At 43.3% G+C, this 61,272-nt stretch overlaps 2 protein-coding genes and 1 long non-coding RNA gene across 3 annotated transcripts in view; 1 reads left to right on the top strand and 2 right to left on the bottom strand.

Annotated features, from left to right (window-relative positions):
* Positions 1-8,435: 8,435 nt before the first annotated feature.
* Positions 8,436-10,229, bottom strand: SLN (sarcolipin). The gene is made up of 2 exons (XM_062615319.1): positions 10,134-10,229; positions 8,436-9,098 (listed from the first exon to the last, which is right to left on the bottom strand). Exon 2 carries the CDS (start codon positions 8,989-8,991, stop codon positions 8,896-8,898), a length of 96 nt encoding a protein of 31 aa, XP_062471303.1. The 5' UTR covers positions 8,992-9,098; positions 10,134-10,229; the 3' UTR covers positions 8,436-8,895.
* Positions 10,230-10,234: 5 nt separating this feature from the next.
* Positions 10,235-30,626, top strand: LOC134161952 (uncharacterized). Its single transcript, XR_009964149.1, has 3 exons — positions 10,235-10,303; positions 14,420-14,524; positions 29,752-30,626. It is a non-coding gene; the product is annotated as an uncharacterized LOC134161952 (long non-coding RNA).
* Positions 30,627-45,952: 15,326 nt separating this feature from the next.
* Positions 45,953-61,272, bottom strand: part of SLC35F2 (solute carrier family 35 member F2) — a 21,628-nt gene continuing 6,308 nt past the window's right edge. The window contains exons 2-8 of the mRNA XM_062615356.1: positions 61,254-61,272; positions 60,568-60,695; positions 55,506-55,665; positions 53,697-53,853; positions 52,887-52,939; positions 52,079-52,233; positions 45,953-47,283 (exon numbers count right to left, since the gene is read on the bottom strand). The exon at positions 61,254-61,272 is cut by the window's right edge and continues 157 nt beyond it. Coding sequence (XP_062471340.1) covers positions 47,065-47,283; positions 52,079-52,233; positions 52,887-52,939; positions 53,697-53,853; positions 55,506-55,665; positions 60,568-60,695; positions 61,254-61,272 — 891 coding nt within the window. The 3' untranslated portion in view covers positions 45,953-47,064. The remainder of the gene's footprint in view (positions 47,284-52,078; positions 52,234-52,886; positions 52,940-53,696; positions 53,854-55,505; positions 55,666-60,567; positions 60,696-61,253) is intronic.

Genomic DNA, 61,272 nt, shown 5'->3' with positions numbered 1-61,272 from the left:
GTGAAGCTGTGCAAATGTACACTGGCTCAAAATCTGTCCAGAAGAGATGAATACAGCAACAGCAAACAGGGCACCCTGAGCCCCAGAAAGGAGTTATAACCACAGCATGGTGCTCTCCTTCATTTGCTGCATAAAAAGACAGGTCTGAGAGAGATGTGAACAACAGCTATCTACTGAGTGGGTCAGAAAGTCTTCCTTGATGAATGGTATGAGTGCCCTTGTATTAAAAGCTAGACTAAGCATTCATATCCTTGGAGACTATCTGAAAAGCCAGACAGTGACTTTCTTATCATATAGAAATATCAGTGGGTTTGGAGCACTAAACTCATATCTAATTCCAACAGAGATCCAAAAGCTATAGAGAGATTGTGAAGTGCATTTGGGAACCTGCAGCTCTTCAAGTCATTTTGGAGCTGTCTGAACTGCAAGTCATAGAGAGAGATGCTGGCACTTCAACATTTTATTCTATATTCTTACTTTGCACCTGTAAGTGCAAATTTAACATCACTGTCTAGCAACAGTATTTTTTGTGATCCTCCTGAATTTATTATGGATGCTTACAATCACTGCCTATGAATCTCATACATAATGGTAATTAACTTCTATGCCACAGTTCTATTCCATTATTTTTCAGGCACAGCGATGATAGCTCCTAGACATCTGAATGATGGGATTCTCTTCCTCCCAGAGGGAGAATTGCCTTTGAATTGGAAGAGAGAGGTAAGGAGAATAGGTCTCCTTACCTAATCCTTTCACCTGCATTCTTACCTGCTGCAACCAAAGTCTCAGTCAATCTTCAAAACTTTTCTTCTTGCAAGACACCCATAATCTAGTCTTCAGCATTGATTTCTGACTATGCAATGAATTTGAGGTCATAAGAGAGAAAACACAAAATACAATTTCAAAGCCATGAGCACAGATATCTTTAAGAGCACCCTCACATTAACTGCCTTCTGGTTGACGCTCTGAATTGTAACCAAGGAACATCTGGGGGTAAAAGCAAGAGCTTTCTCATCTTGCGCAAAACAAACCCCAGAGGGTTTGGACGACCACTTTCCCCTGCTGCCAGGCCTGAGGTGCCGGTGCAGCACCCTGGACAGCGCCAGTAGGGCAGGTCCTTCCTGGAGCCCGGCGCTCCTCTCCCACCAGGAAAAGCACCGCTGTGTGCCAGCTCCTGCTCGTTCCTGCAGCTGCCCCTGAGCTGACTGCTGGAGCAATAGTACTGTGGATGCTTCTTAACTATCTCCAAGAAAACTGTTAATCAAATTAGTTAATTATACTTGAGTTTCTGGTGGAATTCAGAGCTGGGCAATCACTTTGAGGCTGTGCCCCTCCAGGGGTTTGGAACTCTATGTGAGAGATTTTAACTCAGTTTGCCTGTCAGAGTTCAGGAAGCATCTGGACAATGCTCTTAGTCGTATTTTTTTATTTTAGGCAGTCTTGCGATGAACAGGGAGTTAGACTCAGTGATCTTTATGGGTCCCTTGCAACTTGAGATATTCTGTGCCTAGATAGGAGTCAGCTGTTGTGAATGCCCTTACCTTGGAGAAAGACTGTCAAAGATCCTGAACTCCAGGTCTGAGAGATTCCAAAGAGGCTGCAGCATCCTGGAGGATATAAAATTCCTATAGCACCCATCTTCCCTGAGGCAAATATTTTCCGCACTGGAAGCACGGCTTTAAGTCACCTAAACATTTTCAAAATTCCTTCAAGAAAAGCGCAGATTGACCTATTCACATACTCATTGTTAGTTCCTGTAAGCAAATTGCAGCAACTTTCTATTAGCATTTTTCTCCATTTTAAAATATCTTCATTGAGCCAGGCTGCGGAGGCTGAGGCCTCTCAAAAAAAGGGTAACCTTTGGTATTTGCTCTCATGGAAGCTCCCTAGGAGATAGTATCCCTCTCCAAGCTGTTACAAAGTATTCCTGATGGATGTTTGAACCCATTCTTAAAAACTGCTGACAACATCTCTCAGTATTGATAGCCCCTCACCTCTCAACAGTGTCGCATAGTACTCAACTCTACCCGCTAGTCATTAGATTAAGAAAAATGCTCTGAAATCTCCTTTGCTAACATTCAAGCCCATTACTTTGTGTGCAAGGAAAACAGTTCTTTGCTTTCTTCTTATATGTATGAAAGCTGTTGACAGTCATCTTTTCTCTTACTTGGCCCATTCCCATTCCCAGGGAGGTGTCTGATGTCTGCTGCTGGGTCTGCCACTGGTCACCCCTGGTCTGACCTGGGGTGGTGGAACAGGCCCTGCCTGCCACTATGGGGAGCCTCCAGCTCCTGCAGTGCCCTGATGATAGGTAAAACAAGGAGTAATAACTCCTCAGAATATCTTCTGAATTAGCAGTCCTTGGTTAAGCTTCCTATGGAGCCAGGAAGCTATCTTCATATTTAACAGATCTTAATGTTCTGAGTTTTTTTTCCTTCCACAGATTTATCTGAACATTTTTAAACCTGTCTGTCCTGTTTTCTTTCAGGACATCTTGTACATCTGAGTTTTACAGTTCCATTTTTCTCTGTGAAATGCCTTTCTTCATTTCACATGTCACTATTACGTTTGCTATTTATTTGATGAACTGAGAAAGTGTAAATAGCCAGTCCATGTGCCCTTATTTGTCACTACTCACATTCTTTCTTCAGTCACTGTTTGGTTTTTTTTTTCCAATTCAAAGAGATCTAGACTGCTTCATTTCTTCTCAAGCTGAAGTTGTCACAATGGTTTTCATCATTTTATTGCTCCTCTCTGCAATTTGTCCAACACTGACCATGTTGCTGATGTGTTCACAGAACTCTATGCAGTTACCGCTAGATCTTTCCTGTGTGCCAGTGTCTGCTGTGCTCATCATTTGTGTGTTGGACTGATTTTCCTCCCAGTGTGTTCTGCTTCACAGTTGTCAACCTTTAATGTCATCTACCATTTTATCAGTTATCATTTGGCAGAGATGACAGTCTACAACTCTTCATCTATGACATTTGTACCACCAGAAAATTTTGCAATCCTCCTGTTTTTCCTGAAAGCATGTTAAGCTATGCAGTCTCTTCCGGACCTCTTTTTATTATGCAATTTCACTGTTCGATGCTACCTCCTTTCTCTTTCAACCATTAGAGGGAGAACATCCCTTTCTATTCCATGACAGTTTAGGGTTGCCTAAGTGTATCCATCAGCTCACTTTCACTGATGTGTTCACTGGCTCTTTCAGAGTTGTAATAGATAAAAAAAAAAGCAGGGTTTCCCTTTGCAGAAACCTTGCTGATTTTTTCCCCACTTATGTGCCTTTGAATTCTGCTTGCTTTTCTGTTGTTTTTTGTTGTCATGTGGCTTTTTTTTCCAACGTGGAAATGAAAATTCCACATCCATAACTGCCCAGCTGTTCTCTGCAGCCCTCTTAAGAAGTGGTACTGCATCTGCCACCCTCTGTTCCTCTGGTACCAGTCTGACATGAGCAGTAAGTTACACTCCACAGTAACTACTCAGGCAATTTCATATCTGAGCTGCTTTAAAATCACTGTGTGAACACTGTCTGGTCCTTCTGATATATCACTGTTCATTCTATTGACTTCTGGCCCTTTGGTTGAGACCATTTCTCCAACTCATCACCTGCAGATAAAAGTTCTAGTGTGGAAATCCTCCACAGTGAGCACTGTACCAAGCTTATATTCTCTGAGCATTCCTGCATCTATCCACCTGCACGCTGTGTAGTCTTCATGACAGGTTTGTTATTAATGCATCTGGTCTGGTGTTACTCAACATTTTTTCCTTGCCATCCTTATGATTTTTTACTTAACATGTCTGAGTTGGTTTTGTTTTTTCCAATTTGGATGTATTTTCTGTGCTTTGAATAGTAGTATTTCATTTATGATTACTTCCTGTGCTTTGTATATTCTTCCTCTGACCTTCCCATTCCCAAAAGAATGTTTTGCTCATGCACATTGTGGTCACTATCACACCATCATTTTAAAGGTGACATTTGATCCTGCCCCTGTGTGCTGTTAATGGCTGCATGGTTTCTCCTTCTGCGATGTCTGACTGCATGTAAACCAATAATTTATGTTGTTAAAAAATGTAGCATGAATTAGAGCCCAGTCTGACATTTCCCGCTTTGTGGAGGCAGTCTGCAGCTGAAGCTTTCCGTGATCACTGTGCTTTCTGCCTTACAGCCTCTCTGGTGTCCTGTAGCATGTCATATTCTGGTGGACACTTTAGTCCCAGTTTCAGTTCTCCTGGTTTTGAAGTATCAGACTAGAGGGCTGCTACGTTATTTTATTGAACTGCTAGTTTATTTTTACTAAAGCTTTCTTTAATGTGTGCTGCACCTTCCTTATTGACATCGTCTTCTTGTCTTTCTGATGTTTGCATTATCCCTGTGTCCCACTGGTTGTCTTCCAGCCACCACCTCTCTTACAGGCCAGTTCTGAATAACAATCAGATGTTCCAGTCCACCCAAATTTGTTTGTAATTAGTAACATTTGGATTTAACATATATTCACAGGTATGGATTTAATGTGTGGAACTTAGTGTTTCCAGATCACACGTTCATAAGTGTTAGTTGATAGAACTTAATACAGGATGTAAGATTTCTTATAGTGAAATTCTTCTGTTCAAAAGTAGGTTTAAGTGAAAGCTCTAAAGCTACTTGTGGCACATCTTTTCCATGCGATCCTGAAACAGACTTTTGTAGGGATTAGATCAGAACCAGGGAAACACAAAAGGACCGATTACTGCCTCATGTAACCAGGCCCAGGTCCACTGGGGTCCACTGGGGAAATGGCTTGCACCATGCAGCAGCAGGTCACAGAATTACAGAGTAGTTGTACAGACCTTAAAGATCTTCTAGTTCCAACCCCCTGCCATGGGCAGGGACACCTTCCAGGAGACCAGGTTGATCAAAAGCCCTGTCCAACCTGGCCTTGATCACTGCCAGGACTGGATCATCCACAACTTCTCTGGGCAGCCTCTGCCAGTGTCTCACCACTTTCACAGGTCCTTCCTAACCTGGTTGCAAAAAAAATCATGTTCCTGCTTTCAGATATGCCAACAGATGTCTGTGGGCAAGAAACTGAACAGAAAAATGGTTGAATACTGCAGGGAAAAGAGGTACATGAAACATCCATTCTAGATTATTTATTGCTCAGTGTTGATAATTTTGGTTAGGAATTGGGTCACTCACACTAGAGCTTTTGGAGAACGCATCTAGGCCAGGCTGTCACAGTAATGTGCAAGACCAAAGTTATGCAAAGTGCATGTAGAAAGGTATATCTCTACAAGTGATTAAGTCCTTCCTAAGAAACTGTTAGATATCTGAGTCACTGTGAATACCCTGACCCCATCAATTTGATCTTCAGGTCACCTGAGCCACAGTCATTCCAGGCTTTCATATACATGGGCAGGAACAGCAGCGCAGAGCAGACATGAACAGGGCATGACACTGTTGCTGTAGACAGCATACCGCCCTGGCCATGTAGTCAAGAGCAAAAGCCACTGCCTGCCTCCCAAAAATGGAAGAGGTGAAGCAAGAAGAAAACAGCCATTCAGAAGAGAGACACAGCTCTGACTGCTCTTCTGGGTGCACAAAGAGGCATATATGCAAAGCCAACGGATCAAGGCACATCCGTGCACCATATAAATGCCCTTCTGGATCCTGCCGTGCAAGCTGTAGTATAAGGAAGCATAGACTTACATTTAGCTAACAACTGCTGCCAAAACCAAATTATTACTCATCTCCATCATCCACCTACTGCAGCAAAGAACTAGCAAGTACAAGTGCAGTACAGCATACACACCAGCACAAACTGACCGTCTCCATTCATTTTGCATGAATTTATGAGTCTTTACACGTCCTCACAGATCAGCCCAGTGTGAGCAGAGATTAGCATTAGATGATAAGCATAATGGAGCCTGCTTGAAAATGCTGTCATCTCTCTTTAGAAGCTGACAGCTGAACTGTTAAGCTAAGAGGTCAGAGTTGATTGGCTTGAGCACCAGCTGTATACAGCCCTGGGAAACAAGCCAGAGACTTTTCCAGCTCAGACCCGAGACACTAATCTGTGGGTAAACCCCACGTACAGGGGGCGAACCAGCTCAGCTGTGTAGGTGAAGAATGATTTAGGAGCCCTGGCAATGGCAACCCCATCAGCAAATGTCAGTCTTCTTGATCCCTTCTAGCTCACTGCACCAACAAAATATAGATGAGTATTGTGCAAAGTTCTTCTCGAATTGCAAGGGCATCTATTGCCTTTGGGACACTTCCAAATGCAGTTGTAAAAATAGAACCACACTGGACTTGCTGTGTAGTGAGGAAATTATATGTGCTTCGCATTTTCTTGGTTTGATCCAGGGAAAACTTCAATGCAAACACAGAAATGCTGCCTTGATAAGGGTGAGAACCACACTTTTTGCTTTTCTTTCTGTCATCTACTGAGCACACACAAACAACACACACATACACAGTTCACACAGTGTGCAATTTTTTCCTCATGAAACTGAATCTTGAGTGAATCTTTGCAAAATGAAAAATGTCAGCAGGAAATAGTTTGTAATCAACCCACTTAGAAATGCAGCACATGCAGTTCCTCAGTCTCAATCACACTTCCCCATTCTCATCTTTCTCTCGCTGCACAGCAGTTTCCTACCCTGTGACTTGGAGATAACACATCATAGGAATGCTTGGATATGTCACGCAGGATAGAGAACCTGCCAGACCTGGCACCTGGGCAAGAAAGGAGAAAGGGGGCACAAGCCATACAGTCTACAGCAGGCAGACATCATTCAGAAGCAAAATAGACACAGTTGGTTTTCAAGCATAGTGTTTGTCTTTGATAAATCTCAGTTTTCCTTGATAAAAACACTTTTCTTGGGAAAAAACAAATATATCTATATATATAAAAACTGATTTCAACTGCAACCACTGATGCTTGATACAAGCGTTTTGATAACCCCCAATGAATAATTTTCTAATGTTTAGCCAAAGCTGCAAACCTTGGTGCCTAAAATTTGGTTTCGAGGTTGGTATCCATGCACGCAAACTAGTGGTCTGATCTCTCCAAAAGCACGTTGAACATCCTGTTTGTGTTGAGTGAAGTGCTGAGTGCTTGGCAATTCCAAATTACCTGGCCAGGAGCCAATCTTTTGAAATCTGAACATCTAAAATGAGGTGGCTACAGTCTGATCCATGGCCCAGGAAAGCAAACAGAAAGGATGCCACTGAACTTCTGGTTCTGGGTGAGGCTAATTCATCTATCTATACTTAGAGTGAAAATTGCCTTGTTGGGGTCAGGTGAAAGTCATGAGTAACTACTGTTTTACTTGTTGGCAGTTCCTGTGAACTCTACACAGAGTGCCTTTAGCAAAGTATGCGGGATGGGAGAAGCAGCAGGGTAAGCATTATGTCACCTTGGCAATCTTCTCCACGATCAGATATTGTGTTGCATTCGTGTCTTGTGCACCACACATGCTGCAGCAGGGGCGACTGCAAAACCCAGTGCTGAGGATACAGGGCAATGGATCACTTACTAGCAATCTTTAAGCAACACACACACTTAGCAAGTGGTGCTACTACAACGTTTGCTTGTCTTTCCTCTAAGCTCAGGCATGAGAGCCAGCTGTCACAGCCAGCATCTCTCCACCTAAGCATATTGAGACCAGCCTCAGGTACCTCAGCACAGCCCTGCATTGCTGCCTGCTCCTTGCAGGTCCCTGGAGGGGAAGGAGACCTGTATCAGCAGCACGGCACATCTCTAACTGCCTTCCTGCAGAAAGCTGCATTTTGCAGAAGACGCTGATTCTCTGAAGCCATTAAAATAACAGATGTGGAATACCTGGGAGGAGTTACACTGCTGATTTCACAAACACAGGGGCTGTGGGCTCAAGATTTTTTAGCAGGCGACAACACCATCACAGCAACCCTGACACACTCACGCCTTGTTCTACCAAAGCTGAGAGCGGCTGTGCCATGGCACTTGGCATGCTGCAATAGACCCCGAGGGACTGCTGCTCTGCACAGGGCTCGCAGCAGGGCTGGGGCGCCAGCTGACTCGGGCTTGTCCCTCCAGGCACTGCTCCAAACATAACCTGGCCAAAAATAGGGTCCTGGGAATCCCTGCCTGAAATCCAGCTTCAGCAAATGCAATTATTGACAATGTCTCGCTGGGACAGAGGTTCTAGTTGAAGCCCACGTCCACAGGCATCAACGGCATAATTCACTCTGGACAGAAAAGTGACCTGAACAGCCCATTCTTGTGAGTACGCAGGTGTTAAGCTGCAGCGTTTCCCCTCCACTGCAATTTTTAAATGATACAAATAAAAATGCAGGTGGGAGGAGCAAGCAAACCACCAGACTCGCACATCACACTATATCGTGTTTATCAGCAGGTCTTGCAGTGAACAGCAGTCAGGATGGGAGAAGGATAAGGAATGATACAAAAAACGGGTTTACATGTTCTTTATTGAAGTGAAATGAGCATGTGAAAGTAGAGGTTTCACATTCCCTTCTGCTAAGCGAGTTTGTGCCTCTCATATTGGTTAATACAGACGGTTACATTTCGTACTGCAGTTTTATACCCTTGAGTACCTAACACTGACACCAAACAAGCTGGCATGGTGGGCAGGGGCTACAGCAGTCACAGTAACTACTGGAGGAGACAGCCAAGTCAAACAGCTCCTAAGGATCTTGCATTTTACATTTCACAGTGGATCACTGAAGAATAAAATACTTACACCATCATAGACCCATCACAAACATTAGCACAGGCAACAGATACAAGAGAGTAAAAAAGAGATTCACAACATCCTTGACTGACTGAAAGCTAATCACAGCGGTGTGTTGTGGGTGCTACTTATCTCCGCAGACACACACTTAAATCACCTCCCACAGTTTCTGATTGCCTTTTATTCCTGGTAAGACTTCACGAGGAGCCACATGAGCAATACGGTAATCAGGACAATCATGAAGTTGAGGAAAATTTCTTGTGTGGATCGCTCCATTTTTGGGGAATAATCAGGAGAGAGAAGAGGTCAGCAGGTAGAGCAAAGGGAAAACTTCAGTAGATTGCCCAGGAGCGTCCTGGAGCTCAACCTTCTGGTCACAGGCTCTTCTAAGGGAAAAAGAAAAATATGTGAAGAACAGATGCACGGAGGTGGCAGGTTCAGCAGAGCTATTTATATTGCTGTAAATAAATGTTTGTTTCAGCAGCAAGGAGTTAGGAGGCACAGGGGACAGTAAAAACTAAAAGCTACATCTGGCAGCTTATCACCTTCTTTGATTTCCAGCATTCCTCAGTGTCACCCCAAATACACCACACAGGCGGGGAAATGAGTGCTGCTTTGTGCAAGCATTTTCAAATAAATTATGCCCAAGCCCCGTTTATTACTTTCAATAGATCCATGTTGTACCTGCAGCACTGTTTAGAGCTCTTTAAATTCCTATATTTCTTTGCATGTTTACATTAAAAAAAAAAAAATGGGTGCAAACTATTACAAAGACTGATGAATCTGAATTATTTATGTTACCACTGAAAGTACCAGGAGAACCTCAGGTTAGGTATTTTCATTTCTGAAGAACTTCATAAATTTTGTAAGTTAATCCTACAAATTAAACAGACCTCTCTCAAGAAACTTCTGACTTCCCTGCACTTTCAAGCTGCTATAGGTCTCTTACCTCAGAAATCCCATTCAAGTTGTGTTCAAAAATCTTTCTTGTGGTTATTGGTTTTATTTACTTTATCGCAGCACATTTTGAATTTTGTATGGTTTTGGAGTTCATGCAGAGAAATGAGAACACTTTATCATGACTGTCATGCACTAATCCCATCTGTATGACATGAAAATATAATAGAAACCTCCAAAAAAATGAACTCCAGACAAAGAATTTCAGCCACACAACCAAAATTTCAGCAGAGAAGCCAGATTAGACTGTAATATCTATAGTGCAAACAAGAGAATCCCCGAGACTGTACCAGCATGAAGACAGACACTTTGAATACAAAATGCCTTAGTCTGCAGGTTAGATATTAGAAGCTCAGTGCATGCAGTTAACAAATTCCTACATTCCCAGGTTGTTTTGCCAGCCTTGTATGTCCCTGGACAAGAGAAAATCTGACCTAGTAAGTAAGCCAAACTTTCTTTACCTTGAGGAGGTAAATGGAGCCCAGTGGTTCTGCCTCTGGACTTTGGGTGACTGCAGGTATTATTCCCCTCCAGGCTTCTGCCTATCTCCCACTCTGTCTGGATGCCCAGTCCCTGAGTGGGAACTGAAGTAGGCTGAGGGAGGAGACCAACAAGTGCATTGGCAACCCAGGTGCTGACATCACCCCCAAAACATTTTAAAAGGGCTAAGCTGGGCTGCGGGATTTGGTATGGGCTGTTCATGCAGGGGCTCTGTGGGCTGATTCACCTCTCTTAGCTCTTCTGAGGTGGTGCTGGGCTTAGAGCGGAGCAGTGGGCAGTGCTTGGGAGTCAATGGGACTTGACAGAGAACTTTTTTTGCTTGGTGTTTTCCCCAGTGCCAGAAAAGGGAAGAGTCACTTGCAGAAGTCTGTGCACACAATTCAGGATCCTTAAGATCATTGCTGGGGTATGGAGATCTGTCTATATATTTATCTTCATAAGTACAACACAGCTTTTGATCCTATATACCACAGCTTCCAGAGTTCATATGCATTTAAAATAAAGTGAATAGGAGCAAAATATTCTTGGCATTTGAATATAGACTACTGAAATCCAGGATCATTTGCTGGATAGAAAAGTTTGGGACTAGGAGGAAAAGCACAGTCCATGGCTTTAAAGAGCCACTGACTTGCCTGCATGCTCTTCTCCCATCGGTTTTCAAAGCTGATGTTAATGCTCCATCTGTCTGAGCATACAAAGAAGTATTTCTGCCACCCTACAGCATTTCTTCACGGAAAGCTCACTGCTCTGTGGCCTAGATAGCTGTAACCCCCACATTGCCTTATCTTAGCCCAAGGCACTGCTAGAACTTGCTATGTATGGGAATAAAAAGAAATGGCTTTTTGTTTCCTTTTAATCACTACAGCTGAAAGAGAGTGCTGGGAGGGCAGGCTGGACTGAACCGGGAGCAGACTCTGCCAGCCTTGTGCTGCTGTGGGTTTCCCCCACTCAGAGCCTTTGCTTCAGGTGCCTGATGCAAGTATTTCCACTGAAGTCAGAGGGGTCACTCCTGCAACGCAGGACTGCCAGATTAACATGAGGATCCTGATCAGGTTTAAGTGTGTAAGGTTATCCACAACGCTGGCCTTATTCTCCTGCCAAACACTGCATGATGCATAGCATGAAGATTGTTTACTTATTCTGATGCCTTTTGTACATTTACATTCGGGCATGCTGGGAGGTACCACAGCTCAGAGTATCCTAGCTTGCTGTGACAGTTCCCCTCCATCAGCTCCCACGTTTCTCCCTTTGCACCAGCACTCTCATCTCAGTGTGATGTCCCCAGTGAGGAAGGCGGGCTGGAAACCAACCCGATGAAAAACAAAACAAAACAAATAGCTGTGGGTAACTAGGGGGGCGGAGGGAAGGGATGTTCTGCCTGGATGATCTCCCTAAATAGTCTCCCCATGTAACCACTGGAGGTAGGAGGGGGACCAGAACCAGAGAAATCTTCCCTTTCATTGGCTTGTCTGCCTTGTCACTGCCCTCCTGGGCATCAGGCAGCACATTCACAAAAGCCAACATGCTGTGTGGCAGTCCTGTGCTAAAATATACTAATGAAAGAGCGAAGGTTTAACCCATGCCTCATTCAGATGCCTAAGTAGGTTTGCAGGCTCTTACTGTAATTCATACTCTGCTGGCTGTGCCACCAAAGCCTGTCCTCTCAAGGAAAACTTGAGCAAACCTGTCCCACACTTAAAGGGGGGTTGGGAAATCCAGACTCAAAGTTCTCCCCTCAGCCAGAGGGAAGACAGGTGTATGTCTGCCATGAACCCACCCTCGGCTATTCCCTTCCCTGGCATATTCTGAAGCAGAAATCTAAGGATTTCTCATGCAATGGCTAATCTACTTCACCTTGAATCACATTAATATCCACCAGGAAACATCTGAGTGCCATTGATCTTAATTACTAAATGTTGCACATCAGTGCCCAAATATTCTCCTGGGTCTATGCATCTTGGCGATCTTGAGGTTTATTTTACTCTCTGCCAATAGAACACTCAAAAAATGTTTTTCTTTAACGGGAACCCCACAGGTCTGGTCCCCAGGCCTGTATCTGCACTTCCACACTGATGGGGAGCCCCTTCCTTCTCTGTCCCAGCTTACATCCTTCTTGCACTTTGTCCATGACAGTTAGAAAACTTCCCTTCTTCAAAGAAGGGAAACAGTGCTGGACATGACATTAACCAGCACGCATGGCAAACACCCTAACTCTTTTCTACATGCACAGATGCCTCCTTCATTTTTTTGTGCTGAGGATCATACAGGAGACCATGGAAGAGCACACAGTGTTCACAAGAATCCATTAGGGGACAAGAACAAAGATTCGTCTAACCCAGCATACTGACTGGTAGGGAAATCTGGGGAAAGCATATAGAAACAGTTAATGTAGTATGATCTTTGCCCGGGTATCCTCATACTTCTGGGATGCAGCCTACTGGAACTGCTAGACTGGGACTACAAACAGTGTTGGGTTTATGACTTCCTCTTGCTCCCACTGTCAGTGTCCCCTCAACACAAGGGTCTGCTCCTGTAGCTGTGATGGCTCATATTGTGAATAGCTTTACACCAAGCAACCGGTTCATAGTTGAGCTTCTCTACACAACATCCTACATACCTTCAGCATTGCAAAAACGAAATACCAAATTCAAACATTCCATATGGCATAGAAAGAAACTTTCCCCAACTTATCAGCAATTTGAAGGCAGCTCATTTTCTGGAACTGAGACCAACTAGTTAAAAATCACTTTTTGATTTAGAAAGCTAGTTCTTAGCAACTTCAGAAGAGCCAAATTATGTTACATTTACTTTTGATGTCATCTAACAGAACGCTCCTATATATTTTTACAGACATATATATGTCTGCATGGACACACAAAGACTTGTGGGGAAAAAAAGGACTTAGCACTGAACAGAGGTCCAACAAGCATGCCTGAGCCGTGGAATGTGCCTGAACTTCTGACCTCAAAACACCATAGATTAGAGTATGCAGTTGCCAGGAGCTGAAACTTCTGCCCCACTCCAAAAACACATACTCCTGCTGTTTATGAACAAAGAGCCCAAAGACACTAAAGCCCGTATCTTTAAAAGGATGGTTTATTTAACCAAATGATTTAGTTCTGATTAGGAAAGCAGAAAGAAGAGAAAGAGAACAAATGCAATGGTTCCACTTGAAATGCTAACCCAGAGGTTCAGATACCATGCAGAATATTTTTCTCATTGGCACTTTTATTTTTTCTTCTTTTTCTGACAGATCTGGATGTTCTCAGCTTTCACGTGGCCCGTGCCAAATCTCCCTCTTCATGCCTCACATACTCAAACTTAAGGCTCTAGTCTATATTTAAAGTTGCTGTGACTATCTCAAGTTCTTCCCAGCCTACTAATCAAGTAGCACATAATCCTTCAAAGCCATTCTTACATAATTGGAGCAGCCTATGTTCATTTTTGCTCGCATCATTACCTTTCACACTAAGCAAGTGCAGTACATGTAGTTTTCAAATTTGCTAAGAATTGGCTAATTTTTAAGTTGGCACCTGCTCTCTAGTGTAATCACAAGTATCTTCTTAGAAGACCCACTTGAAGCAGTGATGTCTTATCTGTATGAACACAAATTTGCAACAACATACTGTACTTGTAATCACAACATGTATTTCACACATAACTACTGTGTGTCTCCATGGGAACTGAAGACAAACATCACTTAAGCCTGCTCAACAGATCTTAAATGTGATGATCTACAGGACTTCTGAACAGACATCATCACCTAACCAGGCACAATCACTCCACAAAAAGCTGAAGATGTACAAAGGAGCTTGAATATTGCCACATTGTCCATACCAGGATTGTACATGCCAGGGAGGTGTGAGGCCCATGGCTCTTAGCACAATGGCTGCATGACTACAGCACAGAACCTCCCACAGAACCAGACAGCATAGGCTCCCTCAAAAGAGTTAGTGGGGGAAACCCAGGCACTTAATACATGCAAATCATCTGCTATTGTAGATATCTGCTGTTGGGACAGCATCCCTAAACACCACAGATCATACTGACTTCCCCCAAAGGTAGCTTTGGAAGCTAGGAAGGCTGGACTTGGCCAGATGGCAGAGGTCTATATTTTTAGCATATGAACCTACCTGAGTTCTCATTAACAGGATTGACACCAGCCACGGGATGAGTAGGCAGTTGCTTGAATTAGCTGATAGAGGATACAACAGGTCAAAACAAGTCTTAAATGCTGTCAGCACAGAATCACAGAATGGTCTGGGTTGGAAGGAACCTCTGGAGATCATCTAGTCCAACACCCCTACCAAAGGAGGGCCACCTGGAGCAGGTTACACAGGAACACATCCAGGTGGGTTTTGAATGTCTCCAAAGGAGACTCTGCGACTCTCCTGAAGGTACCTGAGAGCCAGCTACCTTTTCTGCAGCTGCAGAGACAGTACAGTCCACTCAGACATTGGTGATTTTAGCCTCCTCTTTAAGTTAAGATGTCTAGCCTTGTATTTTGAAAGCTAAATGGGTTGGCCCTGTTGTGTTCCTTCCTCAAAGCAAGGAATAGAGCTTTTCATCTTCCAGAGCCTGCAGTGCATGGTGTCCTTGCCTAGAGATGCCATGTATTATTGCTGTGTAAAAACTGGCTATGCAAATCAGGAGAGTCTGATGGGCAGTTCATATGTCATTTACATTAGCATCAGCATATCCTTTGAGGCTTACTGAAGCATAAAACAAAACTGAAGGTCCCAAAATTAGCAGGGACATCAGATCAGCAGAAGCAAAGGAAAAATAATTAGATATTCAGAGCACCCAGTCACAAAAGTAACTAACTGCATTAGCATGCATCTCACCATCTACAGCAAGCTAGATGCTTTGGACAAATCCTCAGATGCCACAGGCATCATTTTTTCAAACCACAGCAAACTATACCTCCATTTCCACAGCACAACTGCTGTGATAGACACACATGGGATGCAAAGATTTGGATTCAGATCTGTTCTCTCTCAGGGAAAACTGGAAAAGTACTGCACAGCAATGGAGACACAAGGTAGAGACCTAACTGCCTCTGTTAACAGTCTTTCAGGTCTTAGGGAGCTTCAGTAATAACAAATGTAAGCACCTATGGCTAGTGTCTCCAGGATGAGACATCAGCACAGTATGGCTCTTAAGGACTCATATTTTCTGTGTGGAAAGCAGAAAGAGAACATCTTGCCCCATATTGTTGATGTTTGCTGCTCACCAATCTCCATCCTAAAAATCAGTGGGGACATTGATGAATAAGGCTTCCAAATTTTAATGATCACAGCACTCTCTCTTGCAATCTTTCATTCATGCTTCACACTGACTTGTTAGCGAGGCCAGCCCTCAAAAGGAATACAATAGGGAATGGGTGGCAGGCCGGGAATCATCACTATTTTTCAGTGTCTGAGGGGTGGGATTATCTCTTCCAAAATCAGCATCACACTACAGTCAATGGGGAGAAAGAGTCCTCCAAATGACAATTTATTTGACAAACGATAGACATTCACAGCTCTCTGGATGGTATTAATCTTTTTTACCTCCACAGTCATGCAAGATGAATATGACCAGAAGAGTCCAGGATAACACACAAAAATGGTTCAGAGAACCATACTCAAGTATGGGCCACAGGCCACATGAAATTTACGGTTGCTGACAGGTCGCACTCCCTCCTTCTCTGTCCGAGTTCATTTATTTTTAGACTTGTTCTTATCATATTTCTATCTGGCTTATTTTATTGTTTTCATTTTTAGTTTTATTAATTTTAGACTTTTCACAACAAGCCTAGAGTCAGAAGATACTCCTCTGATTTCTATACAACAGTTTCAACTGGACAAAAGCTGCAGTAATATGGGTCAAACTACGAACCCATCTGGCAATGCAGTTAGACCAGTAAAAAATTACATGCAATGCTGGACAAAGGGGGAAAAAAACAACTTGAAATTACTTCTAAGGTACTACAAATGAGAGAAGAATAAAGAGAAGGACACCTCAATTTTAGTCTTTAATAGCTGGCTTCAAACTACTTTAAATGTCAGGTCAAGTGTATAGAAAACATCAATTAACCTGCAACAGCAGTGACACAATCATCCCCACAGACAAATAAGATGGTGAATAGCATTTAGGAGATAAAATAGCAGAGGTAAAATCCTACAGAAATGCCGTAGAAAGTTAGTCAAAATCAATGTATTTTACATCTCAGCCAGTACATGCTCCCACTCGTTCTGAATTGACCTGAGTTCTGGAACACAGCATTCATGTTTTACTGGGCTGTAAGGAAAGGCATTAAAAGGCATCTTCTTGCAGTGCTGCTAAACATCAGGCCTTGCAGTTAATGAATTTCTCCTGGAAGAGAACTAAAAGTACGGGATTCACGGCTGTGTGGTGGGATATGCTCTCACCCCACTCTCTTGTGTAGCCATTATTGGCAGAAACTATGGAGAGGCTTTTGAGTTTAACCTACTGTAAAGCTAATTAATTTCAGCAATCAGGCTCAAGGTCACAGAGATGCAGACTACTGTGGCCACACTCTTCCACACTGTTAGAGTTTATAATGTGCTGCTGAATGGAGCTGTGGTTTGAGCAGACAGAGCAGGCATATGCAAGATAAATGCCTGTGGCTATGGTCCCCTCTGCCAGCAACATCTTCGGAGGCAGAGCAGGCATGGCCTTTGCCACATGAGTAAGAGTTCCTTATTGTGATGGGTGCCATTTCTGGGCTTTATGCTTGAACCAGAAGACTTCTGCCCACAGATACAAAGCCTTAAGGGAACAGAGAAAAAAATCTAGTCAGCAGTTGTTCAAAGTAATCTGCGAACTAGTAGAGAAATACCCGATAGGGATTGATGGTAGAAGCTGCAGTAGAGCACATTCGAAGAGGAAACACAATCAGTCTTTTAACTCATTTCTGAGTGGTGGAGGACATTCCTACTGGTGGTGAAAGACAGACTTTGGTGCAGCAGGATCAGAGGCAGAGAAGTGCAGCTTTCTGTACTCAGGCCTTGATGCTCAGTGCTCTTGTATCAAGACTCATTGGTGCCCTTGTAGCTATCAACGTGCTGAAAATCTCCAGCGAAGGGTCCAGCCACCCTGGAACAGGAATGGACACAAAGCAACAAGGGTGTCTGAGAACTTATGTCCTGTTGGTTACAGCCTGGTAACTGGTTGTATAAGCAAAGACAGGGTGCTCATCTCTGCAAAAAAAGGGATGAGTTACTGTGAAGTTATTTCTGAGTAGGTGTTTGTCCAAGAGCTGCCACTGATGCCAGACAGGTTCTCCCCTTTCTCTATCCCAGAGTGAGATGTCTATGTGCTCACAGCCTGGCTTAGTTCTCTTACATGAAAAGAAGTGAGTCTTTAATAAACTATGCCCTGGCACCATGTAGAAATACAATTTTTATCTCTGTGAACAACCATATCAGCACTACCGCTATGTGAGAAGCTTTCAGCTCTATCTCATACAGCTGTTGTGTGAGTTCTTAAATCTCTAGAGTCATTTATAAGGCAGACTGTAAATACGCCCTGCGAGGAAGGTTTGCCTTCAGTTACTAGGTAGCCACCAGCTGTTGTGCCAACACAGCCTGGTGCTTTCAGCAGACTGTTTGTGTGCTTTTACAGGGCTATGGGCTGAAGAGTCTGGTGCTGAAAGCTCACAGCCCAGCTCTGCGGCAACATGAAGCCATGCGGCTCCTCACCTGTGTGGGTACCCTTAACCCAGCTGCAGTGTGTGATTCCTCCTTCTCTGTGGGAGAAGAGGTGTCCCTGTCCATTGCAGGGGGTTGGAACTGGATGATCTTAAGGACTTTTCCAGCCTAAACCATTCTATGATTATGGAATAAATGAGAAGTCAGACATAGTTACTCTTAACAACCCAGGTTCTTGCTCCAGGCAATGAAATGCAGCTGAGCTTTAGGGACTGACTGGATCTAACCCAGAAAAAAAAGTCTGAACAGCCAAATTGTGGAACAGTCCAAACCAGCGCCCTCAGCCTGGGTTTCCCCAGGGCTTCTTTCCTCTTGCTTGGTTGCTTATTAGGATTAGCCATTTGGAAGTTTGCTAGACATGTTTGTCTGGGCTCTTTGCAAGACAAGTGTTAAGATTGAACAACAACATTTAACAGGACTACTGGCAGGGAATGTATCGGGAGCAGAGTCTTTTAATAATAGATAGCTACAACACTAAGGTTAAGCTTCCACTTTCGTTTGTGATGAATATTTCTTGCCCTCTTCCTCTCTTAGCAATCACAATTTGTGAGTCACTGACGAACAGTTAGTCCACATTTTGCTTTCTACAAAATCAATTAACACATCTCAACATGAGCAGATGGAGGCTTCATTACCTGGAGACAGCGATAAGTGAGGAGTACACAGACACCTACGTTTATGCCTACAGACTTGAGTGTGATATGGCTAAGGGGAAAAACAAGGACATTGACTCCCTGCTCAGCTATCATAACTTTCTTTGGGAGGATCATATCCTCTGCTAATACATTATCATTCATTCCTTTCTCTGAAGCAGGAAACTACTTGTTTTGCCCTTCCAGGGCTTGATTAAGCATTCATTAATATCAAATCTAGGTGCTACCAAACCAGCTGTCAGCATGACTTTGGATCAGGCCATGGACGTAATCCTGCAGCAGTGAGCAGCTGACCTGCCAGCACAGTCAGTGTTTATGGAAACTGGAACTAGGCACCCCACTTCCCCTCCATTCTTGGGTGTGCTGCTTGGTGCTGGCTATTTGCATGGTGCAAATGCTGCCACAGGTGGCTACAAGATGCTCAGCTTGAAAGTGCAGTGTTGAAAGCACTGGCTTAAAGCACCTCTGGTTTCTGCCCCTCTGAAGTCTATTCCAGTTCTTCTTGACTGGAAGAGGTGTTATCTGCCATCTTCCAGACCTTTTGTGGAGCACAGGAGACACTGTCCAGACTGGAGGTCTGGCTAAACTAGCAGCAAACATGAATTCCTACTCATTGTAACTCTTCCCTGCAAGAAGAGGGTGGTAAGGGGGGCAGGTCAGTACACTCTTTGGCTTAAATTGATAAATATATCAAAATCAGTACTTTGCCAATCGGACCTAGGAACCATCTGACACCTAACAGACTGCTCAGGCTGAGTGACATGACATTGACCTGTGTCAACCCTGGCTAACAAAATTATCTCTTATTCCAGCAGAAACAGCCAGGGATCCATGATCTGATCCCTTGCAGAGCTCCTGTGGGTCTCACTATGCTCTTAGAGAGAAGTGCAATCTGTGCCAGGTCAGACCAGAAACTCATTATCCCAGGAAACATTAGAGGGATGTTGGTTCATTATCTTGAGCTGAAGTTCAGTCTTTCCACCCCAACACATTGGCAGGGGTTGATGTTGCTGATGATTACCTAGGCAATAAGGGTTCATGGTGTTTTCTATGTGCAGTCCTCCTTGTAATAAGAAAGTACTGGTTCTGAGCCAATTATTTTCTGAGGTTTGCCGGCATGTGGCTTGGGTATGACCAACCTGAGGGAAGGGGTGTTGCTGGGGAAATGTCAGCCAAGGAGCAATGGAGAAGTGTGTGCATGCAAGGGGGGGCAGGATACGAGGGATACTCTGAGCCAAGGAACTTCCTGCTCCCCCCAAAGGTATGACGGTGCATGCCCTTGCCTGCCTGCTCTCTCCCAAGGCATTTGACTTGGAAAGAAAAGGTCTTGTCCTGGCAGTGCCCTAAGAAAGAGAATGCATTAAACTTGGTTGCAAGGAAAAGTGGCCAAGCAGAGGCAGAGGCCTCTTCAAATTCAGGGAAACTGGTGACAGACAAGTCACAGTGTATGAGGAAATGCTTTTGGGCACTGACAACAGGGGTGAACAGATCTGGAAACAGATGTGGGGAAAAAAGCTTTCTGCATCCAGCCACAAATATTTTTGAGCAGGATTGAGCTCACCTCAGTAGTAGTGCCTAAAACAGTATTTATCATTATGTGTGGCCAGGGCTGGTGCTTCTGGCTATATTGCACTAGCCTGGCAAATCAGTTTGGAAATATCAGGGGAATTTTGTGTGGAAAACTGCAAGTAAATACCTGATTATATAAATAACGGGGGGTTTCCAACTGCTCTCAAAATCTCTTCTTCAGCAGAAATACAGACTATTACAGATTTAAAAATGCAGTAGGCGAGAGCACAAAAAGCCCACCCCAGTTTCAGTCTGCAGAGACTGTTTCTAAAATCAGGGTTATTTGGGATGCTTTTCTTCCCTCACAACACCATGCTCTGTTCTTCAGTGCATAAGCACTCAGCCCAGATCCAGGTTATCTTAATTGTTCAAGCTATGAATTTCATAAATGCCTTTGGCACTTTAGCAGATTATGCCTGTAAAATAACTGTAATCTCAGTAAGAAATGTTAGATTTGAAGGTGGCCTCTTCAAATCTAACCTTGGCTTTGGACTGCATTCTCAGTGCTGCATGTCTTGTCCAAAACACATCACAGAAGCCGTGCAGGAGGTGATGAGTTTTCTGACCAGCCTTCTGAGTGCATCACAGAGACGAAAATTGCAGCCATCTGTTTGCAGCACCCTCAGCACCCACCCTGAGTGTCTCCATTGAGCACTGAGCACCCACAAAGTCCTGTCCCCATGGGGGAAGGAGATCTGTCCTTCTGAAATCAAAGTCTTCTTTCAGGGCTGGGTGCTCACCAGCTCTGCCCTCCTGCCATATTCACTGCTCTGCATTTTGTTATTCCGTATCTGCTGTGTTCGACTCAGAAATTTCAGATTGCCATCCCAGGACACCAGGTTGCACATGACATACCGAGTGAGATAAAAAGGCATGCTCTATTATTCAGTCTCCGTCCCACCAGGCTTACCACAAATCCAAAACTATCTCCTGTAGGAGGCAAGCTCTTTGACTGTGTCATGATCTAAGTGTTTTGGACTGTTGTGATGGCCCAGCCTTTGCACCAATTTCTTTGGCAGGAGATCTTAATCCCACAGCATAGTCTGGCAACATCAGCTAGGGTTTAGCATCATTTTTAAAAGAGCACACAGCTTGCTGCACCTGACCTTTGTCTTCCCACATGGCTGGGTGCAAATCCTCATTCACTGGCTTGCTCAAACTTTAGCTAAACTCTAGTTTAAAATAAGCGAGTGGCACAGGATTCACCTACCCCCAGGCTCCCCTAAATGTGTGAGGACTGCATCTCTGCTGCTCATTCTCTTTTCAACAAACTCTCCAGGCACACAGGAAGCAGTGCAGGACTCTGCTCCTCATCAAAAGCCTGGAGATCTCTCCCCTGCCATAAGGATGGCCCCTGCCTCTGTGCTCCTCAATAGTCCCAAAGGTCCCATCTTACTGCAAAACAAAACACACCCAGGGCACACATTTGGCTGAGCCCCACAGATTCACATGCTCATGCATGGCTCAGGCAGGGCACCAGTGGATATGATTGCTCCATTTTAACAGGGAAGTGAGCTTAGCCATGTGCATGGCATCTAGGCCATGCCTCCTGCTCTCAGGGCAAAGGACTGCCCCTGGCCTGTTTTATTTAGTAGCAGAGATACAGCCATGCTGGATTAACACCACACCAGGCTGGTCAGCTTTGGTGTAGCCTGACCTCTTGCTTCTGCCCAGCTCCCCAGGCCTCCTCCTCCGGTAGACCTCATTGGACCATTATCTGTGTGCTTTCAGACTGAGAAACAAAGCAAAGTGTTAAATTGGCAGCAGCAGCCTCTCTGCATTGGTGATGCAGAAGGGCAGGGTTGAGGCAGCACAGTGGAGGACAAGACTCCCAGCAGAGGGGACCTGTGCTATTAATGGTGCTGCGAGGGAGCAGCTGTTCCACTTATGGTCCATGAAATATTTATGAAATAAACTTCTGGAATGTGATAAGGACATTTAATAGGATGTCACCTCCAGGGATTAATGGAGCACAAGAACTGTAAGGTCGCAGTCCTATGGCAAAGAGCATCTCTGAAGAAAAGCCACCTTTCTCTGCTTTGATTTGCAGTACGTAGGCACATAGTCAAGAAGCCCTTTGTGCCAAGTGCTGTTCAGACAGAGGATTAGCAATGACCACATTTGCAGACCTGGGGAAATAGGTGTTAAACCTAACCAGGTCTCACCACCCACTCAGAAGGACAGAGAGAGTCTTGTCCTCTTCGGGGGAATCATTAGTGGTTTGAATGCTCCTGTCTTTTGTACATCCATGCAGACTACAGGAATATTCCCTCTTTCTAAACTGGACTGCAGCTTTGTCCAGCCTCCCATGTTGATGTTTAATACCCATTTCCCAGGGCAGGAAGAGAAGACACTCACAGCTGGGGCAGCTGGGGCAGCATGTCACAGCTCCACCATCCTCACAGCCAGTGCTGCTGCAGTGCATGGCAGGCAAATAACACCTCTGGCTGAGCACAGATAAAGGAGCATCTCAGCGATGCCACTGCTCATACTATCAACACACCAGCCCAATCCAAATGTTCGGTAATTCACATGTCATTGCAGTGCTCTTTGGAAACTGAGTCCAAAAGGGAGACTGGGGAATTGCCCAGCACCTGAGGAGCCTTTGCTATGTTTTCATGGTGATGTAAAAATCAAAACCTAGTTAGGCAAGTTCAGGCAGCCAAATTATGTGAATTTTATGTCATTTTCCTGCTTGCAGCGTAGATACACTAATCAATGCATACCTGAGGAAGTAAATCATTAATAGGTCATCTTCTAGTTGCAAGAGTCTATAAAGGGTAGCATGCTGTACAGGTGGAAATTTGTGTTAGGAGGCACAGAGACTCTGCAACGCAGGAATATCTTGGCTTCTGCCACAGAAAGCTAATGCACGCACAATGACAGCTGCTACTTTGTGAATCAAAAAGTCAGTTCCCAGTAGTCATTCAGCCTAGCTAGGACACTACAACCTAAAACTAGCTTAGTGGCAGGAAGGCTGTAAGAGGACACAGGTCCATGTGCTTGCAAGGCTTTCACCTGGTTAAGGTACATCCCAAATTTCCTCATTCTGCCTAATCCCAGCTACCAGAAAATGTCAGGATATTAAACTGGCTGCACTGGAGCTTGGATGCACCATTTTCCACTAGGAATGTTCTCTCCAAAGTTTTGTAAAAACTATCTTTTTAAATACTGTTTTAATTTGCTAAAAACCATTTGAGCTAAGAAAGCCCTGGAGAAAATCACTGACACCTTGACTGAGATGGTAAAATATCTCTGCTTCCATCTCCCTCTCGGTAGGACTGGGGAGGAATTATTCACAGTTTATTTCTCACTACCTTTCACGAGAACTGTTTGCTGAGGTGATGAACATTTACATGAATTCATGTGGTCTATAAGGTCTGTGCCATTTCTTGGCTTTCCTATAATGTATTCATGGATAAATGTGAAAATTTCAGTAGAGAAGCAGTGAATGTTTACTGCAAATTGTAGCTGCAGTGTGCTCAGGGACAAATAGCACAGCTGGCACAGCGAGGCTCCCTCTAGGGCCTGACGTAAACCCGCGGAAAGCCGGAGAGACTCTTCCATGCTTTTTGGTTCAAGCAACACTTATTCTGTGTTCTTATTCTCTTGGACCTCTTACACACTTGTAAAAATTGGATGGACCTTCAGGCAAAGACATCACAAAAAGGGGAAATTTTTTCAGGTCTGCTTATTTCGTTTGGACAAAAAAATATTTGGAACAGGATGTTGGATGCTTTATTGCAAAGAAGCAGAAAGGGGAGCAATTATTGGAACAATTATTTCTTGGAACAATTATTTCTACTGAAAAATTAGACTCTTTTTCCATCAAAAGCCTGTTATCTCTTTTCTTTATATACAGTAAGTTCTTGTTTTGAATTTCAAAGCTTCAAGTATCACTAAAAAACAAGCTGTATTTTTTCCATTTGGTAAATGCCATAGTGAAAAACTATAAATAGCTCATGGACAATGAACAGTTGCACTGGCTTTTCTTTATGCCTAGTTAATTCCAGGGGGGAAGATGAGAAAGATGTATACAGAAAACCAGCAGGATATTTCCTTTGCTCACCTGTCTGTCTGATTAAGACTTAAGGGTCTAGAGTCAAAGTGCATATTCATGCTAATGAGGCCAATCTTTCTGAGATCCCCATCAGTCAATGGAGAGGCTCTTTGGACATCCCTCCATGGGGTCTCAGCTGGTGCAGGCCACTGTGGACAGGGAGGTGGTGGGCAGAGGCGTGATGCTAGGGCAGACAGCTGCCTTGGTCCCAGCCACCCCTCATTGGAATGGTCTAACCTGCAGGGTCCCCCTGCAGCAATGGGGATGGGGTTTCTCGAGTGCACCTCATTAGGTCTGGTGCCTGCCCAAACCCTTTGCATGAGGCTTCCCGTGTGCCTGGCACTTTCAAGGAAGGGTCTTGCTATAGTTCAGCTCCCTGCATGGCTGGGAAAGGTTTGGTGAAGTCTGCAAAGATTCCTGAGAACAGTGAAGGACTTGGGCAGCTTTTCCTTGATACAGGTTGAGTTCTCCAGCTTTCACGGGCCTTCTGGTGGAGCTCAATGGGAAAATGGCAGCTGTAGGGGTATGTATGAGCCCAAAACATTCACATTTCTGGCCATCCACAACCCATAAATTCCCTGCCCTGGCTCTAGGTAGCAACTTTGATTTCCCTGTTGGTACTGTGGCTCTTTCATGATTGTGAATATGGGTATTTCACCAGAGTTTGTAGGCCGTAGGGTAGATAATCAGAAGCTTTTGGTGTTTTCAGAGGCAAAGGACAGATTCTGATAATTTATAGAGGGGTGAAAGCTAACGTTCATAGGCATAGAATTCCAAGGAGAGTTTGGCTTTTCAGTCATTACTTCTTGCTACAGCAGTATCTAAAGTATTCTCTACAGCTTGCAGTTATATATATTCACACAAGCCCTGTCCCAGTACAGGTTTGAGGCCTGGCAGTTTCCCAGATTGTGGTTGTGTTGCCTCAAACATCCAAGGTACAAGGTACAGCAAGAGCCACTGTTGACTTGGTGGCTGAGGCAGCACCATGCTGCTTCTGCAGTGGAGTCTGGGGCTCTGAAGTTACCCCTGTAGCCATCCCCAGCATGTGCATCCATCCCTGCCACAGGACACGTGTCAGCTCCTGCTTCAAAATCTCATTAAGGACCGTCTGGGCATTGTCTGATCCAGAAGGACTTGTTTGGATTATTTAGCTCTGCTGTGAGGATCCTGCAGTATAATGTTTCAGCTGAAGTTTGGTGCCTTTACACTTCCTTTGCATGCAAAGCAAGAGAATACTTTGAGAAGGATTAGGAGGATTAACTGACTTCGCTGAGGGAACTGCTTAAATAATCCACTGTCACCTTCAGGTGAAGAAAGTGCTTGTGTGGCAACCAACAGGCAACCTCAAAATAGACACAGCTAATGAAACTGGACTAAACAAGAACAACAAAACACCCCTGTAAATGACAAAAAAAAGCCTATTTTTCTTCGCCTGAAAAAATGTCTTCACATAGAAGCATTTAAATGCTCCAGAGGAGGGACTTTCACTTGAGTACTCTTCTGAGAGCTGACACCTATGTGAAGTTGGAGGAACTGGGACAACAGAAGGGAAGCTCATCAGTGCCAGTGGCTTTTAGATCCCAACCCCTTTCCTGCTAGTGGCAAAACATTAGTATTAAAACCAATGTACAACTCTGGGGAGTGGCCATTCCCTACACCCACAGCTGAGCTACCCAGAGGAGAGGAGCCATGCTGCAGCATCCCATCAAGTATTTAAGTGCATGTCTAGCTGTACTTGAGGCAGCTGCTGATTCAGGAATAGCTCTTCCCACTTCGAGTTGAATGTACTTGAGGAGCTCTGCTGAATCAGGCCACATGCAAATTGTCATGCAGACATGTTATATTCAAATAGTGACCTTCCTAACAAAATGATGGATCTGGTCTTATTCTGGACATTTGAGATTTTGCCACTGACCCATAAAGGGACTTTCTGTAGTCCAAGAAATATCAAGGAAATGCAAATACAGCTGAAGTCTCATCAGTTTCAACATTTCAAAACCTTTTTCCATTTCATTAGCTGGAAGCTGCTGTGGGCACTACATGAAATGGTAATGATGAGCATGTAGGCTTTGCTCTGTATGTAGCATGAAAACACCAGGCGTAAACAAGGAAAATCAGAGAAGAAAGAAGACCACTTGGGTTCTGAGCACTCTTACCAGTGAGCTCTCAGGCTTGATGACCGGGACCTCGGTGATTATGAACAACCAAGACTGCAGCCAGCAGTGCGAAATGTTAGCCCCATGGTATCATGTACTCAGTCAATTTAGACTGTTTGGGACTGAGTGTTCTCTATGTAGTGACAATGCTTAGTACTGTGTAAGAATTACGCATTAGCAAGTGTTGTTAATGAATAAATTTAGACAATTTTGATCTAAAGTTTAAAGTTGGTATGATTTGCCAGTCTTCTAAACACTCCCATCAGTGGCCTGTAAGTGATGTAATGAAAGATATACAGGCAGGACCTACCCAAGCTAAAAATGTATCTTGTGTCTGCTATATATAGGTAAAATTTTATTCCTACATTAAAAGCTGCAGTACAGCCAGTGGCTACTTATGTACTTAACAGTGATATTACTGCCTTTTGATTTAAGGACCTGGAAAGAACATTTGCTTCAAAGGTGAAACACAAATGGCTGGGTCAGGAGGTAATTTGCCTGATGGGTTTGCACCTTAGGAGTCCTATTTTCAAGCTCTTCTAACTACAGTAGATGCGTATTCACTTTTCAGTTAAAACGGAGTGTTCTTTTTCGCTAAGGTGCTTCCAGGTGTGGAGCTGAAAGGAGAAATTCAAAGATACTGTGAAAATCCTTATAAATCACAAGACTTGGCAAGTCTACTCTAATTAAAATCCCAAGTTCTTAAAGACCAGCTTTTGACCAGTAATGGGAGCCCAACCCATTTTTAACCTGTTTTAATAAGGGCAAGGAATTAAATCAGTCCACTGACTCAGTTGAGTTTCGAGGCAAGTGCTCAGACTCACAATTAAGGCAGCTCTCTGTCATTTCAGGTTCAGCTAAGCCTCAGTCTTTTACGCTGAGAGTGTAGGAGAGGAGATAGATCAGGCTCCTCATGTTGCCCTGCCTACCAGCTTTATCTGGACAACTCCTTTCGGTGCATTATTTTCTTCTCATCTTCTGAAATGAAGAGCAGAAGGGGTTTATTGTGATCAGAATGAGCTCTGTGCTGCTAAAGGCATTCTGATTTTGATTCCTCCATCAAGGTGGCTGTAAACAACTGTAGTATGTCTGCCTTCATAATGAAAAAGAGAGGGAAGTTATATGGAAAAGATGCTATGCCTATTTAAAAGGCCAGCTCAAGCTATAATTAGGCAGTGCTCAACTGGATGTGGAGGAGGTCCCTGAGCTGTAATGTAATACATGTGTGAAATAGAGTAGAAACAAATTTATAATGCCAACCAAAAGAAAAGCAAATAAAATATGGAATAAAAATTGGGCAGTTAAACAAAAATAAATGCAGGATTAAAATCTGCAGGGATTTACTACCCACATTTTACCCCAAACCTTCTTTTCAGCCTACAAATGAAGTCCCTCCATGTCTGAATGTTTGAATGTTTCCATCCTAGGAAAGGAGAGAGGAGAGAGCACAGACAGAGGAGAAAGCAGTGGCTTTGGGGGAGCCAGGACCCTGATGAGGTGCCCTGCAACACCACAGACACCTTGGCAGAAGCACAGCCACCCTCAGGAGTCAGGAGCCTCCCAGAGCTGCAGGGCCACCTCCACTGCCCAACCCCATCCACCTCTGCTGCTCCTCATCCCTCTTTTCCAGCCAGCAGCACTACAAGAGCAGCCTACTGCATTTCCAGGAGTCAAGCACCCAGGTGGCACAACCTGAGCATCCCTCTGGGGTCTGGCAAACCAGACAGTGCCACTGTGACTGGAGTCACCCCCCTCACACATATAGTGTGTTTTCTTACAAGCACTAAGCACTTAACAAGTTGCAACTTCCTTTTTAGTCCCATTAACTATTTAGTTTTACCTTGGGATACATAAATAAAGGCATCCCTAAGCTGTACCACTGCCTTATTTCTGCCAGGCGCTCAGGAAGGCTCATGGTAACTCCCCCTCCAAAAGGGAGGACTCCAGCCACTGACAGCATATGGAGCAAAACACATTTGATAAGAATGGAGATGAACCAAAAGAACAGGGGGTTGGAGGCTAAATCAGCCCCATTCGTTTCATCTTGCTGATTCATCATAATATTGATTTCTGATTGCAGTGGGGGCTGTGTTTATGAGTACCAATTGTAACTCGACCTACTTACGCTTTCTTGGTCTAAGAATAGTGTGTTCAGGCTGCCACTGTCTGCCAGGACTGGCAGCTGTTTCTGAGATCACTATCAGACATACTTTAAAGGGTGTTTTCCACTTAAGGAGATCTACAAGATGCCTTTTGCCTTTTTTAGGTTTCACTTATTGACGGAGGGAAAAAATGTTCATTTCAAAGCAATTCTGACCTAAAAACAGCCTTGCAAAAAGCCACCACTCTCTCCCTGCAGCACTGCTCAGCATCTCCCTGCCCACCTTTTCGTGGTACTTGGGATTCAGCTCTCACTGGCTAACCACAGCCCTGGTTTTACACCCATCTTTCCCTTACTCTTTTCTAGGGTTCCCCCTTCAGTCTAATGTATTCTTTCCAGAGACCAAGTACACTGTGGGGGTTCTGATGACAGATGATAAATATCTTTGACATTTTTTCTTTTTATTTCTAACTATATTTTTTCCTACCTTTGGGATTATAGAGCACCTTCCAGGTAAGAGCTGTCAGATTTCCCTTCTTCAGAAACACTTGCAATTTACAAAAAATGACACTGAAAAATAACCAATTGCAAAGATTAGGTGTTATGGGAGGTGGCAGAGGGCACAGAATAAGGCTTGGATTCCTATTTTAAGGATAGAAAAGGAGGAATCTCAGCTCCTTCTCAGTTGAAGGGTGGTGAAGTCCATGCAGTTCCCTCAGTGCATTAACCCAGGAGTGTAAGGAAGGCCACAAAGCAGAGGCCGGAGTGCCCCTGGCTCTGTGGGCTGCCACGCTGGGCAGGCTGCAGCACTGCCCTGGCTTATGCCATGGCTGCAGGCTCCAGGCTGTGTGGCTGGTTGGACTCTCCACAAGCCGTACCCCTGCAGCATGCCCCTCCATGGCACCATGGACCCAACAGCTCTCCCCATGCACCACAGAGCCAGATCCGCATGGGGAGCTGAGCAGGCACAGCAACAGCCAGGGCTGCTGGAGACTAAGCCTCTGGAGGAGTTATCACCAGGGCTTGCAAGGTGCAGACAGCCCGTGCACAAGTGCTAAGCTGCAGCCTTCTGCAACAAGTCTCCAAGCCCCAGTGAGGGCAAGGCCAGGCATGAGGCTGCAGCAATGATTGGGCAGCAGCTCCCCGGTTGTGTGTAGCACAGATCTGTATGTTCTCAGCCTTTGGGACAATGGCAAGGAAGACAGACTGTATTTAAAATATGAACTGCTCCTCAGCAGAAATATGGCTATTAATGTGATATTTATATGCATGATAACGGTGATATTTATTAATAACTGTCACTCATAATGGACATGTTTTGCAGAAACACATTTTGATCCATCATTCTTTGTCACCTGATTGCTGTTGCTAACTGCCATGGCTTTGTGATTTGCTGCTTTTGGATATCATAGATCACTTGAGTCACATACGATTGTCATAGTCCTGATGAAGCACTGTAGATTTTATGAACCCTTCTCTCCTTGAGAAATACATTCAGGTAAATTCAGATTTTTAACAGCTACCTCTAATTTATAATCTCTTCACAATCTGGTAAATAAAAGTTCTTCACAACACAAAGAGAAATTTCAGCAGGTGCCGTCCCAAAACCATTATTATCATCACCATTTCATTACTGCAGTGGTAGTGTCTAAAGATCAGAACACCACCGGAAAGCACCAAGCAGTTAAATAACAACCATATCCCTACCTTAAAGAGCTTATATCTGTGCACAGCAGTACAAACAGGTAGTCAAACATACAGATTTTGTTTGCATTTAATGGAGATAAATGAATGAGGAAACACAAGAAAACTAACGATGATGCTGGGGGAGGGGGGAATGTTTCCACTGACACAATCAAATACAATGTACTTCATTCAAATTGTCCAGCAGAGAAAACTTACACATTCACTTGACTCACCCGATGTGTGCTGATTGCAGTATTCTCCATGTTGGTTTTGTTTTGCTGCATTTATCAGTCCTCATCTTCAGGGTGCTTTTTCCTGCTTCGTCCCACCCCAGCACCAGAGAACCCACCCCCCTGCTGCAGTGATGCACAAAGGAACCAGAGCTGCGGCCTGTAGCCTGGCCTGAATTGGCTGGATAGCTCCTTCTTTTTACCCAAGGAATTGAATAAAATTGCAAACTATTTCTACAAGGAACCAGAATTGAGGGCTGTTATTTTCCAAGTATGTAAATCATTCCCCAGCAACACACACTGTTGCAGGCCATGACTCCTTCCACCCAAAGCTTCATGTTTTGTTTTTTTTTATTGTGTTTTCATAGAAAGCACCTTCTTTGTGTCCAGAGCTGAACCTTGGTGGTTTCCCTCTTCAAGGCAAGGTTGGACAGGGCTTTGGGAAACCTGGTCTAATGGAAGGTGTCCCTGCCCGTGGCAGGTGGGTTGGAAACAGATGATCTTTGAAGGTCCCTTCTAAGCCAAACCATTCCATGATTCCATGATTCTATGGTTCTATGAAATACGCAGCAGCTACCACACCTTTCCTTCCTCCTGAGGTTTTTCCATCAGAGCATTAGGAAACATGTCAGATCCCAGGGTCCAAACTCATCACTTTATCATAGAATTACAGAATGGTTTGGGTTGGAAAGGACCTTCAAAGATCTAGGCCAAGCCCTCAACCATGGGCAGGGACAGTCTCTACTAGACCATGTCACCCAAGGCCCTGTCCAGCCTTGACTTGAATGCTGCCAGGGGTGGGACATCCACAGCTTCTCTGGGCAACCTGTGCCAGAGTCCCGTGGCCCACATGCAAGAGTTTTCCACTATGTCTACCAAGGGCAGAATTCAGTCTTCCCTTACTCCCCAAAAGAAAAAGCAACTGCCATAGCCAAAAGTTCTGCATGTTGATATGACTGCTCAACCCCGAGCACACAAAGGACTCATTCATTCTCTTTCTGTGTGGTGGTGTTTAGAATGCACAGAGTCAAAACACACAGAGCAGGCCCACGTCCAGCCCTTGGGTAAGGTACTGGCCCCTAGGAGCAGAATATGTAGGGTACCAAGAAAGATAAACACTATCTTTACTACTTCTGTCACATCAGTTTTGACCTGGGAGGAAGCTACCTTTGGACCCAGCACCAGAGCCAACTCAGGGAGAGGGAATGGCTAACATGGCTGTTCAGCTTTAGGTAAGCACTAAATAGCATAGCAACCAGAGGACTATCTCACAGGCTGCACGCACTGTGTATCCACTCTAAAATTACAATGTCCTTTGAGCTATCAAACATCTTTAATAGGATGAGGTTTGCACTGAGCTATACCTGAATGTAAGCTTCCAAATTGTGCTGTGCTTTGAGCTTCATACTTCAAAAAGGCAGAGGAAGCCCTTAAAATTAAAATTCTTGCTCTGTTTTATATTAGCAATTAATACAGAGCTCAGTGAATGAAAACAACATTGAAAAATGAAAAAATGCTTCATTGAATTAAATTATGCAAATTTCTTTAATGGAAAAGCATGCTTGCTTTATCGGAGCCCATATTGCCTGCTCTACGGTCATGTTCTGAACCAGACTAATTGCCCTTGATTCTGCAGTTTAAAGAAAGGCAGGGATGCACACAGCTGTCAATGTAAATTACAGATTTAATGAGATTAAAACACATTTACCGCCTCAAAATCTGCACCGTGTTGTGCAGCAGCTCAGTGAGTGACAGACACGCAGCCCTGCTCCCGCCCGAGCTTGACAACATCAGGAGAGGCAGGTTTCTTGCTGGAGTGCTGAAGCATGGTTGTGCTAATGCTGCTGCTCCTTTTCCATTTAATCAGGCTATCTCCTACAAGATGACAAGTAAGCAGGGCAGGAATTGAGGTGGATGTGCATGGACATATATTGGGTTCACAGCAGCAGTACTGGTCTAAAAACGTGTCCCCTAGATGATAAGGGTCTCTGAAACAAATTCAAACATGCGGAATTGCTGTGTATATGCACAAGGTGCACAGTGAATAGAAAGACAAATGACCTTCCCCTCTACTTGTCCTTATAGGAAAGGTGATTATTTGGGAACACAGTGATGGCAGAGAGTGCTGTTCTGGAATAGCTTATTTGCCTAGAACAGCAATAGTCAACTTGCCATGTAAGACAAAATAATCCAAGAGCTCACATGCTCTATCTAAAGGAAAGACTTCCATAAGAACCCAATTCTCCGTATGTGCTTTCCATATCAGAAACAAAAGGCTGCTCAACAAGCGTGGATCTTGGCATGCTTCAATATGAGACTTTAGTGACTATTTATGCAGTAATAATTTCAATGATACACATTTCTAGTATCACCAAGATAAGATACCTGCAAAATGGCAAATGGTTGTCCTTCCTTCTATTCTTTTGGGCTGAAAACAGTGTGAGAAGCTTCCCTTTTCTTACCTACAAAGTAGATTTGTTGCTAGAAGAGCTGGATTTCTATTTGAAAGATGAATAAAACCTCTAGATCATCAAGTCCAACTCTCTGCTCTTGCAGGATTTTAGTTGGAGAGTTGGAGCTTGGCTTTATTTTTCCTCTTGTTCTTCGGTCTCAAAACACCAAAGGTCAAAGGTGTGCCATTACTGTGAATTCTTGCACAAATAGGGAAGACTCAGTCCCTGTGTATTGTCAGCATCATGATTATTTTGCTAAGAGCCTGTGGACGTTTTAAGTGGAGAAACTTAAAAGTTGGGTTACTACTGCCAGCTTCAAATATTTACATGGCATGAGTCAGATTCCCCCAAATCCAAACAAACAATTCTATTTCAATAGCAGCAACTAAGGAGCCCTCTTGACTTCAGCTGTTATTATTCCTTGGATCACATTTTCTCTGCAAGCACAAAGGCAGGAAACTTACTTTCTGTAAAAGGTAAGACCCTCACCTCATCTTACATCTCCAGAACACACAGGTCTGAAAGCTCCCAAGGTGACTAAAAACAATCACAGGCATACTGCTAAACAAACTTGTCTCCAAACACTGCTTTGGTTTCCAAGTGCATTGACTTGTCACCTGGGTAAGGATTGAGTTTCTTCTCTTTTCTTCAGTACTCTTCTGTTTCACATACAGGGGAAAAAGCAGTGTTTTTCAGCGGATAGTGTGATAATATCCTCGCAAGTGGGTCCACAGTCTCTTTTTCCCCTTTGAAATGCCTTAGATTATATTTTCAAGTTAAAAAAATGCCAGGGAAGGAAACTTCTTCAGAAGTGTCCTTTGAGTCAAAGATAAAAGCGATGCCCAGCAGGTATAGGCTACCAGTAGTGAAAGAGATGAACTCGAGCAGAAGCTGTGAAATTCACTCCCTCTGGTTCTGCTACTGTATAAGACTGCACCATTCTCTACTCATAATCTTTTCTTTTTTTTTTGGCACCTTCCCCCCCCCCTTCACTGGCTGTACCATAAAAAAGTGCAATAAATCTGCTTGTGAACCTGCCTGATTATCCTGCTGTTTATGATGTTTTCCCCACAAACAGGGCTTAGACAACCAATGCAGTGACCCAAGCTCCATCAAAAAGTGGTATGTCTGGATGCCTCTGGAGCAGATGAAACGCATCCCAAGGCTGTGGGAGCAGGCACCAGCTTGGACCTCAGGAAGGCAATCTTCAGCTTTGAGGTTTAGCAATGATCTTCTGATATATCAGTGAGCATTCAAGATCTTCTGCCTTGGTAAATCTGAGCTTTTTGGAAAGTCACTGGTACTCTGTGGAATTACACATCTGAATGCAATGCTATGAATGCAGAAAATGTTAAGATTCTTTTGCAGAAGGGGGAAAATTGACCTGGAAAGGCAGGGTAAGTATCCAGACCAGGTACTAAGAGATCCGCCGGTGGTGAGAGGAGTGTTCCTGAGAAACCAGCTTTTATCTCCTGCAAATTTGTATTATCATTTCAGCCCATATTCCTCATTTGCCCTCATGCCAAGCATGCTGATTCCTACTTTAATTTAAACCTGGGGCAAGCCAAGGAGACAAGTTCAACCACAAGTCTGTGTCCCTGACTCTGTAATGCAATCTCCAGCTTCCATCAGAAAGCCAGGTACGCAGAGGGGAGTGACACCCAGCCACAGACACACATCTGGTAGGGCAAATCATAATGCCAGATTCACTGGTGCTGCAACATAAAATTAATGTTGCACTTTCAAGGGTCCTTTAATGGACATCAGGAAGGAAAAACTGTTCTTGTCTGGGTAGATAAATCAGCTTTTAGAAACTAGCTACATTCCTAGCACATCTCTAACCCACAGTCGTTTGAGATCACTGAGAACCAGATCTTCTACTTCTCATCTGTAACTCCAGAAGCATTTACAAAGAAAGCTGGTGTCTTCCTGTCCCCCTCTGATACCTGGTAAACCTGAGTTTGGAAGATCAAATTATTTTCCCCACCATCTAACAGTCCTGCGGCAGACTGAGTCTCCTTGGCTCAGCTGCTGGGTTCCCAGCTACCTGTACGACTGCTCAGACCATGGCAGTTTCATTGTGTTATCTGAGAAGCTGTAATAAAATAGCTTATTTCCATGCTTTCTAAGTCACCTGCGCTTCATGCACCCCTACTGTGCCAGTATTGCAGGCAGAAACCTAATAAGCCTGTGCCAACTCCTGCATACTCAAACAGTAGCCAAACAATACCATAACCCCTAGATGCAAAGTGCCTTTAACACACTTCTAAGTTAACTAAATGTTGCTGATGTTTTCTGATAAAAAAAAGAGCCCTATAAACTATTCCCAGTGGCACAGTACTGATCAGGGAGAAGTGTGTCTCAAGGCAACTCCTTTACACTGAAGTTTTATATCAAGAATATGCTGAAGCTTCACCATAAATAATTAAATATGTTTCTAAACTATTAATGCAGTTTGTTGACAGCTTCTGTTTTGCTTACGGTGGTTCAAAGATGTTGACTGTAGGCAAGTATAGATCTTATCTCTGATGAAAAGAAAGCTTTGAAAATAGTCTAACACCTCTGCAGCTGAAAGTCTTTCTCTAGACAGGGACTTCTAACTGAAGTGTGCTGTCTACAAGGCAGCACTCCTAAGGAGAAAGATCTAAAGATCAAAACAGAGAACAGTAACATCACAGCACACAAATCTGTTTGGTGTTTGGCCAACTAATGTCAGCCACTTACACAATGACAGAAGTTTGATGCTATCAGGTCACTTCCAGAAATCTGCTTGTCTAGATAGAGATGGTCTGAAGCAGCAATTGACATTATTTCCAAACTAATATCGAAAGTGGTTATTCAAGGCACTTCAGTGCTGCAAAATCAGGTAACAGACTGTAGTACATCACTTTCCTTATTATAGTTCCCCTATATTTAGGAAGAGCTTATGGGTATCAAGGCAGATGGTATCTAATAAATGAGTACTATATCTCATTTCTGGAGCCAGTCATGATGTCGCAGATGATTAGAACCGAGTTTTTAAACTTGGAGAAATGTGGCAAAGCTTTTCCAATCATCTTCCTGTTTCGAAAGAGTCAAGGTTTCCAATCAGCTGATGAAGGGTTGCAGAGAGAAGGAACCTGGAGTATTCCAGTCTTGACCCTCCGCCAAGCAGAGGGCACAAATGCCACCACCCTGGTGCCAGCTTCATGAGTTAAACACCTGTCTAAGCTCACCTCCTCCAAGAACGATCTCACTTGCCCCTGAGCAAATTTTGTTGTGAGCCACATGCCCTCTGCTCCCAAGAGCTCCAAGCTGATCCATAGTTAGTAATTCCTATACTGTTTGTTGATGACAGCAGCCCCAGTCAGGGCAAGTGTCCCTGGGGGTTGCACTGAATACTAGGGATTTCATGTCAATAAAAGATTTAAATTAAAGGAAACAGAGAAATTAAAGCACAGAATCAAAATGACTTCTGCTAGCTTATAAGCAGAATCCCAGATGTAGAAAAGAACTCCCCACATTCTTGCCTTTGTGCCACCACAGCAAAATAACCACTTTCAAAATGCCAACATTAAATCACCTCCTGTTGCTGTGGTAAACCTGCAGATGAGCTTTGCTAATCTGTTGTACTGAATGCAGGAAGCTATTGTTTGTATTATTATCTGATGTGCACAGACTGCAGGGCATTGGTATGCTGGAGCTCGCCTGCTCTGGCGTTTATTTTAAATGACTTCACATAAGTACCTACGTAAACACTCCAACTCATTATTCCCTCCCAGGAATGTGCTCTCTCCATTTCAAAACAAGAAGGAAGTGCTTCTGTTGAGTCCTGCAGCTTCATGAGACCCAGACCAAGGTTTGCCTGCAGACCTGTCACTGCAACATGACCTCGAGTCAATTAGGCCATTTCAACATAAAAAGAGAACTGAATGTAGCTGGCAGATATCAAAGGTCTGTATGAACAGTTTGGGGAACATGAATGAAAAAACAAAAACTGAATTTTGCTAGACCCTGGAGCAGAAACATGGTTTTCTGGGAATGTTTTGCCTTGGCTGGGCAGGAATAGCAGAGCAAGGAGCTGTGGCATTAGAGCGGGTGTTCTCCTTCAGCCTGCCCTGAATCATGGTCCTGCCTGCATCACTGAAATTCCCAAGAGCCTCCACTCACAACAGAGATTATGCAGAATAATCAAAGTCTTAAGTGCTTTGTAGCTCAATCCATTTACCTCTATAAATAAGGACATGCACATCTCATAGAGCACCAACCTTCAGTGGTGTCATGCTGGAGCAGAGACCTTATTTCTGAGTGCCTGGCCCATCTTCCAAAAAGGGCACTTTCAAAACTACCAAAGCAACTTCCAATTTGCTTTTGTGTAACACTATTGGTCTAGATTCTTATCTTAGCATCTTAGCACCAAAATGTCACCACCTGATCAAAGCTCCGGAATTCATGCTACTTTTCTGTGCTTGAAGAAGGCAAAGTATTAACTAGGTTATTGGAATAAAATCTGAACACTACGTGTATTCACAGCTAATTAATTTCTGACTGAATACCCTGCCAGAGGATCAATTTACTACTGAGACAGACATCACAGCACAGAGAAACTTAATTGGATGGGAAGAAGTCCCAGAAGGACCTAACTCTGCTGCATCTTGATGCTCTGCTGGATCGAAGGCTACCATGGGCTGGGCAGAGCTGGAACTGCATGACCATATGGAAACGCAGTTGCAATGCTTTGCCAATGGCAGGGCTTCCACTACAAGCACCAGGAGTGTGTATGCTTCATCATGAAGAGGGGTTTTAATCAGCTTTGCATCCCTGAAGCAGGCAGGATTACATCTCAGAAACAGGATGGTCATAAGTCTGACAGCACCGTGCCCATGTCAGCGAGCCTCAGGTCTGTCTATGAAGGGCACAGCCCCTGTCTGATGTAGCTTTTGCTCAGGTGACTCTGAATTGCCCTATCACACCATGGCACCCTTGCAACCTCTGTCCGTGTGGCCTTCAGCAGCACAGGGTGAAGCCAGAGGTGGGCATCAAAGCCACGATCCTCATTGCTGGGGTCCACAGGGCTGCTCAGGACTGCATCCCACCTGACAGACCATGCTGCCGGCAGCCACCACAAAGGGACACATCCATAGTCAGGCAGGACTAACCTTGCTATGGTTGATCACAGAAACGGGAAACCAACGCATACAAGTTAATTTTAGCCAGCATTAGTTAATCAAGCCAGTAATGCCACTAAAATTCATCCAGCAAAAACATCCATAAGGTGATCCCTTACTGGGAGAAATTAGATTGGCAGCTGTCATCTGCTCTCTCTTCCCTTTTCTAAGGGTCAGTACCTATCCTTTAAGGCCACAATCAGTCATGGTTTTGGTACATAGTCAGTACCTCATGGACATAAATCCATCAGCTTTGTCTAGAGGATGGGGCACAACCCTCAGATGAGCTCTTCATTGAGGCTAAAGGCTGATCCAGTAACAACTCAAGAGGCAGCATCCCCAAAATTATAATCAAAACTGAATATGGGATCATTTTAATGAAATTTCTCTGACCCATCACTACTAACTGAATATCAGTTCAATAAACTGGGGCAAATTGAGATGGTCCCTGTGGAAAACTTCATTGCAGCAAATTAAAAAGCAAAATGCAGGTCTTCTTTAAACAATCTGAATTCAGTTTGCCACAAACCTGACTTTGAGTTCTGCCAGCAGCCTGATAATGCTACTAAAAGACAGCTGCACTCTTTCACAGAAAGAAAGGGTAACAGTTCTTCAACTCTCCTCATTCAATACTGAGATGAAAGGCCCTTTTTTCTACAAAAAAGAAATTGTTGCTAGCTCTCAGCAGCCCATAATCCTCTCGTTGGAGTCTTCAGGTTAACAGCTTGGGTTGGGACATTTGTCTTCTGAAATGTCTTTCATAGGTGGATAAATCATCCCCTTCCATCGATGCAGTATCTTTTTTTCCCAGCAGTCGTTCAAAAGCAATCAAAACATGTGGAGGAACTGTAGATGAGAGGCAACAGACGCCTTGAAATAACAAGGGGTTTTGAAAACACCTGCAGAAAACCCAGGTGGGTGTTTGATGCAACGTTTCATGTCTTATTAGCAACAGTTTTATTAGTTCATTGGAATATCTGAATTGCCTCACTCCTCTGGGTGACTTGTTCCTCTCTCATCCCAAGCACTGTGGCCCATTGCGGTGGCCAATGCTGACTTTGCAGAGCAGCATTAAGGGATGAAGAGTGTGTGCTCTGCACATTCATGGGCTGCCTTCTGACAGAAATAAGACCTCACTGAAAGAAAGCAGTGCCCAGGCATGCTCGTGGGCTTGACATTTAGGAGGCTGTCATCACACCAGCATTAATGAAGTTTGCACTAACGCTTGTCACTGGTTGCTCCTGAATGAAGTACCTACAGATTCCTGGCACCCAAACCATTTGTTGCAGAACACACACAGCAGAGGGGAGCAAAGGACGTTATAAAAGAAGTCTGGAGCATGAGTGAGGAGGGCCTGATACATTTATCCCTGCTGGATCTCCTGAAACAGTGTCACAGCAGGATAACGATACACATCTAGACCTGAGGACATGGTAGAATTGCTGGGTCCTCCCCCACTGACATCACCTGAGCTATCAGACGGCACAGCTAACTTCTGCCACAGCTATCACTGGATGAAACACTGAAAATACAATAAAGGCTGGCAAAACATTGGCTGCCTGGACTTCCCCAGGCAAATTCAAGGAACACCAGCACAGACCAGCAGTGCATCCTGGAAGGCAGACCAATGAGGCCCCAGCTGTAGCAGATGTAGGGCTGTGAGCTGTGTCACATCACCTGCACACAGTGCCAGTCAATGGGTCTTGAGTATTTTCAGTTCCTCACTGATTCCTGGATCCTGCTGTCCTGATCCATGCTGCTAAAAGGTCATTTCCTTCCCGGGTAGTCTCTTGGGGTGGATGAGTCTGCCTCCACTGAAACCAAACCAGTGTGTGGCTCCTGGCAAGGGCTTCTCCAGGTGGGCAGCACAGATAAGGTGCACCAGGCAGGGCTCCTGCTGCCCTCTGCAGCCTCCCAGCACACTCCTGGGGACTTCCCCCATTAGACAGGACCCCTTGCTGTGGGCCTGTGAGATGCAGCCTCAGCTTCAGGAGATAGAACCATTCTGCTGGTGGACTGTGACATCCTTTTCAGACTCTGCAACCAAAGAAACACCCAAAATAATAACCAACACTTTAGAATCACCTGGGATTTCATAAAATCACAGAATACCAGGTTGGAAGGGACCTCAAGGGTCATCTGGTCCAATGTTTCTGGGCAAAGCATGACCTAGATTGGATGTCCCAGCACCCTGTCCAGCCAAATCTTAAAAGTGTCCAACATTGGAGAATCCACCACTTCCCTAGAGAGATTATTCCAGTGGCTGATTGTTCTCATCATGAAAAATTTTCCTCTTGTGTCCAACTGGAAGCTCTCCAGGACTAACTTGTACCCATCACCCTTTGTCTTTTCCACGTGACTCCTGGTAAAGAGGAAGTCTCCATCTTCTTTGTAGTCACCCTTTACATACTGGAACATGGTGATAAGCTCTCCTCTGAGCCTTCTTTTCTCCAGGCTGAACAAACTCATTGCTCAGCCTTTCCTCATACAGCTTCCCAGTCCTTCAGTCATCTTTGTGGCCCTTCTCTGGACTCCCTCCAGCCTGTCCATATCTTTTTCTATAGCAGGGACCAAAACTGAACACAGCATTCCAGATGTGGCCAGACAAAAGCCAAGTAGAGTGGCATGATGATATCTTTATCTGTGCTGGTGATGCCCTTGTTGATGTAACCCATCATCCTGTTGGCTTTCTTTGTCACAGGAGCACAATGGGTATAGATTGAACTTGGTGGTGTTCTTGTGTTTCTCAGAGCCCTCTACGTGTGTTGCAGTGAGGCTGGGAATGCGTTCCTCTTTGCAAAAGCAAGACCTCGGCTGGGGTTCAACCTGCAGCCTTGGCTTAGCAGCCAGAAAACAGCCTCTTTATTGACCAGTACAGACAGAACAACCACATGCTTCCTGCCAAACACCTCCCTTAGACTAAGAAAAACAGCCAGAATAACAGCAAAATCTCCCTGACAGAGCACAGCATGCATTGCCGTCCAGGAGCTGGTGCATCCTGGAGATAAGATAGCATCTCCCATTGGCATGCATGAAATCCATAGCTAGTCCTCAGATTATATCTAGCTAATGCAGACATTTCTCATATTAGCAAGACTAGAAAAACACTGTAGGAAGGAAGGAACCGTATCTTCATGCACACTGATTCCTGTTTCACTAAATTCATAACCTTACCATCACATTAACACGGCGTGTGAGTTTATGCTGTAATTGCATTCCAGCTGCCTGAATGCTCTTCTTAATTTAGTCATGCTACTTCAGCTCTGTTGTGAGTTATAAATCATTCTTGCTCTCAAGAAACAAATTAATTTACAGATGTTACAGGAGATAGGATTACCCAGCACGGTTTCTTTTTTTAACACATGCAATTTTATTTAATGAAAGTAATTTCTTCAGGGAAGTCCAATTAATGGCAGAGGAGACAAACTACAAAGATTTTTGAACTTCAAGGACCATCAGAGTCTCCTTGCAGTGACTGGAAGAAGCTCTTCTGCAAACATTGCAGCAAAGAAGAACACCAGTAGTGTCCTGTACCTGCACAGGTTTTCAAGCATTCACTGATTTTTCATGGGCACAAACACTATGCACACACACATATTATCATCAGAGCATGAGATGGTGGCTTGTTTGAAGTTGGTCGCATCTTTCTACCCTGAGCAAGTTTTTTCAGTCAGTTCAAATTTTGCCATGATTTTGGTTACTTTATTCAAGGAGGGGCTGTTTCATTGGCTCAACAGTTTGAAGCTAAACACACACCCCTTTGTTACAAAGATCTGTGTATGGATGAACTACTTGGTTTATTAAATAACTAGTTAAAGAAAAGCAATCTTTTCTGGACTATGGGCAAGCAGCCATAACCTTGTGCAGTCCTCTTCCTGCCAGTTTTACCTTATTTCCAACCTCTCCCTTGGTTGTGCATTTACTGAGTTACATTGGTGTGTCATGGAAGGTGAACTTTTGCCTGTCAGAGTGCTGTTTCTAATTAAAATCATTAGATACGGTGTCAACAGATGGTGCTGAAGAGCAGCAACATCACCCTTGACTGTTGTAGCACCCATAATATTCCTAAAGAATTGCAACTGCTGTCATTAGCTGCTGTTTACATTACCTTCAGTGACTTGTACTGCTTGGAGATGTTGCACTGTTTCCAGCCATCAGTACATAATAAACGTTGGTATTTCTGTAAAAACATCTTAATTTTCTTAAATAAACATGGACATTTCATTTTGTACAATAATAATATGTCTCTATTTTTTTTTAGTCATCTTCTTTACATGCCTTCTTTGGAAGTTGGCTGTCATGTACTTTCAGTATACAATGTCTGTTCTTCTGGAGTACTCTGGACACTGACACTGTGATTTATGAGAACAAAACACACCTTTCACCTGTAGTCCCGGTGATCCTTCTGCATTGCTGCTCAAGCTCTGCTCACAGCACTGACAACTAGGGAGACCAACTGGAGATGAGCTGCTGAAATAAAGTTTATTTTGAAAAGGGTGATGTCACGGGCTTTAGTTTGGTGATACTGACCCCAGGGCATGCGTTTAATACAAAAATATCACAGACTGTTCCCAGCTGCTAGCTTAACACAAATGCATCAGTCTTGAAGGGCATGGGAACCTGCTCTTGGAGGCTGCACACTCTCAGAAAGCTCTAAAGTCTAACTTCAACTCTTTTCTTTTTATACATTTAAGAGCCAGCTCCTGAAAAAAAAAATCAATTCTCCTGTTTTCAGAAGAGATGAATTTGATACTGCTCTGGGAACTTAATATCAAGATTGTAAAGTGATGGTGCAACTTAGCTAAAACCTACACATTTGATTCTGAGCAACAGGATGCAGCATGTTGACCTGTGTTGTACAAGAAATAATACTTTTCCTTCTGGCTTTTTTCTATAAAATCTGTAACTTTCAGTCTTGAATGTTCTTGTACAAGAGAAAAAAATCAAATTGAGAGGAAGGAAGGATGAACACTTTGGATACCACTACACACAAATTTGTTGAACCAGCCATGGGCTTCCCATAGCTGCTAAGCAAATTTCTCTGTGCCTCTTTCATCTCTCACATAAGTTGTAAAACTTCCAGCTTGGATAGCCCCTTACTGCCCCTTACCTGTAAGAATGGGGCATTGTGCTTGGTTGGGATTTCTAGACTTGGCTTGTTTCCACTTAAAACTAGACACCCGGAAAAGAAATCTGAATAAACAAATACTGGCAAATCCAAGGAAGAGCTGAATTCCTCCATCCAAGGACTGCAAAAAGAGAGCTCAGGAGGGCAAGACTCCTCAGATGCTCTTTGTCTGACAAGTGTAGGTTTAGGTGCAGCCTCAAGTTAAAAACTAAATGCTGTAACATCACAGCTCATCAGATTCTCATCAAGTCTAACACTTAAACTGCCAGTAGGCTGTATTTTGGTGAAATACCAACACAGCCCCAGGATTCTGCTCTTTGCATTTTTAGGTATCTGTTTGCTCAAAATTGCTCATGATTGATCATGTAGTTTGTGCAGCTTGTCCCTGTCAAACTTCCTAAATCGATTGAAATAGATATTTACAAGACAGATGTGTATAATGCAATGAAATATCCCACAACACACAGTGTAAATGAATAGTGCTGACAAGAACTGATAGGCTTTGTCCCAGACATCGCATCATATAGAACTGAGTATGTGCAACTTAGGAAAGGTCAAAAACATCTTAAAATAGTTGATGTCCAAAAGCTCATCCTCTCCCTCAAGCTCTAGCACAGATAATGTCACCATTCAATTACTTTCGCCCTGATTTTTGCTTTTTCCAACACATCATGACATTCCGATGCCAGATAGTTTTTGACATATTGTAGCCAAACCTTGGAGGGAGGCTGCATGTCACACATTTTTATTTGGATACTTGGGCTTAATGCAAGTGGCAGCTGGTTTTGTGGTTTTTTTTTCCAGCTTATTCAGTGTTAGAAAGATGTATGTTAAACTCATCCATGCACCTTGTTGCAGAGGTACCAGATGATCTGCCATATGGGATTCATTAACCTAACATTTGTTTCCCCAGGAGCAATACATGTGCCACTTGTGCTCTGAAGCTATGCATCTTCCTTAATGAATCTGCACCTGCTTCATCCCAATTTGCAGGACAGACAGCAAGCAGGGGTGGCATATCAGCCCCCCACCTCTGTCAGAGCAGGTTCAGGCCACCAGCACCCCGTGCTTAGGACTTTCCAAGGCCAGGCTTCTGTCCAGAGCCTGGACCTCACTGCAGTGGTTTCTCCTCAGAACAGCCTCAATTTGTGGTAGAAGCCATGGGATGTCTTCCTTTTTTAGCCGTTTCTTTCAGTTGCTGACTCAGGTCCCTGTCTTCAGCATTTGTTCTGCCTCTTCTAAATGTCTTTCAGGCTATTGCCTCTTCCCTTGTCCAGGTACAGGCTGCTCCAGATCCACACCACTGCAGATGTCTCACCCTACTTGGTCCACCTCAAACAAGCTGGAAGAGCTTGTGTTACTTTATACTAAAGGAAAACCTCCAGGATTGTCCCTGAGTAAGGTGCCATGTCCCCTCCTGTTCATGCCAGCACTACAGGACACCAGCCAAGCATCATCCTCAGATGGAGCTGCAAGTTGGTGGGCCAAATGCCTCTTTATTCCTTGCTCTGGCACAAAGTAAAAACCTCCCCCTGCTTTTCTCTGGCTGGGAACTATGCAAAGGGATGCTGTGAACTTAGGAGCTAACTTATCTTTACTTTTTCCATTTGCAAAGGCAATGCTTTCACCCATGGCACCAGCCTTTGTCCACACTTTCCATCATGCTTCTATTGTAACTCCAGCTGCTGTCTCGTGCTTTCTCTTCGTTGCACAGCAATTCAGTCATCATCTGTGCAAAGGGCCCTGCTATTTTTCCTGAGGTGCATACAATGAGAGTGATCCCCGTATCAGACTGCAAATAGCATGGGCAGGCACATCAGTCTGCTTCCACAAGCACTGGACTCACAGAACTGTGTTAGCAAGCACCCGAGATGCTCAGATGCCACCCAGCGACCACAGAAGGAACATACTGCAGGCTGGCCCATAAACTTCATCTGGAATTCATCTCATCCAATTTTAGCTGTGGAAATGCTAAGCACCTAAACTAATCACATAAGACCCTGTGCAGCCATCAAAGAAGCACTGAGTGTCTCAACCATAGGCTGCAGTGCCATTTAAGAGATCCCAGGGCATCTCATCTGTTCTCCATAATTCGTTCTAGGTCACAGGTCTCTCTAGACCCTGGGTCCTACCTGCCAGCACCAAGAGACACCACAGACTCCATAGGGTGTCCCAGCTGACACTGAGGCAACTGAATCATGCCCCACAGAGGGGCAATTTAGACAGGACCATAACTAGCCACACTGAGGAGCTGTATTCCACTGTGTGCCATTAAGTGCTGAGTTCTGGAGCATTCACCTATAGTCCTGTAGGTTTACTTGCCGTTTGCTTTGTTACTGCACATAGTTAACTGATCACACAGGTTAAGAGTGGGTAGGACTTAGCTCCAGGTTGTAGGTAACTAAAAGTTGCTATGGAGAACTACAGCTTCATCCAGATGGCCTTTCTTATGTATCTACTGCCATTAGACTTCCTTACCCCACCTGGCCTCCAGCTGCTTGTTCAGCTTTAGATGGCAGATGCACCAGATTAGGTGTCTTTTATCCATGACCTGAATCTTACTCCAGTGATAAAGCAAGAGACAAGTGGGCCCAAATGCTTTTCATGAAACATCAGCACCTCTTCAGCCTTCCATGCATGAACTACTCAGTGAAAAGGCAATGTTCATTCCTGTAGGAGGTGCTGAACATTTTTCCTGCTTGTTATCACTAAATAAAGTCTGAGGTTTGCTGAATTATTTTGCTTGCACGAACTACACCAGAAGTACTCCTTATGGCAAAGTTCAGGCATTAAAAGAATCATTTTGTCAGTAAAATCAATCAGTACCATTTTGAGCAACAAATTCTAGCTTAAAAAAAATGAATAAACCAAGAGGCAGCCCTTCAACTGCTGAAAACTTTATTCTTGTGTTACTTCATACACCTGAGCTATGAAGGCTTGTACAAAAAATAAAACAAAACTCCATTTTACTGATGTTAAAACCACAGCCTCGTATTTTTTAATCATTTACTGTAAAGATGAAGAGGGAGAAGAAAGCTGCCAATGAATTTACTGGAAGCATTTTACCTTTTGGAGATGATGTCACTATTGCTGCAATGAAGATTGGCTAATATGCTTTTTTAAGAAATGCCAGTTTTATTTGAATCTTTCTGCAGAAATGTGTCCCATTTCAGGAAGAAATGCACCAGGAAGTTAACTTCAGTTCAAACCCTTTTGCTGTCCCATCCAGAAAAAAACAATATTCAGGTCTTACTGAACAGAGCAAGGGCCTGATTTGGTCTCATCCACCTAGTGGGAATGCACCAAACAACAGGTCACTGAGAGAAAAAGAAGGGATTACAAAAACACATCCAAACTTCCCTTACTAACACAATTCAAAATAAAATACTTGTAGCAGTCCCAGCTGCAACAGGGAGTGCAGGAACATGAAGTGATGAACATCTGGGTGGAATGTAAGAAGCAAGTCCTTCAGCAGAGGAATGAAGTCCATCAGCACGAGAGAGGTGTAGATATGTAATACGGCTTGCAGAACTAGATCCTGTGAGAAGCTGAGTGGCTTTTGCAAGATGCTATGTGAGGGTACCCAGTGCTGAGGGGTGAGTACCGTGAAGCCCTTGGATAGCGCAGATTTAGGTCCCTAATGCAATATAAAACATATTTGCTCCACTTAGTGACCAGGGAGCTTGCTTTGGCTTATTTTTTCCCAAAAGCATTTACTGTCAAGTTAATTAAGCATTTAAAAATAAGAGTCTCTCACTTTGCAGAGGCTCCACATAAACACTATTCTGACTTCTTCTAAGGGCCAGATTTGCTGCAAGGGTAAATTAATACAGTTTCATTGATTGAGGATCTGGCCTTAAAAGTCTGTTCAGTGCATTAAAACCAGTGCAGCATGGCATATGCCTTGGCAGTAGAACAATTCTCCAGATTAAAATTTGAGGGAAATCTGGCAGTAAAAAGAAAAAGGCTCTGTTTTGGAATGCTGCCACTTCTTTACCCAGTGCTGACCACCATAGCTTCTCCACTTGTGAACTGTACGGTTACGGCCGGCGTTTCACTGTCATTCTCATCAAGCTTCAGCGCAGCATTGTCCAAGCCAGTGCTGCTGGGCTGTGGCAAGGCAGCGGGTTCTGCTGTCTGAGTTGGAGTGGAGCAATACAAGATGAAGCCCACTATGATGATAACGAAGGACACGATATAAAGACCTGAAAACTAGCAGGGGAAAGAAAGAGATGCATTAAATCATGTCTGATGTAAAAACATGTCAATGCTGCCTTGTTTTAAGAATGTGAAAGCTACCCTTCCTTTTAAAACCATTTTAATGAGGATTATCATCATGATCTATATTCATGTCCAAAAATCAAAATTCAACACCTCCACTCACTAATGGTCAAAAGCTGCTGGCTGCTTTTCTCTGCATCTCATCCTAAACGCTGCTGGACAGTGAATTTCCTTACGCCTATATAGTAGGATACTGTAGGATAGTTGTTTACACATGTGAGTATGAAACACTGTACACCCAAACAAAATGTTTCAGCACAGCCAAGTATTTCAGGTCCTGACAAGAGATGATTATCTCCATCCTGCTGCAAGTCACCAGAGCAGGTCATTCCCTGCACAGCTCCCAACCATCTGCAGGGCTAGATAAATATTATTACCGGGCTAAAACCAGTTTGCTCTCTACACCCAGCAAGTTCCTGAAGAGAGGGAGACTGGGGCTCCTTTTACAAGCTTGGCACTTGTGCTCTTTTAAAAGTCCTGTGAGGCAAGAATACGAACTGCTGAGGCATTTCATTCATTGTCATTCACTTGTCTGTTAGAAGCCCAACAATTGCCAAGATTCATTCACCTTGACCAAAAAATCTCGTAACACCAGATTCAGTAATACAAAGTGTTCAAGTAAAATCCTCCATATTGCCTTTGCCAAATCATACTGATTAAACAGTAGGATGAAGGACATACCACATCGTACATCCCACTATCAATATTCCCTAACCTCCTTAGCTTCCTTCAACATGCCTGAAAAATATGTTTTCATTTATCAAACAGCAGAGCTGGACGAAACAAATGGCAGGACGTGGACAGTGGATTCTGATCCAAAAAAGACTGACGCGTAGACAGTTAAGGCATCGCAATTCCTAGCTGGCAGTCACTTGGTTCAAAAACCCTTGGACAGCACCATGCAAAAGGAAAAGCAGACTGAAACACAGTGGCCTTGTGGTAAGTGCCCTCTCTCCTTACCTTGCTGGCTGTTTGCCTGGAGGAGCTTGGACTCTGCAGAGGAGGAAGCACCAAGCTCCAAAGATGTCCTGGTGGAGGCAGCAGCAGTGTGCGTTGTCCTACCCCTAAGTGACCCATTCCCATGAAATGGGCAGAGCTTGGGTCTGCATCAAGGCAAGACAACTTCTCTAGAGTGCAGCCTGAGGCCATGATTGAACATGTGCTTGTAGCCAAGGACATGTGGCCAGCAGGCAAGACTGTACAGTAACTGTCAGACCCCCTCTCACAGTGCATACAAGCAGTGGGTGTCTCTGACCCTGCTCAGAATTAATTCTTCAGGGAGCAAGTCACCAAGCCAGGGTGTCAAAGTTCTTGCAGCACAGCTGTGATTCCAGGCCTGCCTGTTTGGAGCTATTGATACAGGTGAACCTGAACCATCTTGCTGGTGCTGGGTTTGTTTGGGGGTTGGGGGAGGGGGGGAAGGTTGGGGTGGTTTGCAGGGTTTTTTGCTTGTTTTGGGGTTTGTTTTGTTTTGTTTTCAGATATTGCAGCAAGTTCATTGCTTCAGACCCTGATTCCAGTTGTACCTGTGCAATTTATATCCACGTACTCACTATCAAGCCTAATGACCACTTTAAGTGTTACTGGAGGCCTGTAACTCCACCTAGTGTCTGTATTTGCAGTATACTCCCTTCCATAGCAGTTCATACAACAGAAGCATTTGAAACCTTTTTTAGGATCTCTTGAGGGATTACAGGTATCTCTATACAATGAGCTCATCAGGAACAAGCACAGCAAAGATCCATTATGGAGTAAAAGATTAAAAACAGAGCTCTTCAAAACAGGTATGCCAAATTCACATTCCACCTTCAGCAGACATGGCTGGGGCTGAGAAGTTAAGTGCGTCAGCAAAACACTGTGCACAAGTCAAAACCTCGTTCATTTTGGGGCCCAGTCTTTGCCATAGCTGCTGCATGTTTGTCCTGCTTCTGCTTCAGAGCAGGCTCAGACCACAGCAATTCAGAGCTCTCCAGAGCTCTCCAGGTCTTGCTCCACTCTGTAGCCCATCCAAGCTTGGCTTGCTATGAAATACCATCTGGTAAAGGAACACAGTGAATCCTTGCACTTTTGTTTGTAGACTCCTGTGTCAAGGGTGTTTTTTAATCCAGAAAATATTCTGCCTGGTTTCTTTGTCCCATTGATATAGAAACTATACAGTTAACTTGGCAGTGAGGTTTTTCTATTGCTAAAAGTTATGTTAAAAGCTGTGTTAAAATCAGGCGCCCTCAGTTCTTGGTTCCTAAGCTATCTCATATCAGAGAATCAGCTAGATTGGAAAAGACCCATCAAGTCCAACCATTACCCCAGGAATGCCAAGTCCACCACTAAACCATGTCACTAAGGGCCGCCTCTGATTACTAACCATGTGGCACTATTAATGCTTCAAGGAAAGTTCATGTCTTAACAAAAGATCCAAAATTCTCTCATAGTACAACCCCAAAGCTTCCTCTAATTCATTTTTCCTTTTTGTACCAGAATACCCTGCACATAGTAATGATGAGATGATCTGCTCCCAGAAAAATCTCTCCCTAAAATAAGCTAAAAATCATGAAGAACAAGTTTATTATACCCCTTCCAAGGCTCTAGCTTACTTCTTCCTTTTTACTACTATGAACATAAATTTATAATCACTTCTTGAGTTAAGCTATCTGGATGCCAGAATACATGTTTGGAAGGGACTTAGTATTTTTTTAGTTGTTAGAATGTAACGAGTGGTTTCCCTCAGGGATCGGTGTTGGGACCGGTCTTGTTTAACATCTTCATCGCTGACATGGGCAGTGGGATTGAGTGCACCCTCAGCAAGTTTGCCGATGACACCAAGCTGTGTGGTTTGGTTGATATGCTGGAGGGAAGGAATGCCATCCAGAGGGACCTTGACACACTTGTGAGGTGGGCTGATGCCAACCTTATGAAGTTTAACCATGCCAAGTGCAAGGTCCTACACCTGGGTGGGAGCAATCCCAGGCACAGCTACAGGCTGGGCAGAGAAGAGATTCAGAGCAGCCCTGCAGAGAAGGACCTGGGGGTGTTGGTTGAGAAAATGAACATGGGCGGGCAGTGTGTGCCTGCAGCCCAGAAAGCCAATTGTATCCTGGGCTGCATCAAAAGGAGCGTGACCAGCAGGTCAAAGGAGGTGATCCTGCCCCTCTACTCTGCTCTTGTGAGACCTCACTTGGAGTATTGTGTGCAGTTCTGGTGTCCTCAACATAAAAAGGACATGGAACTTTTGGAACAAGTCCAGAGAAGGGCCACGAGGATGATCAGGGGGCTGGAGCACCTCCTGTATGAAGACAGGCTGAGAAAGTTGGGGCTGTTCAGCCTGGAGAAGAGAAGGCTGTGTGGAGACCTCATAGCAGCCTTCCAGTATCTGAAGGGGGCCTATAGGGATGCTGGGGAGGGCCTCTTCATTAGGGACTGGACTGTAGTGACAGGACAAGGGGTGACGGGTTAAAACTTAAACAGAGGAAGTTTAGATTGAATATAAGGAGGAAATTCTTTCCTGTTAGGGTGGTGAGGCACTGGAATAGGTTGCCCAGGGAGGTTGTGAATGCTCCATCCCTGGCAGTGTTCAAGGCCAGGATGGACAAAGCCTTGGGTGATATGGTTTAGCGTAAGGTGTCCCTGCCCACAGCAGGGAGGTTGGAACTTGATGATCTTAAGGTCCTTTCCAACCCTAACGATTCTATGATTCTAAGTATGGTTTGCTTTCTATATATATTTTTAATGAGTACCTTTGTAGCTTGGAGCAAACACTGGAACCCAAAACAGGGAGAAAAGCTGAGCTAGAAGATTCTTGAAAAGGAAAACCTAGCTGCTGTCAGACCCTACCATTACCAGTCCTCCACATTGTAAAATAAATTGGCCTTCATTTTCAGAAACAAATCTGACCTAAGAGCTTCTGGCTCCCCACAATGCTGAAGAGAAAGCAACCACATGGAATAACACAAATTAAGCTCTTAAGCAAATTTCACAAGCTTCTCACTAAGCCCTTCCAGTCACTGAGCAACTGACTCAATTACTCCAATTGCTGTAACAAGCTAGGCTCCCACAAACAATCCTGGATGGAAACCACAAGGTGGAATGAAATCTTTTTAGCACTGTCATTTACCTTGAATAGACACTACTTAAAATTTTTTAGAGTACAATAAAAGTAACTGCTTTCTGGAGAGTGTACAGAGATAACACATTTATCTGCTGGGGTTTTTTTGCCCGTTCCTTTAGTCTCTCCTTGGCAGTAGCACTGAGAGAGCTTGACTCTTATCCAAGATATTAGTAATGTATAGATTAAATTTCTAAAAGAAAATACTAATTTCTGGAAATCAAGCCAAACTGCTCCTCTCTCAGACACCAAATGCCTTTCAGGACAGGGAGATTCAAATCCTCTCTTGGGACACTTGGAGAGATGAATCAAACCTAACGTACACTTCCACATAGGGCTTAGAGCAAGAACTCTACCATTCGAACACACCAGGAAATTATTTACTATTTATTAACTCTAATGTATTCCATTAAGTGTGAGGTTGTTTGAAAATCAGTATCTGCCTAATGATGCAATGCTATGTAATTAAATAGGTATGACTGACATCTGCCAATGATGAACAACACAAGCCGTACAAGTGTACAAGTGCAAACAACTGTTCAGGGGCTTTTAAGAGCATTATGCTTTCTTTGCAGCTCTGGAATTAAAAAGTAACTGAAATTTTAGTCAAAGAATTCAGGTACTTACTTTATAAAAAAAGAGGAAAAGCCCAAAGAACAGGCTGTAGAGATCCGCTGTCAGAATACCCAGGTTGACCGAGGTTGCACTGGTAACTTTAATCACTACAGGCATGAAGCTGTATAGCCCAAACATGCACAGGGCAAAGGCTGTGAACAGCAGTGCTGCAAAACAAGATGACATTTGGGTCCTAAGGCACAGAATAATGATTTTAAAGAACACCAATATTCTTCAGACACTTTAAAACTATGCCTTTTTATCTTTTAGGATAAGGTCTTCTAAAACATATGGGAATGTAAATTTAAGAAAAACACAGAAGAAATACTTCTTCTCCAAGATTAACCTAAATTGCAAAAATTACTGTATCTATCTAAGGAAGTTCTCGCTCTTTCCTAGTTAATGTAAGAGCTGACTGAAGAAATTCAGAGGCGTATTTCTTAATAACGTACAGTTCTGTTGAGGTCAAAACATGTCACAAAATCCTTTTTTCCAGCATTTCATTTAGGAAGGACAACAGGAAAATGTTCTTGTGATGTTCCAACACCAAACACATGTCTGTAATTGAACAGGTCTGGGTTTTACTTAATTTATTTTAAGAAATTATTTCATATTATATGTAAAATGCAAAATCTGAGCTCAAAGCTTTCATGTTCAATCCTACAAACCTGATCTCTCTGCTGAGCTGCAAAGTTTGCATAAAATAAATCTGTGACAATATGAATGCTGCTAAAAATCCACAAAGAAAATTAAAACCCCAGCATTTGACGTCTAAATGATTATAGTTTTCCAGTGCACAACATTTTTGTCACACACATACCAATTTTCCAGTTCCACTGAATTTGCATTATCTCCCTATGTTCCACAATGGCTCTAGAGTTAGAGAAAAGATAGAATACAGTAAAAAAGAAAAGAAGATATCATTTACAATTAATAAGACAAATTTTTATTTACAATTCCTTAATTTTTTGTTTGAAATCTTATTGAATGGCATTTGCTCCAGCATCTAACAAGCATGAAAAAGACTTTAAAGTGCCTGAAAGTCAAGAGCACTTTCAGTTAATTCTTATGCCTTCTTTCCAGGCTTTTTCATCCTTCAGAGATTCTGTTTTATTTGATATACAATTGAAGGAAATTATTAACTCTAATGATAAGAAATGAGGAACATAAATTCAACAGATTTAAGTGCATGTGGTCTGTTACTCTTAACGTGGTTATTTGTCAGAGTATATATGGTTTCATTTTAAATTGAAGGTTAACATGGAAGACCTTATCTCCTAAACTATACCACAGAGAAAATCTATTAAGAATTTCATTCCTGTGAACACTCCTCAGCATACTGAGTGTCCTCATGAAGATCAACAAAATCAAAATACAGCCAAGTATCATATGTGTTCAACTGCAGGATTTCAGCTTTAGAATTGCTGTAATAAGAGCAGTGCAAATAAAATGGATATAAGACAGATGCTGATCAGTAACAAATATAAAATTCAAGTGGAAGGACTGCCATATAGGCCAAATGCAGACATAACAAAGAATTAATTTAACAACAACATCATTTCATGGTAGACAAGCAATCATCTGTAGAACAGATAAATAATTAGTTTTAAAATAAATATTAGATCCTTACAGCTGTAGACCGCTGATAATAGTCCCAAACAAGCCCACCATTCCTAGAAACTCCACTCTGCTCAGATTTTTCACAATGTATTCCTCACTCACATTAGAAATGGCATACAAAGAAGCACCAAGAAGCACTAAGACGTCTCCAATCACCACGTCACTACCTGTACAGAAATATTAATCCACAATAAGGTAATGCTTCAAAAACTGTTTAACTTTGCTTAAAAAGACAAGCAAATTTATCTCCAACATCTCCATCTTCCTAGCACCTTCCAGGGTAAGGGGACAGAAAATAGCTCCTGTGTGCAAGTGAGTGGATTGGTGTCTTAATACAGACTGCCACCTGCTCACCTCACCCTGCACAGTCTGGAATGAGCTAAACCTGTCATTTACATGGCATTCTACCAAGCCATTGCTGTATAGTCTGGTCCAATTCTACTTCTGCTGACCGAAGGCACTCTAGGGAGTAAAAGAAAATTCACAGTTAGAGATGCTCTTGAACTTTCTGAATATTGCCCCCACTTTTGCAGTAAGGCCTACTTCAAGCCTTGCAAAAATCTATTGATCTCAGCAAGACGTGAACTCAGCTTCAGGTTTATGACAGGCCTTAAGTGGGCACTGCAGATAGGTATATTGTGTGTCCTGCTGCAATTTACTTATATGGGACTCCCCGTGATACAGCCACTCGTCAAGTAAATGCTGTTATGCATCAGCTAAATGGCAAAAGGATCACTGTTGTTTAAATCTTTGAATTGATTTAAAATTTCCTTTCTTGAGCCAGTTGGCAATCACTAAGAAAATATGTCTGAAATGAGATGGTAAGCAGTAGTAAGAATACCCAGGTCAGCAAATAAAGCGCAACTGCCTTAAAGTCTCAGGGAAAGATATTTTTCTCCCTCAGGACTGAGATACTTGTATCACACAGCATTAAAGCTAAACCTCAGTTTGTCTTACTGTCTTATCTACAGTAAGGCACAAAGGCCCCTAAATAACACCAAACAGGCTTATCTCTATGCTGCCTGATGAAGGCAATGCCCTGAAATTTACCTCATACCCTTTGGCTCTGAAAATTCAAAATTCTTATTCAAAATAAGATCACTATGATATGGGTTGATTTAGTCATCTGTCATAAAGAAGACAAGACTTGCCCTTATCTGCACCCAGCTGTATCCTAGTCCCCAGAACCCAGCCTCCCTCCCAGAGGTCCCAGGAATCCCAGCATCCTGCCCATGTCTGCTCTTGCTTTCACACAGTAAGTCCCTGCTTTCCAGGCTCTCACCCATGGGCCTTGGGAATATGTGGACCACTTCTACAGGGTCTGCTGAAGGTAACTTAGAGAAAGTCAGCTGCTGTTGAGTAACTTCTTGTTTGCTATTTGTGTTCACAGAAAACTGCACACGAGAAGCCCAGCTGCCAGCAGGTTGATTCCATGTAAGCAAGCCAAAGTTTGGAGGGAGAGGCAGCATCTTTTATTACACTATCTTACACAATTAGTAAAACTGAACAAGCTTTCAGAATGAGACCCTTCATCACACTGAATGCTGTTGACGAACAGCAACAAAATTTAAGCTTAACACAATCTTCCTCTTTTAAGAGGTAATCCAGACCTATAAGCAAAGACATTCCACAGCTCCCTATAGAATCAGCAACTCCTTAGTCACTACCTTCTTGGACAAGAAATACAAATAGCTGTGTGTCTTCTCCTCTTCTGCATTCTTCCCACTCACCCTGTATTTGTTCCTCTTTCTCCTTAACAAGTTAGCCCACCACAGGAAACATCTCTCCGCTCTTCGCCCCGCAATAAAGGACTCCTTACCTTCGCTGTCCTGCCTCCCTGCCAAAATGTCTGCACCCACCATTGCTCCTACACCCAGCAAACAGACAGCAACAGCAAGGAAATGGATCAGCCTGTATCTTGCATGGAGAATGAACCAAGACAAAGCCATCAGCACAGGAATCCCAAAACAGTCCAGCAGCTGTGTGTACAGAGAAAGTTTGAATTAGAAACCCACTCCAAATCTCAACTGCACTATCCTGACAGGAAACGTACAGGATCTTACTTTCTTTCACTATCCAATGTTAATGAAAGCAAAGCAACCCAGTGGATTCATTTAAAAGAGAGGGCAGACCCACATTTTACCTTTAAAAGCATTTTACAAGTAAAAGGAGACCCGGGACAGGGGATCCATCCTCTCCTGGTAGGAAGGCACTGATCCAGAAACTCCCCTAATGATGGATTTAATCAACCTTTGCAGCTTCACAAATGAATGCTAGGGTATTGTTCTCAAACCACATTCTCCCCATGACAGCAATACAAGGAGGTGGTTCACCAACATTTCCGTTTCTACCCAGCAGCTTTTGTTTCCAAATCTGTAATTAGACTTTCCGGCTCCATGACCACAAAGTAAAAATCTGGAAGTACTGAAAGATCCAAGTAATCTTTTTTATATTGAAGTGATTAGGACAAGAATTTGACCCTGCAGTTTTAGCTTTAATTTTCTCCCCCTCAATTGGATCCTACTAAAAAAAAAATAAAAAAATAAAAATGCACGTGCTGGATGCCACGTACAAAACTGGTAGAAGAAAGATAGGAAGGGAAGAACAGCTTTCCTGAAGTCACCTTTCCAGCCTTCCAGCTTCCCACAAAAGCATGTAATGTGTTTTAATTGCTTTCTTAGAGCTGACTCTCAATTAGTCAGCAGCAGGTAACCCACTCTAGTTCACCCACACCTCACCAGCAGAGACTCACAAGGCAGCCGGAGCTTTGAAGCACTTCAGATGTGTTTGCAGACACTGAGCAGACTGAACAGCTATGGTTCAAGGACGTCTGCATTTCATGACAAGCAGTGACACTGACTTCTCTTTCCTCTATTTCATATTCCCACTCCGCATGTTTCTAAATTCCTATGTGCCTTTGTCTTGCTGTTAGACCCAATCATCTTCTACCCAATCTTGTTTACCACAGAAAATATCAACGAGTTAGCTGTGTAGTTAATACAGAAAACTATGCTGCAGGGTAAGATGAGCATTATGTTCTAGAATAACCAAGTAACACCAAGAACATTAAGCTAATCATATTTGGTTTAATACTTAACAAAATAAGACTTTGTTTCTGAATTTGTCTGGAGGCAAAAAAAGGTGCATTTTCTGACCTTCATCAGTAGAGTACTCTGAAACTACAGAAGGGAACAGTTTACAGCAGAATCACAGAATCAGACAGGTCGAAAAAGACCTTTAAGATCATTAAGTCCAACCATTACCACAGGACATATAGTCAGCCTTCCAAAGGCTGCTCACAAATTATTCTCAAATGTCAGCCTTAAAACTTGGCCTCTTGAAGTCCCTAAAGAGTATTAGGTCCAGGTCAATAGGACTGAGGCATAATCATTACAAGAGCCCTTAGTCCTTAATGTTCATTTCCAACCTCTGCCTGCCTAAGTGCACCACTGCAGTCATCATCTATGCTTGCTTCCATTAGTTCAGCCACCATCCCCACGGGTTTTAACCAAACTCGCAAGACTTTCATGATAAATCTGGTTTTATTTGTTATTAACTACACATATTAAAGTCTTACAAGCATAGCATTAAGGGGAGTTACTACATATTAAATCCTAACAGTGCCTCTATCCTTCCGACAATTTGCTTTCACTCCTTAGATTGCCTCCAGCTTGTCCTGGAGGACAAAAGCACTTGCCTAAGCTGTATTATGAGACATTACAACCAGACAAGTCCTAATATGTGATACCATATAATAAATACAACTTTGCTCTACTGAAAAATATCATGCTGAGAGTTTCTACTTAGTCACAGGCCTTTTTCTCTATCTTTTAGTCTAGGCTCTAGAAAAACTTCTAACATTTCCTCCAAATTTGACTGGTTTGACAGTTAGAAATATTAGAAACATTAGTAAGCAAAATTTTTACCCCTTTGGTAGTAGACGTCTCTTCTACTAATAAGTAAGTTTTTACTTCTCCATTAATTGAGATGTCACTATGTATCGTTTCAACCTCCAAACATTTTTTCAACCCAAAGAGTGGAAGAAAAAACCTTTAAAAAGGTTTGTTAATTAGGATGTAAGGGAGTAGTACATAATGAACAAGAATCGCTTTCAGTAACACTGGATGGGGAATTGCTGCATCCAGACCGATAACATACTGTACAGCTAGAGCATCCTGGTTAGAGGACTTGCAACCAACAAACAGAGGCACCAAATAATGAAGAACATGCCCTGTTAATCTGTTCCAGGTGACAATTATCCTCAATTACACACAGAAGAAATCTGACTTCCAGCTACTGGATCTTGCCTTCCTTTCATCTACTATGTTGCAGAGCATTTCTGTACAGGATCAAGATCAAAGAGGTGCAGAGCAGATGTAATATCACAATGAATTATATCAATGGAATCAGTTAAAAGAATAAAGTTTATTTATTCACATTTTATGACATTTACAAAAGTACTATGGCACTGATTACTATTGCCAGTAGAGCCTCAGCGAACTCGTCTTACTCAACTCTACCCTTTATTTTTACAAGGCAAAAGATAGATAACTTGGTAATTTGATTTACAGATGCTTTGACTCAAAACTCGGCTTTGGCCATACTGTTTGTAGGAGATTTTAAAGGCTGAGTGAGTAAATTATTAAAAGATGTTTTAATACATGGTTACTAAGTTATCATACACTGTTGGTATGGTTGGTTTGGTTATAATTGCCAGCTCCAGACAGCTTTGTGAGCAAGAAAACTCAATAGCTCATCCTGCTCACCTCCCCACAAGGCTCCCTTGGGGTAACCTTCCGCTGAGCCCCAGGAGTTCATCCTGCATTTTCGCCTGTTGAGGTTAACACTCCCATCCTAATGTTATCACCTTAAAAATCTTCCAACCCCTTCCATGTAATGCTAATATTTGACAACTAAAGGAAAATCAGTTCTGCTTTTGTATGTATGCTCGAGAAAATACATGGAAGTTCCCTGCTGAGCTGAGAAAACTTATGTTTGAAGATAAGTTTCACAGGGCTGAGCTGAAGCTCTAGCCAGCCAGTATTTTAACAGTGACTACCCTGTATCCAGGAAGATGACATATACTCCTGCATTGCTTTATCTTGCCTGGGCATCCACTCACAGCCAGTGCTGCAGACAGGCCATTCAGGCTAGATGCTCTGAACCACAGGTTCTGATGTAGTTGCAGAACTGCCTGCTACTGACAGACAGCAAATGTCTAGACCAAATCACAGGCTTTTTTCTGTCCAGTATCTGATTTCTACCAGTGGTGAGAAACTGGTGACTTCAGAGAATAAGCAAGAAACCTTACAGCCACAGGCAGTTACAACAAATTCCAATTACTGAACTGACAAAAAGCAGCATCAGTCTGAAGGTTACCACATGGAAAAAAAGTTCAGCAAATGCTTCAGTTTCGCAACTGGACTGGACAACCTACTCACTCTAGTCTTTCATAATTTCTATGAAAGAAATCATGGGAATAGCTTTACTGCTTCTGGGAACTTGGATCAAAGTACTGGCTTTTTCAGCTATAAAGTATATAATCAGACAGTGTCTCAATTATCAGCTTAACTTGATCTTGAGACTGAAATGTGTCACTTTTAAAGCTTTGATTTCTTTGATTTCTTATTTGTAAGGAAATTAAAGGCCTAATGAGTTATAACATGTAAGTATGAAGTGGAAATGTGACCATAATAATCTAACAGGGACATATTAATGGTCTTGCAAATGGTAGTACAAAAAAGTTATTGAGCTTTTTAAAAGCAGCCCAGAGCACAGGAATTTATTGCTTTACAGGTGGTTCTTTTAAATATTAACCCTGTTACTTTGACTGCAAAACACTGACATCTAAACACTCCTTTCTAACTAACAGCCAATTCTGCACAGCACATTTTTTATTCAGGTGAGTGGGGCCATGACCTCAGCCATGGATCCACCATTGGCAAGAACAGGCATAGGCTGGCACAGCCCCACACACACTCCTCCCTTGCTCCAACAGCAGCTGTGGAGCCACACAGTGAGCTAATTTGGGCCTGACACAGCTCAGCAATTAGTCCAGCAAAAGACAGGGTTTACTCTCACTTTGCTCAGTGCCCCAAGCCAGTTTACTCAAGGGATTTGGCCCTCAACTCAGAAGCATGCAGCTGGAGGCAGGAGGAAGGCACTAACTCTTCCAGCAGCTTATGTCTGTGTAGCGTGACAAAGAAAATCCATCCTTAGCCATCTTGCTTGTAAAGCTTTTTCATTAATACAAGATCCATCCTAGTATAGTGACACAGCTCCAAGCGCTGGTGTGGCAGAGGATGTCTACTGTCACTTCAAGAGCCTGGCAAGCTTACCTCCCTTCCATCTCTTCCAGAAAGAGGTCTGAAGTGCTACATCCAAAAGCCAAAGGGCTTTCCCTCAACGCATGGTCAGCAACACCAGCTAACTACTAGTATGTCCTCATGTGTGGAGTTACATCTCACAAAGCCTCCCATAGCTCCTAGGACTAGGCAAGAGATCTGTTTCACTCTCATCAGTAACAGCCTGCTCTGAGTTGAGTGCTACCAGGTCATAAAGCTTTATTTTGTGTCAGGAGAGAAACCTGAGTGGCTATCAGCAAACTCTTGCTGCTGGCAAGAGTTAGAAGTGCTTTCTATCAAAATAATTTGAGTCCACCTCTAAAGCTGGCACTGGGTAATACAAGTCAATTTTCTCTGCTTCCTGGAAATGTTATTCATGATGCAGGATGCTCTTCCCTGTACGGCAGAGAGAAAAATAGATATTGGAAAGTTTTTTCAGGCTTAAATAGCTTCCAGGTCTGTCCTGTGAATTTCATTTCAGAAACCAGACCAAAACTGTATAAAAGCTACGGTTCAAAAAGAGAGGTCAGTCCTTACCTGTACACTTGTGAGGGTCGTGTATTGGTAGGCTTTTACAATCATGTAATTGGCTTCAACATCAGCCAGTCCCAAAACAGCATACTTCCACCACCTGTGTTTCAGAATTTGCCAAAGACTGTCACTCCCTGTTTAGAAAAAAGCAGTAGTCAGTATGTGCTTCTTTCCCACCAAATGCCGTACAGGAATCTTGCTTTTTAGAACCATAAATACTACCGAGACACTCAATATTGGTTTCCCCTGCTTAAAGAGATACAGTAACAGCAAAATGCAGCCAGGGACAAGAAAATGCAAATGCTGAAAAGCACAGAAACTCCTCCACATAAGAAAAAAACATCAAGACTAGAGTTGATTAAAGAGTAAATTAATAGGAATAGGAGGAATATTAAATAGCCTTTGGTAAAGAAGCTTGTTATTACAACAAAACCTATTTTCCTTAATAGCACACAGCACTTGAAACCAAAGAGCACATAATTCCAAACAGAAATGAATTGAAATAAAGATTAAATGCTCATTTAACCTGTGAAATTCATTTCCATGTGTTATTACAAAGCAGGAATTTCAGCAGTAACTTTAGAAAAACTAGGATGAGTTTTGAGTTCTTTGTTTTCAAAATCTGTAAGGAAAACATAGAAGAGGAAAAAATAAATTATGAACCAAAATCTTCCATCCCATATTTTACATACCAGTCTTAAATGCCAGCAT

This window comes from Pezoporus occidentalis, unplaced genomic scaffold, assembly GCF_034315485.1.
Source record: "Pezoporus occidentalis ecotype Australia unplaced genomic scaffold, CSIRO_AGI_Poc_V1 ctg18, whole genome shotgun sequence".
Taxonomy (NCBI): domain Eukaryota; kingdom Metazoa; phylum Chordata; class Aves; order Psittaciformes; family Psittacidae; genus Pezoporus; species Pezoporus occidentalis.
This window is presented reverse-complemented; position numbering and strand designations above follow the sequence as displayed.

What these genes read in the sequence shown, in the direction of transcription:
- SLN (XM_062615319.1), bottom strand. Translation starts at nt 8,991, where the DNA reads ATGGAGCGATCCACACAAGAAATTTTCCTCAACTTCATGATTGTCCTG.